Source organism: Chlorocebus sabaeus, chromosome 12 (genome assembly GCF_047675955.1).
Source record: "Chlorocebus sabaeus isolate Y175 chromosome 12, mChlSab1.0.hap1, whole genome shotgun sequence".
NCBI classification, from domain to species: Eukaryota; Metazoa; Chordata; class Mammalia; order Primates; family Cercopithecidae; genus Chlorocebus; species Chlorocebus sabaeus.
Window position 1 is genome coordinate 110,320,204 of NC_132915.1, and position 69,324 is coordinate 110,389,527.

The 69,324-nt window shown below is 54.0% G+C and overlaps 2 protein-coding genes and 1 pseudogene across 6 annotated transcripts; 2 read left to right on the forward strand and 1 right to left on the reverse strand.

Annotated features, from left to right (window-relative positions):
- The first annotated feature begins 2,783 nt into the window (after positions 1-2,783).
- Positions 2,784-10,800, forward strand: BRD3OS (BRD3 opposite strand). Of its 3 annotated transcripts, XR_012094899.1 has the most exons (4): positions 2,784-3,112; positions 3,421-3,666; positions 3,784-6,690; positions 7,286-10,800. XR_012094899.1 is itself a non-coding variant. In XM_037986992.2 (3 exons), exon 3 carries the CDS (start codon positions 4,342-4,344, stop codon positions 4,594-4,596), a length of 255 nt encoding a protein of 84 aa, XP_037842920.1. In that variant the 5' UTR covers positions 2,808-3,112; positions 3,421-3,666; positions 3,784-4,341; the 3' UTR covers positions 4,597-5,687. The 3 variants fall into 3 exon arrangements, 1 of the variants encoding a protein (XP_037842920.1); XM_037986992.2 differs by lacking the exon at positions 7,286-10,800 and having other exon boundaries at positions 2,808-3,112; positions 3,784-5,687; XR_005236615.2 differs by lacking the exons at positions 2,784-3,112; positions 7,286-10,800 and adding an exon at positions 3,170-3,247 and having other exon boundaries at positions 3,784-5,687.
- On the reverse strand, positions 9,120-45,457 carry BRD3 (bromodomain containing 3). Of its 3 annotated transcripts, none has more exons than XM_008005743.3 (12): positions 45,335-45,457; positions 30,671-30,996; positions 29,712-29,849; positions 28,947-29,094; positions 27,758-27,972; positions 25,505-25,876; positions 22,724-22,852; positions 19,342-19,533; positions 17,613-17,848; positions 13,589-13,881; positions 12,271-12,396; positions 9,120-11,290 (listed from the first exon to the last, which is right to left on the reverse strand). In XM_008005743.3, the coding sequence occupies exons 2-12, from the start codon at positions 30,881-30,883 to the stop codon at positions 11,175-11,177; spliced, it is 2,178 nt and encodes a 725-aa protein (XP_008003934.1). In that variant the 5' UTR covers positions 30,884-30,996; positions 45,335-45,457; the 3' UTR covers positions 9,120-11,174. The 3 variants fall into 3 exon arrangements, with proteins under 3 accessions (XP_008003934.1, XP_008003932.1, XP_008003933.1); XM_008005741.3 differs by having other exon boundaries at positions 12,271-12,399; XM_008005742.3 differs by lacking the exon at positions 45,335-45,457 and adding an exon at positions 33,279-36,247 and having other exon boundaries at positions 12,271-12,399.
- Positions 45,458-55,606: 10,149 nt separating this feature from the next.
- LOC140713098 (ADP-ribosylation factor 4-like) lies at positions 55,607-56,679 on the forward strand (annotated as a pseudogene).
- Positions 56,680-69,324: the final 12,645 nt, after the last annotated feature.

A 69,324-nucleotide genomic window follows, 5' to 3' on the forward strand; every position in this document is an offset into this window, starting at 1 on the left:
TCTCTAAGTTGTATGTATTGAGCTGAGCCAAAAACCAAAATCCAGAAAGTAAGGTTACAGAATTGACTTATCCTAAGTTTTATGTATTGCACGATCAGCTATTTAGGTATTTGTGAACCATCTTTGATTCAGAGGATCTGAACACATTTTATCCCTCGAAACCAGCCCTTACAATCTCATGCGTTTACCTCTTCTGCAATCGTCCCTGGGCCTAGAGGGAGGGTGCTTGATATCAAATCAGATTGGGGTCAATGGGATTTTAAGTCATTTTCAGACTCTGGAGATATCAGGTAGAAAGAGAGAGGTAATCTTCGTTTTTTACTTAATTGTTGTAGCTATAAAATAGCTCAAAAGGAAAAACGGTTTTTTGACTCGGGAAAACAAAACATAAGTAATGTTTCGAACGGAAATGTGAGTCCTATATAGTTTTGACAACAACAGGAAAAGGAAGCTTACAGGTAACTATTCAAATTATTTAGTTCAAGGCATAGAACAAATTATATTAACTCAGAGGCAAATTTTTTGTTTGTTTGTTTTTTGAGATGGGGTCTCACTCTGTCACCCAAGCTGGAGTGCAATGGCACAATCTCAGCTCACTGCAGCCTCCGTCTCCTGGGTTCAAGAGATTCTCCTGCCTCAGCCTCCTGAGTAGCTGGGATTATGGGCACCTGCCACGAAACTGGGCTAATTTTTTATATTTTTGGTAGAGACGGGGTTTCATCACGTTGGCCAGGCTGGTCTTGAACTCCTGACCTCAAGTGATCTGCCCACCTAGGCCTCCCAAAGTGCTGGGATTACAGGTGTGAAAAACCGCACCCGGCCAGATAGAGGCAAAAGTGTTCAATGGGTGTTTGTATACAGGCCTGTTCGTGTGTCTCTTGAAAGCAGTTTATCTTCAGTTGCTTTCTTTTCCCAGGTCGAGAGATCACGTAAGATTTAAACGCTTTCAAATTTGTTGAAACTTATTTATGGTCCAGCACGCGATCAGTTTTGCTAAACGACCTGTGTAGGTACTTGTAAAGAAAGTGTGAGGCAGACAGATCACAAGGTAGGGAGTTCGAGACCAGCCTGGCCAATATGGTGAAACCCTGTCTCTAAAAACAATACAAAAGTCAGCTGGGCGTGGTGGCGGGCACCTGTAGTCTGAGGCAGGAGAATCACTTGAACCTGGGGGGCGGAGGTTGCAGTGAGCTGAGATCACGCTACTGCACTCCAGCCTGGGTGACAGAGCAAGATTCCCTCTTAAAAAAAAAAAAAAGAATGTGCGTTCCACAACTGTGGGCTTAGTGCTCACACTAAGCATCCTCCTTGGATGTCTGTTATGCTCATTTTCTTTTCTGTTTTTTTAGTGATGGGGTCTTGGTCTTTCGTCTCAGTTGGAGTGCAGTGGCATGATTATGGCTCACAGCAGACTCGAACTCCTGGCTCAAGGGATCCTCCTGCCTCAGCCTCCCAAGTAGGTGGGACTCAGAGGTAAGCCACCACACCAGGCTCCATTATGCTAGTTTTCTTAATTGGCATTGGAGAAAACCATAAAATTAGGGGAAAGGGGTAGATACTAAGAGTGTTATTGGAGTATGATTGGAGGTGGAGTGAAAAAGGAAGTAGATCTCGCGTTCATGGGGCTGTTGAGGAGCCCAAATGAGTACTATAGAGGCCTGGCTTGGTTGGGTGAGATGGAGAAATTCAAGACCTATTTTTGAGATAGTATGCCCAGACATTTAATTAATTAAAAATAATCATATCCATTATTGGGAGTAAGAATGCTAACAGAAACAGTAACAGCAGTGGCAAAAGTAACTACACAAGCAGAATTGGAAAACCACCAAGATGGTAAAGGCCATACAGTACAGCAGCGTCTTACTAACAGGGTTGTGGGCGTCCCCACTCCTTCTCTTCCTCCTCCTCCAGCTCCTTTTCCACGTTTTCCTGCAGCTCCTGCTCCTCTTTCTCTTCCAGTACCTCCTCAGCCCCTTCTCCTCTTCCAAACCCTCCTCCCTCCTCCGCTCCCAGCCCCTCCTCCTCCTCCTCCAGCCCCTCCTCCTCCTCGCGCAGACCCTCACCATCCAGCCCCTCCTCCTCCAACCCCTCCTCCAGCTCCTCCTCCTCCTCCAGCACCTCCTCCTCCTCGTGCAGACCCTCCTCCTCCAGCCCCTCCTCCTCCTCCAGCACCTCCTCCTCCTCCAGCCCCTCCTCCTCCAACCCTTCCTCCTCCTCGCGCAGACCCTCAACATCCAGCCCCTCCTCCTCCAACCCCTCCTCCAGCTCCTCCACCTCCAGCCACTCCTCCTCCAGCCCCTCCTCCTCCAGCCCCTCCTCCTTCAGCCCCTTCTCCTCCAGACCCTCCTCCAGCCTCTCCTCCTCCAGCCCCTCCTCCTCCAGCCCTTCCTCCAGCCCCTCCTCCTCCAGCCCCTCCTCCTCCAGCCTTTCCTCCTCCAGCCCCTCCTCCTCCAGCCCCTCCTCCTCCAGCCCTTCCTCCAGCCCCTCCTCCTCCAGCCCCTCCTCCTCCAGCCCCTCCTCCTCCAGCTCTTCCTCCAGCCCCTCCTCCTCCAGCCCCTCCTCCAGTCCCTCCTCCTCCAGCTCTTCCTCCAGCCCTCCTCCTCCAGCCCCTCCTCCTCCAGCCCTTCCTCCTCCAGCCCTTCCTCCTCCAGCCCCTCCTCCTCCAGCCCCTTCTCCTCCACCTCTCCCTCCAGCCCCTCCTCCTCCAGCCCCTCCTCCTCCAGCTCTCCCTCCAGCCCCTCCTCCTCCAGCCCCTCCTCCTCCAGCCCCTCCTCCTCCAGCTCTTCCTCCAGCCCCTCCTCCTCCAGCCCCTCCTCCTCCAGCCCTTCCTCCTCCAGCCCCTCTTCCTCCTCGTCCAGACCCTCACCATCCAGCCCCTCCTCCTCCAGCCCCACCTCCTCCTCTTCCAGTTCCTACTCGGGACGGGCCCGGCCTGGCCTCCCGGAGCGATCGATGGCTCGGGCTCGTCGCACCCGCCTGCCCAGCCTCTGCGCTCGGCTCGCCAGGCCTGCGGCGCTACCATGGAGACACGGCCCCGCGGCCCCAGGCCCCGCCCTGGGAGCGCTGCAGCGCCTCGCCCCGCTGCCCGCGTCTCCGAGGCTCACGACGCGCGGTGACTGGGGCGGGCGACGTGGGGGACCTGGGGATGCGGGCGGACGATAGGGGACTGGAGGATGGGGCGACCCAGAGCGCGTGGGGTCCGGGGCACCGGGATGGCGGCCGCGGGCCATGCGACTGGGGCCCCAGGGTGCGCGCAGGCGGCGGGGACGCGCGATGGGGGCTCGGGACGCTGAGGCTGGCCCGGCGCGGGTATCCCAGGAGAGGAGGTCCCTGACGCTGCGCAGCTGGGAGGGCGTTCGGGAGTGGGCTGCGATGCTTCCCTGTTCGTTTTCTCCTGACATCGTTTTTGTTTGGGTCCAGGGGCTTCCCGGGAGCTGGATGCTCGGAGCAGAAAGGCGGCCCTGGGGGCTCCTTCCGGTCCCGGGGCTGACGCCTGGCGGCGTCGCCGAGAACCCGCGCCCTTTCGAGCGCCGCTGGCTCCTGTTTCACAGATGGAGACCCTGAAGCCCCAACAAGCAGCCTCCCCAGCACCGCCCAGTGACTGAAAAAGCTGGCACTGGGCGCCCGTCTCACTCCCCACCCAGCTCCCAGGCTGCCCCACGGGACGTAAGTAGCTCGATCTAGGCCGCTGAGCCCCAGACAGTTGATGCTGCGCTGTAGGCTGCCGCCGCTGCGGGGGCGCTTGACTTCCCCTCGCCTCACTGCACGTTCGTTCCTTTGCAGCAGCATCTTTGGGGAGAGACGAGACCTGAACAGATGCTGGGGCCGGATCCCCAGGGTTGGTCAGAACAGCCGCTGCCCTGAAAGCCGGCTCGGACAGATGCGTGCAGGGCGTGCCACCGGAGCTCCTTGCAGCTTGCGTCTGGGGCCACCATGTCCCTTCCTCAGGGCGCTGGATCCATCTCTTCAAGCTCAGTGGTCCAGGCCATGGTGGCAGAATCACCCCCCAGGGTGTGACGCCACGTCCTTATCAATTCCACACAGGTGCATCCGGAAGAGCTGTGGCTGGGCGCTGCTCTGACCTGTGTGCGGTCCCCTGAATGGGTCTCAGGTGTCTTCGGAATGGCGAGGCCGCCTCATTTCCTGGCCACACAACCCTCCTGAGGACGCTGCCTGCAAATGGCCTGAATTCCTAACTTCTACCATTCAATTAAACGAGGGATCCTTAAACCCCAAAGCTGGGAAAGCTGTCCGTTAATTTAGTGCGAAGCCTGCGGCAGCTGTGCACTCGTGGGCCATCTCAGAACAGCAGGATTCCCAGGAGTCCAGACAGGGGAGGGGATGAGTGGCCGCGTCCCCCTGGCAGAGAAGGCCTTGTCTGAAGGCTACGCCCGCCTCCGGTACAGGGACACCTCCTTGCTCATCTGGCAGCAGCAACAGCAGAAGTTGGAGTCGGTGCCCCCGGGGACATACCTGAGCAGGAGCCGAAGCATGTGGTACTCACAGTATGGAAATGAGGCCATCTTGGTCCGAGACAAAAACAAGCTCGAGGTCTCCAGGGACACAGGGCAGTCCAAGTTTTGCGCAATCATGTAATTCCCATGTGAGCACCTGAGCCCAGGACCACTCTTCCAGGAAAACAGACCTGGGTTTCATTCAGTTGTCTTGATTTCTAATCCTTGCTGGAAGATTTTGAATAATGAATGTGAAGATCAAACTGTGGCGTAAGAACCCAAGCAGCACAGAATCTGCCCCTGAGTCCCTCAGCACAGCCGCGGTGTGACTGGTGCACAGGACACTTCCCCTCTAGAGTCCCCTCTGTAGTCAGCTGTTGTGACATTCAAATTCTCCAGGTGCTGCTAGGGACTGCATAGGCCTGGGCACTGCTAGATGCTTGGTTTAACCAAGCCAAGAGTAACCCTCCCATTCCCGTTATAAACCACCTTTTCAAGTTTGTATAGGTTTTAGTTTTTTGTTTTTAGCATAAATGGCGGAGTAGTAGCAGCATCTCACCGGGAGCTTTGTCGCCCTTACATTTTGTTTTTTGCTTTTTGAGACAGGGTCTCACTCTGTTGCCCAGGCTGGACTGCAGTGGTACGATCACAGCTCACTGTAGGTTCGATCTCATGGGCTCAGGTGAATTTGGGCTTCCCAAATTCAGCTTCCCAGGTAGCTGTGGTTCCAGGCGAACTACTGTGTATAGAGACAGGGTTTCCCTGTGTTGCCCAGGCTGTTCTTACACTCCTGGGCTCAAGCCTCCCATGATGCTGGGATTACAGGCGTGGGCCACCGCACCAAGCCCGCATTTATATTTTGAGTTACCAAAATGATCGTCCTGTGTGAAGCATCATGGTAGCTTCCAAGCATTTGCGGCCCACCGGCCAGTGCCTCCAAAACACATTCAGGAAACCTGACAGTTGTAAGTTGCACATGTGTGGCGTAGTGATTTCCACGTAGTAACAGGGCTGAGTGAGGCAGGCTCTCCATCAGACTTAAAGCAGTCAGCCTCTGCCCCCAGGCCGCCACTGACGTGTGTTCACTGTCGCTGCCACAGCTGGCCACCTGTGTGTTCAGTCTCCATGAAGGAGTCACCCTCTGCTCTGACATCTCCTTGGCTACACGGATGTGCAGGTGTCTCTTGTCAAAGCTAATTTTTATTTTCTAAATAAACATCCTTTAATACATTACTCCCCTTCCTCATGTTATTTTTATCCTTGTTCATAATATGCTACTTGGCTTCCCATTTTTTATAGCAGTAATATCTAATTGATTGCTAAAAACTGCAATACAGAAAGGCATAAAGCAAAGCAAAAGTGCTCTCCCTGGGGAGAAGCTGGCCGGCAGCTGGGGACGTGTCCCATAGCTCCTCGGTGTGCGCACACGGTCACGGGATTCTGACGGCGTCCTCCTGTACCATGCCTCTTGTGTCTGCCATTTTCTTTCTTGCCCAACTGTACAGACTGGGCATTCACTTCATGCTTTTTTGTTTGTTTGTTTTTTTGAGACAGAGTCACTGTGTTGCCCAGGCTGGAGTGCAATGGTGCCATCTCAGCTCACTGCAACCTCTGCCTCCTGGGTTCAGGCGATTCTCCTGCCTCAGCCTCCTGAGTAGCTGGAATTACAGGTGCCTGCCACCACGCCCAGCTAATTTTTGTATTTTTAGTGGAGACAGGGTTTCACCATGTTGGCCAGGCTGGTTTCGACCTCCCAATCTCAGGTGACATGCCTGCCTCCCAAAGTACTGGGATTACAGGTGTGAGCCACCGCACCCGGCCCACTTCATGCTTTTAACCTCTGACTCTCCCGTGAGTCCACAGATGGGCAGTGACGGCGTCGAAGTTGTCATCTGTGCAAACAGCATGTTCTGAATGTGCCTGTACTCTGTTGGTGCTTCTCTTTGCAGCTGTGCAAGTTCATTCACAAACATCCTAGAAGTGGAACTGCTGGGTCACAGTGCATTCCCCAAACATCCTGCCAGAGGCCTGGTCGGCAGCAGCCTCCTGCACTGCCCGAGTCCTTTCTGAGAGATTCCTGGCTTGTTTGCAGCCTGCGGCTGGGAGGTTTGAAGTCAAGACTTCCAGGATTGCTGCATGGAGCTGCAGAGTAAGCACGGGGCTGGAGGACCTGCCCCGCTAGCTGACACACCCACAGCAAGGCAGGCCTGCCAAGGAAGCACTCCACATCCACTAGGTAGGGTTTGTCTACATCTTTTTAGTTCTTCAGTTTAAGTCCTGCCTGGGAAGAAAGCAAACTCCAGAGGCAAATCTGGAATGCCTGTGGGCCACCTTCTCACCGCACCAGACTTCCCCGAGGATGGGTTGTGGCAGGGTTGACCCCAAGCATAGGAGGCAGCGCTGACACGCAGAATGGGATCTGAGGTCATGTGCAGTGCTGGGAGGATGTGTGCTCAAGGGCCAGTCTCTGCAGGGGTCAGGGCGTGTGGGCCATGCACAAGCCAGCTGGCACTAAGCTGCTTAGGCTGCAGGAAGACACCATCTGCCTGGGGCGGACAAGGCCCCATGTCCGTCCTCAAGGCTGGTCTGGATAAGGGTCACAATTTGGCCAAGAGTGACACCATGCCCCCTGACTCCATCTGGGGTCGAGTTGGACAGGTCCTCAGGCCCAGACATGGGCCCAGCCAGTATCTTCTCCCCTGGAATGTCTCCTCCAGGCCTAGTTCCAGAGCTGTCCTTCTTCAGTGAGCCGTGCTGCACGCCAGCCTCTGCAGTCTGGCAGTTAAACCTATGAAAATCTGCTTTTGGGATTTTATTTGCATGTCCCTTAGGACTGAGTGCATCACAGGAAGCCACTTCAGGATGGACTGAGGTGCAGAGAGAGGGGACAAGTGGCCAGGTCGACTAGAAGAGCGTCGACTAGAAGAGCACAGAACCTGGCCGTCTCGAAGAGGGCAGCTTGTTCCAGGGAACCAATGAACTGTCAGTAAAGGGGATCGTAGCTTCCTAGCGAGGCCAGAAATGATGCTCCCTTCATCCTGCCAGGGCACAGGACAAGGGCTACTTAATGGTTTGGTTATTATTTTTTTTGGGAGATGTGGTCCAGGCTGGAGTGCAGTGATGCAATCACGGCTTTACTGCAGCCTCAAACTCCTAGCCTCAGGCCATCCTCCTGCCTCGGCCTCCCAAAGTGCTGAGATCACAGGCACGAGCCACTGCATTCTGCCTTTAAATGGTTTTTTGGGACCCCTTTTGGATGCTTTGGGTGTTTTTGCCAAGGGTTACAGGATGTCAAGTGTGGGGAGCTCAGCACTCTCACTGTGGACCAGTGAAGGCTGTTCCAGACCAGGTGCTTCCAGACATTTCTAGGCTCCAGGAGAGAGGCTGGGAGCCCCCACAGAAAGCACAGGAAAATGCAAAATAACAGTCCTTTTTTTTTTTTTTTTTTTTTTGCTTTTTATTATGAAAACAAAACAAATGCCCCAGGAGAAGGGTCCATGATTACCAGAAACATCAAAGAGTACTTTCTACCATTTTTATTCTGTTGTGTTGAGGCCAGCATTGCAATAAACAAGCTAAACTACTTACATTGGACTCATTTTCAGTAACTGACATTTACAGGAATATACTAGAAACGGCACTAAAAAGTTTAAGAAAAGTTACGGTAAACTTGCATGCACATCATACAGAAAAGTAACACTTTAAATATAAAAAAGAAAACCTTCCTGGAAGCGTTATGCCAGTATTAAGAAACAGCGCTACTCTGGATGTGACAAATTCTGTATGTGGGTGTTACTGTTTCCCAAAAGACTGTCAGAGGCGTGAGTGCTGCAAAAGAACAACAAAAAAAACAAACACAAAAGAAAATGTGTCTTACAGTTTGTAAGCAAGATGACACCGCCCAACACAAAGAGGGGTCTGGAGTTCAGTTCACGCCCGAAGGCTGCCCCCTTGGCCTCCAGGGGTCACTCAGAGCGTTCTCAAATCCAATTCCGACACACGACTTGTCACTGCTCCTCTCCCCTTGAAAAAAGCATGTTAGAAGCTGCCCTACAGGTCTCAGCAGTGGGACAATCTAATTGAATCACCGCAGCCTTCTAATAGTATAGAAGACGTGGACGTGACTGTCACCCTCAGCCTGCCGGTGAGGGCGCTGAGGAAGTCATCAATCCTTCGAAACTCTGAAAAGAAACCAGTGTTGAAGTCTGGACAGAAAGCCTTAAAAAAGTGACAGCACCAATGCGGCTGCTCAGTGTACCCTCGGTGGGCCGTCAGGGTCAGTGGCTTCTTTCTAGATGAAAGGAGCAGAGGCGAGCCAACGCCACCATCACAGAGAACCAGCCGAGAAGGAATGGCCCCACGACGCTCCTGCTGCGCTGCCCCACAGCCGGCTGCTCCTGACAGCTCACACAGGCGGCACGTGCCTCACTGCCCTGTGGCTGGAGGGACATTTCAAGGAGCGCCCCCCATCCCCAGGCACCCCCAGCTTAAGGTGTGCGCATCACCCAGCCCTGTGCTGGCAGCACGTTACCAACCAGCCTGCGTGAAGACCTGTCCACTGTCGTGTGTGAATTCCTTAAATTCGGTTTAAATAGTCCATTAACGATCTGTTTAGAAAATACCTTTGAAAAACAAGGGTAACTTTAAAAAATGGAAACTTTCAAATCCATTTATATTTTTATTATAAACAAAACTTAATTAAAAGTTTAACAAACTGGCTGAAAACTCACCAAGTGTCAGACTTACCAGCAATTTAAAAAGTAGTAACTGACCAGCATTTCCTCATCAGAGCCCCCTCTCCAGTAAGGGTGTACCTACATCTGTAAGGGCCAGTGGACTCTGAATCAATTTTATGTTGTTGTTTTTTTTAAATCACCATGTATTAGGGTACTAATGATAGTCCTTCTATCCATCCAGAAGTGCTGGCAGAAAGCACTGGCCACCATACAGGACAGACGACACCACGGCTCCATAGCCAGCGTCTGCCTGGAGGCTCCCCCACGCCCAGGTCCGGGAGAATGCCTGGTTTCAGTCATTTCCGGGCTAACTGTGACAACGCGTGAGCGGGGAGCACCGTGCCAGTCTCCGGGAGGGAATCCTCCTGGGGTCCAGAGACTCCTCTACCCCTGAGGACAGACAGGCTGGGGAGGGCCTGGCCAGGCCCCTGGAGGCTGGCATGGGGCAGGCATGCCCACCCACGAGCCCGGGAAGCTAACCCTGGCATTCCTGGCCGAAGCCGCCATGCTCATTGGTGGGCCAGTGTGGGGCATCCCCGCACTCAAAGGCCATATGGCAGCCTCTGGGAAAACAAAACCAAAACATAACCTTCTATTAAACTCTGTATATTATTATTTTTTACAATAGAAAGTTAAAAATCAAGACTTAGATTTACTATACATTTTTTCTCTCAGATTACAAAGTTTATATTATATAACTGGGGTTCCCTAAATCGATTTCTTTTAAAACAGTCTTAAAGAGACCAGAAGTGAATACAAAAGAACTAAACAAAATAAAAAATTAGAATGTGCTGTAGCTGAAAGCTGTCTATACCTGTAAGCCTCCAAGTTTCATACATGGAAAAGAAAAAAAAACCACAAAGAAAAAAAACCAAAAAACCCAGCGAACCCAGGGGCGAGCGCGCGAACACAGATGTGGGTGAGCACCGCGCGGTGGCAGGAGTTAGCACCTGGAGACGACAGGCCGCCGCCAGACAGGACCCGGGCCCGGCACACCACTGACAAGGCCTGCATCTCTGCGATTGTGTGAATGCATTTCTTCTGCGGTTTTTTCTTATTTTTTTTTTTTAAAAAATGACCAATGATGTTAATAAATAACTATTTATATACACAAAAGCTCGGGAAGTGGTTCCCAAGGGCGCAGCAGCAGCAGCAGCAGGGGCGGCGCTAGCCAGGCGGGGACTCACAGCGGGCTGGACTTCCGTAGAAAATTGCCGAACCTTACAAAAAAAGTCTCCTTTTTTTTTTTTAAAAAATCTTTTCTTCTTTTTTTTTTTTTTAAAGTTGAGGTAAAAGCTTCAGTGTATGGAAACCTGCAGGCTGCACACACAGCCGCTCTGTTCCCTCCGAGGAGCTCCTGACATCACCACGATCGGAGAACTCACATCCCACCCGACCCCCACAAGGGCTCCACACTCTGGGCTGGGGCTGTGACAACCCTTCGCTTAGGCCCAGCCTGGTCCCCACAAGCAGGCACATCTGTCCTCCGCCCCTCCAGAAAGAGGTGGCCACGTCAGACACGAGGGTCAGAGCTCAGGGCCCACATGACAAGGACGATGCATGTTGACAAAGCTAACAGCTTTCAAATACAGTACCCAGGGCCGAGACATTTCCTTGGAAAAAATGCTTTCTCGAGCTGTCGACCAGGTTGGGTCTAAGCAAAGCGATTCCACAAGGTTCTTCAGTACGAATCTCACACAGTTTTCTGGGGTCATCGGTTAGCATGTGAAGTTGTCATCTCCAAGTGACTGAATTCAGTGACGACGAAGAGACTTTCTGCAGAGTTCACACCTTCTCATCAAGTCTAACGCACACACAAGATAGATCTCTGACCTATGAAAGCAAAAACTGGAAGATATCATAACACTGAATTAAGAAGCAGACCTGCACACCATGGAACAAAAGTAGTATATGAACCACAGAGGGGTACGGCAGAGTCTCGGCGTGTGCGACATCCATCTGTCCCGTTCTGTCCGAAGCCAGTTCACTCTGAGTCGCTGCTGTCGGAGCTGGACCCGCTGGAGCTGCTGCTCCCAGACTCGGAGGAGCTGCTGCTGCTGAGCCTGGACGGGCCCCCTGAGGGTGCTGAGCCGGGTTTCTCTGTGGAGACATGGACAGGGAGATGCACTCTGCACACCCGCTCCTTGACCTGCTTGGCGGCACGTCGTCCATGCCAGTGTGACACCACCACACCGCATGCCACGATCCACCCATTTCCTGGCCCAGTCGTTTAATCAGTATTTATTGAAATTCATCAGGTCAACAAGACTACCTGAATATACTTGAGACAGAAAAAATGAATGCAGACTACTAACAGGAAACCATGGATGCGAGAAAGCTGCCCATCAAAAATATCCGCCAGTCACACGGCCACCAGCAGCAACAACAAGAACACCAGCTGCTGGTGTTTCTGGAGCGCTTACTCTGCCTGGGGCATCCCGAGAGTGACTACAGGAGACAGACCCCTTCAGTGGGCAGGGTCATGGGCCATGTCTCGATACTGGGCAAACCATGTCGCAAGGCCATGGCCCCCAGCTAGAACATGCTCCAGTCCAGACAGGACCATACTGTCCCCCGTACGTGTGTCCTGGAAGGCAGGGAAAGAGATGCGTGCTCTAACAGGGTCCAAAGACGGAGGCAAGGGCTCAAATTCTGGCTCCCCTGAACACAAGACCTGGCAATGCGCAGGCATGGGGCTGGGCCTCCCACCTCTGCTACCTCAGCCTGCTGTGAACTGCTGCCACTGCCAGGGAACAGTCAGAAAGCTCACTGCCTAGGGGCTGGGCTGCCCGGTCGAGCCCCACAAGAGCCCTCTCCTGGGGGGTCCTCTGTCTACGGTGCCCCGGAACGGGGTGTATTCACACCCCCCCCACATTGCACACCTCCCTGCAGGGTTGGGGTGTGACCCCCGAGTGACAGACAAGGAAATCGCGGTTTCAGGAGCTCAAGAGCTCATCTAAGAACACGGAGCTCATCAGGTGAGCCACACTCAGACGTGGGCCTGCTTGATGCTCAAACCCCTACTGCTGACACCCCCAACCCCCACCAAAGAGAGGGGGCATGGCGGCCGCAGGCGGTACCTTTCCGGGCCGGTTTCTTGCTGCTGCTCAGCTGCCCGCTGACGTCCTGCAGACGCTTTTCCAGCTCCTTCTTCTTTTCCTGAGCTAGCTCCTCTTTCGACTTGGCTGCCTGTTTCTTCCCGCTTGCTGCTGTCAGGGAACAAATGGGCACTCAGACTGCAGAGGGGACCAATGGGGCAGGAGCCAGGGCTGCATCCACGTGGCCAAGGCCCCAGCCCTGCACACTGGCATCCACACCAGCTGCCCAGCTTTCATGGGTCTGGGAGCTGACAGAGACCCAGAGCTGTCACCAGGGCTTTGAGTGGCAGAAATGACTGGGTTGAGACAGACTCACCACCACCCGCATGTGCTGAGCCCTCAGGGTGTGCAAAGCCTGGATCCCAAGGTGACAGAGGCCATTCCTACGGTGCCAGCAGGTGCATGGGCAGGATGTGGTTTGGCCAGTGTCCCTCATGTGCAGGGCCAGAGCCTCTGACTCATGGACCTGCCTCACCACGGCCGCTGCTCTCCACTGCCCGACACTCCCGAGTCCCTCCTCGCAAGTCGACCCGGTGACCTGCCGTGGGTCAGACGCACCGTGACCGCACGGACACTCCATCCAGGCAAAGGAGACTCGCTCTGAGAGCGAGCCAGGCCCATGCACACCCGAGAGGCCACATGCAAGTTCAAGTGAGCCCTGTACCCACTTGACAGCCTGTGGGGGCTGCCACAAGGGCCACCTCAGGTCTGCCCTCCCTCCTACTCTGCCAGACCTGCAGACCCCAGCAGTGATTTGTTCCTGCCATTGACTTCAGGGAAGCCTGGGTCAGTGCCCCAGGGTCCGTCCTGTGAGGCCTCTGGACTTGTGACTCCAGTCAAAGGCAGGGTGTCCCTGTTATAAGAGAAGCCGGTCTGTCCTGCAAGGGACCATGAGAGGTCACCTGCAGCCAAGGCCCCAAATGGAGTGAACCTCAGGAAGGCATGCAGTGAGGACCCTAACTGGGCCCTGAATGAATGGGGTTTGGGGCCGAAGTCCAGCCCCAGGGTTGCGCGTTCCCTGGACAAGGTTAAGGCCAAGGCACACAGTGCTGCCCATGTCCCTGACAACAGGGCAAGAGGGCTCTGGCTGGGTGGGGCTCAGGCCCGGGTTCAGCCCCAAGCCCACTGGCCCTGGCTGAGCACAGATATCCTCAGGGCATCTGTGGTGGGACCAAGGAGCCAAGACAGTGTGACAGCCCTGTGCCCACGCTCGCTGCACAGGGTCTGTGAGGAGTGACAGAGGGGCAGGCCAAGGAGGGAAGAGGAGCTTCGAGCACCATGCTCCACCCAGGCAACTTACAGAACGGTTTCCTTTGCTTTTTCTGTAAACAAGACTTGACGTATCTCTCCAGTTCCCGCAAAGTGGTGGGTTTCAGAGTCTCAAAGTCAATTTCTATCTCGTCGGGGTTGGAGTCCCTGAGCGAGGGCTCCCGAGACTGGATGATATGTACCACCCGGCCCAGCTTCTCCCCGGGCAGCCGGTTGATGTCCAGGCTAAGCTGGCGCTTTTCATCGTAGCTCATGGGCAGGCCTTCCTCCTCTTCCTCCGAGTCGTAGGAGGCAGATGCCTGCTTGCTGCCTTTCTTCAGCTGTCTGGGGCAGAAGACAGAGCAACGTGGCGCTGAGTCTCTCTCTGTCTACCCGCCCTGGGAGCCCACTGCACACACCCCTTCCTCCCAACAGCAGGCTGTTCTCTGGGACCAAGCTTTCTTCCCAAAGTGGTGCCCCAAGGCAGAAAATCCAAGGTTAGAAAAGTTGCTCCCAGCTGCCGGGTTTCCAGACCTTGGCCAGAAAACAATTACAGAGGTTAGTTCCTCTCCACACCCCATAGGCGTCTCAAACTCCACAGGTCAAGAAATGATCTCTGTATTCAGGTAATCCAAAAGAAGGCAAAAAAGGGGGAACAAAGGAACAAAAAACACAGAGGAAAAATAAAATGATAGACCAAAATCCAATTATATCAATAATTATGTGAAATATAAACTGTCTAAGGCCCGGCATGGTGGCTCACGCCTGTAATCCCAGCCCTTTGGGAGGCTGAGGCGGGCGGATCATGAGGTCAGTAGATTGAGACCATCTTGGCTAACAGGGTGAAACCTGGTCTCTACTAAAAATACAAAAAATTAGCCAGGCGAGGTGGCACACGCCTGTAATCCCAGCTACATGGGAGGCTGAGGCAGGAGAATTGCTTGAACCAGGGAGGCGGAGGCTGCAGTGAGCCAAGATCTTGCCACTGCACTCCAGCCTGGGCAACAGAGCAAACCTCTGTCTCAAAAAAAAAAAAAAAAAGAAAAGAAAAAGAAAAAAAAGAAAGAAATATAAATGGTCTAAACACACCAACTAAAAGGAAGAGATACTCAGGTTGGATTAAAAAACGAGACCCAACTTACCTAGTGTCTACACAAATGCCACTTTAAATATAATGTTCTAGGTAGGTTAAAAGGAAAAAAGTGAGAAAAAATATATACCATGCAAACATTAGTCAAAAGAAAGCTGGGGTGGCTATATTAATTTCAGACAAAGTAGACTTCAGAAAAAGGAATATTTTCAGGAAAAAAGGACAATGCAGGGACAGGAATGGTGGCTCACGCCTATAATCCCAGCACTTTGGGAGGCCGAGGCGGGTGAATCACCTGAGGTCAGGAGTTTGAGACCAGCCTGGCCAACATGGCAAAACCCTGTCCTTACTAAGAAAGCAAAAATGAGCCAGCCATGGTGGCGGGCACCTATAATCCCAGCTACTTGCGATGCTGAGGCAGGAGAATCACTTGAACCCGGGAGGCGGAGGTTGCATGAGCCGAGATTGGGCCACTGCACTCCAGCCTGGGCAACAGAGTGAGACCCCTTCTCAAAAAAATTTTTAAAATAAAAAATAAAAAAAAGGTTTCAAGTCAGGAATCTAATCTTCTACCTTGTAAAAAGAAGCCAAGTCTAAGCAAAAGGAAACAGTGAAGATGAGAAATAAATAAAAGTAAAAACATTTTTTAAAAAATTCAATGAAATCTGTTTCTTTGAAAGATCAATAAAATTGGTAAGTCTCTATCCAGATTCACCAAGAAAAAAGACACAAATTACCAATATCAGGAATGAAAAAGACACACCACTACAGGTCCTACAGACAATAAAAGGATAATAGAGAAATACTAACCAATAAACTTATATCTGTAAGTTTGACAATCTGAGTGGAATGGATTAATGCCTTCAAAGGCATAAACCTCTAAAACTCACTCAAGAAGAAATTAATAATCTAATAAGTCTATACCTATTAAAATAATTGAATTCATGATTAAAAACTTTCCAACAATCAAAACTCCAGGCTCAGATGGTTTTGCTAGTGAATCCTACCAAACATTTAAGTATTAATATCAATTCTATAAATTTACTCCAGAAAACAGAAAAGGGGCAACACTTTTCAAATTTTTTTTTTTTTTTTTTTCTGAGGCCAAGTCTCACTCTGTCGCCCAGGTTAGAGTGCAGTGGCATGATCTTAGTTCACTGCAACCTCTGCCTCCTGGGTTCAAGCGATTCTCCTATCTCAGCCTCCCGAGTAGCTGGGATTACAGGCGCCCACCACTGTGCCCGGCTAATTTTTTCTATTTTTAGTAGAGACGGGGTTTTACCATGTTGGCCATGCTAGTCTCGAACTCCTGACCTCAGCTGATCCGCCTGCCTCAGCCTCCCAAATTTCTGGGATTACAGGTGTGAGCCACCGCACCCGGCCTTAAATCACTTTTTAATTGCCTCTAATCACTCAAATATTATATCCCAAGACTTTTTTTTCTTTTTTTTTTTTTTTTTTAAGAGATAAGAGTCCCACTGTGTTGCCCAGGCTGGTCTCAAACTCCTGAGCTCAAGTGATCCTCCTGCCTTGGCCTCCCAAAGTGCTGGGATTACAGGTGGGAGCCACCACACCTGGCCCCAACTCATTTTTCAGGCCAGCATTATGATGATACTAAAACCAGACAAAGATAGTACAGGCTGGGTATCCCAAAACCAAAAATCCAAAATGCTCCAAAATCTGAAACTGTCTGAGTCTTAACGTGACGCTCAAAGGAAATGCTCACTGGAGCATTTCAGATTTTCAGATTTGAGATGCTCAAGGGGGAGTATAATGCAAAAATTCCACAATCTGAAAAAATCCAAAATCTGAAGCACTTTTTATTCTAGAAACACCCTTATTTTAGATAAAGGATACTCAACCTGTATAAGAAAAATGGATTTTTGCATCCCCCTCCAAAAAGGAAAGAGGGAGGGAGGGAGAAAAGAAGGGAAGGAAAGACCAACCCCAACCATTCCACTCACTGTCTCCATCAATGGCTGACCCAGCCGTCCAAGCGCAAACCCAGGACCCCCAGGTTCCTCTCCTCCGCCCTCCAAGCACCAGGGCCTGGCCATGGCGCCTCCCAAATTATTCTATCTCCAGAGCCACACCAATTTATCTTGCCTGCACAACCACGATAACCTCCAAAGGGGTATCCTGTCTTCCATTCCAGATTCCCACTAAGCTCTTCTCCATAGCGGCAAGGATCCGACTATGCTGAGCTTAAATCCTAACTCCCCTTCATCTGCTTGGAAAGGAAGCGTGAACACCTCAAACGAAGCCGGCCGATCTCAGCAGCCTCAACTCACCTCTTTTCCCAACTTGTTCTTTTTCAGTGGTGCCAAATTTGCCCTCATTCCCAAAAGGAACACGTCCTGCTGGCCTCTGCAGCTTTGTACCCACTGTTCGCTGCTGTTGGAACTCCCTCCCCAGCCCTCGGCTGCCAAGCTTGCTCCCACACAGCTGCTGCCTCCCCGCTGGGAAGCCTCCCTTCTGCCTGGCTGGGAGAGGAATCCTAGGCCTGAGCTCCTTCCCTACTAGCTCATATTGCTTTGTGGCTCCTGAGTGTCCCCAGCAGACACTCTTCAGGGTGGTGTCCAGCCACAGCACGGGCTCAAGGAGGCTGAAAGCAGCTGTGCACGATTCCACCATCCCTGCTCCCTGCCTACGGGCAAGCCCAAAATGGGGCGTTCAACTCCCCCAAGTCAAGATCCTTGGCCCAGACCAGGAAAACATCCCAAAAGCTTCAAGATGTGGAGACCGGGCCGTGGCAGCACTTCCATGCCCCGAATCCAGGCCTGCCCTGCAGACAGCTGAGCAGCACCACCTGAGCCCCTGGACTTCCCAGCATAGGTCTCATCAGGTCCTCAGTCTCCCCGCCCCCATCACCCTGGCTTCCAGGTGGCCAAGGCACAAAGCCCCCAGTCCCAGCACTGCTGCTACGTGAGCCCCCGTAGCACACTGAGCGCCGGGCTCTTGGAGCCTGAGCAGGTCTGGAGCCCACCTGCCGGCCATGGTCGTGCTGTTGGCCTTCTTGGCAGGAGCCTTCTTCTGCTGGGCCTGCTTGGCAGGCGGAGCCACCTTGGCCTTCTTCTCTTCCTCGGCCTTCACCTTGTGCTTCTCCTTCTCCTTCTCCTTATCCTTCTTCTTCTTCTCCTTCTCCTTCTTCTCCTTCTTCTTCTTTGGTTTGTTTACGGGGGCCTGAGACAGGGCGGCCAGCTGCTCGTGCACGGCCTTCAGCTGGAAAAGAGCAGGCAGCTGAGCAGGCGTTGGGCACAGCCCACACCACTGGGGCTGCCTGGGGCCCTGGATGGGAGGGGGCTTGGGGCGATGTCGGAGCTGCCTCCGCTGGGCACGGAGGTGAACCAGGAGCACCCGGGCCCTGCTCTGCCCCTCACTCCCCTGTGACCCCTAGTGAGTCATGAGCCCTCTCTGCCTCGGCTTCCTCACATGCAGTGGGGAGGAGCTGCCTGGCCACAGGTTCAGCACTGCACAGGCGGCACAACAGGGCAGCTAAGGGCAGCTAACTTTTTAAAAAGAACTTATTATACTTTAAGTTCTGGGATACATGTGCAGAGCGTGCAGGTCTGTTACACAGGTATACACGTGCCACGGTGCTTTGCTGCAGCCATGAACCCGTCATCTACATTAGGTGGGCAGCTAACATTTTTATCACCACTGTTTAGATGAGGAAGGACTCTCTAGAAGTTTAAATGCCCGCACAAAGGAGATTTTCATCAGTGACTTCTGGGAAGCCATTTGATAACACGCAGGTCTCTGGGGTTAAAACAAACCACTGCCAGCAGCCAGCATTTATTTGGGGCCACCCTGCAGCTGGCAGTGTGCCAAGCGCCTCGCCCTCCCCACTGCAGCCACCCCATGGGAGAGGAGAGGCACTGCCCAGGTGAGGACACGGCCTGTCCCTGCCTCTGGGTGGTCTGTGCAAGGAAGACAGCGGGTGGGTGGAGGAGCTGCCCACAGACGTCTGCCCCGCCGTGTGTCCTTGCCACTTCAAAATCAAACGTCCGGCCCAACTCTGGGGACTGCAGGGCCATCGCTGTCCTTGCAGCCCTGATTCATGCTGTTCCCCTCCTGACTCGATAGCCCTGCTCTATTTTCTCTCGATCTGGGGCCCCAGAAATCATGCACCTGGCTGGCTGCCGGAGGTTTGGGGAAACAATTCACATCTTTCTCAATTCGACCTCGAGACAGCTCAGAGGGGGCGACATCTGTCCCATACTGCAAACGAGGAAAGCGAGGCAGAGAAGGGGGAGGACGCCCAGCCTGGCAGCTGGGCTGGGGTTGGGCTGGGGCTGGGCAGCTGCACGGCAGGGCCCTCAGGACCCTGGAGCCCGCACCCCACACCACTGCAAGTGACTGCTTAGAGCCCAGGCACTACTGCGGCCTCTGCAAGTGCCTCACAGGCCTTTCTCAAGCAGAGCAAGGCACACATAACCACACATGACCACTGAGCTCCCACCTGAGGCCCGCCAGGTCTCCAGAAACATCCCAGCCACGAGTCAGCGCAGCCACCCATGTGTGCTATGGGTTAGGCTCGCGCCACCCAGAACAGACCTGGGGAGGGCACTCCGAGTGCCTTTACAAGGCGGCACTGCAGCGGGTGCTGTGGGACACAGGGCAGAGGAGGGAACCATGCAAAGGGACAGACCTTGGGCTGCCGTGCCAGCAATCCCGCCTCAGCCCCGAACCCTACTCAGGTATGCCAGTCCCACCTGCTCCTGCAGCTCTGCCAGCCTGGTGGCCCGCTCCTCCTCTGAGTCCGAGCTGCCTGAATCCGAAGAGCTCTCCTCGCTGCTACGGCTGCTCTCAGCACCCTTGCTCACCACGGGGGCCGTGGGGGCAGGTAGTGCCGGCGCCTCCACGGGCTCATCCGGCATCTTGGCAAACCTCATCTCAAACACGTCCTGCGGGAGAACAGAGGGTGCCCTGAAGACATGGACCCCCATGGGGCTGCCCCTTGGTGTGGGCCCTCAGGGTTCCTGAAGTGCCCCTGGGGCAGCACACACAGCTGTTAGGAAGGTCGGGCCAGGAGGAGACAGGGTCCCACCTGCCTGGGGGGCTGTGGTCGCTTCCAACTCGCCCTCCCTCCCTCCCCAGGCAATTCTTGGGGACAGGCCTGGGAGCAGGGGACACAGGAGCTGGCCCACAGCTCCCTTCACCAACTCCATGAGCCCTCTCTAGAAGATGCACGCATCCTTCTAGCCTGCTGGCCCGAAGTTCCCCGGGGCTGCCCCTGCTGTGAAATGGGAAAGAGTGTCTTCCTTTGAGCTTGGACAGGGTCCTCCACAGCCACAGGAGCCCAAGAGTGTTGACCTCTTCCCATCTCTTCACCCCGGAAATGACTGGAGCATCACATCTCATGAAGGGTTAACTCCAAAAGTTGGTCCAAAAGGCCAAAGTCTAGTCCTATCAATATTTTATTTACAAAAAAATATAAAAATTAGCCAGTCATGGTGGCACACGCCTGTGATCCTAGCTGTTCGGGAGGCTGTGATGGGTGGATGGCCTGAACCCAGGAGGTCGAGGCTGCAGCGAGCTGAAATCATGCCATTGCACTCCAGCCTGGGTGACAAAGTGAGACCCTGTCTCAAATATAAATATATATGTAAATATTTTATTTTATATATATATATTTTACTATTTTTTTTTTCTCTCAAGACAGAGTCTTGCTCTTTTGCCCAGGCTGGAGTGCAATGGCATGATCTCAGCTCACTGCATCCTCCACACCCTGGTTTCAAGTGATTCTCCTGCCTCAGCTTCCCAAGTAGCTCGGATCACAGGTGCGTACCACCACTCCCAGCTAATTTTTTGTATTTTTAGTAGAGCCGGAGTTTCACCATGTTGGCCAGGCTATTCTCGAACTCCTGACCTTGTGATCTGTCTGGGCCTCCTAAAGTGCTGGGATTACAGGTGTGAGCCACCACGCCCAGCCTACTTTATTTTCTGTAGGGACAGGGTCCTGCTCTGTTCCCCAGGCTGGTCTTGAACCCCTGAGCTCAAGTGATCCTCCCACCCTGGCCTCCCAAGGTGCTGAGATTACAGGCGTGAGCCATCACACCCGAACTTCCTATCAAAATTGACTTTGGAAAGCCTTTGGACCAGGACCCAGGCCCTCAGTAGCCCCTCTCAGCAAACGTCCCCCTCCCTGGGGCAGCCCAGGCCCAGTGAAGACAGGGATGCACGGTGATGCGGAAATGAGGGGAGATTTCTTGGCCAAGCTCAGAAACCTGAATCCACACCATCTGCACACGTGATGTGCCTCCACTGTTCAGGCTGGACCCAGCTCTGGAAAAGCCCACCCCAGGCTCCCATATCCTGGGCTCTCCTCTCAGATGTCCCCAGAGGCAACTCAACCCACAGAGCAGCGATCCACGCCCCCATTCGGTTGACAACCTTGAAGGTCATTCAGGTCAGGTCATTTTGCTGTTGGGCTCTAACCCCACAGCTCAATTGATAAAATGGTACAATTGCTAAATAGTGCTCAGTCATGGAAATCCATCAGCCTCAGGGTCTCACTCTGTTGCCCAGGCTGGAGTGCAGTGCAATCACAGCTTGCTGCAGTCTCAAACGCCTGGGCTCAGGTGATCCTCCCATCTCACTCTCCTGAGTAGCTGGTACTAGGGACACACCACCACACGTGGCTCGTTTTGAAAATCTGTTGTAGAGACAGCTTGTCTCAAACTCCTGGCCTCAAGTGATCCTCCCACCTCCGCCTCCCAAAGTGCTGGGATTACAGGCGTGAGCACCATGTCTATCCAACGGCACCCGTTGCAGGAGTGGGGCGGGGGAGGGCAGAGCTGCCGGCGTCCCTGCTTGGTCTGCAAGCCTGGGTTTCCGTCCTCTATGCCCAGCTCCCTCATTAAATTCAACCCAGCATTTACCAGGCTCCAGAAGACTGGGCTTTGCAAGGTCTTTTGGGTTCAAGACACAGTGAGCAAGGTCTCGGTATAAAACCGGGGTTCTGATGGCTTCCTCTGGATGTAATGGGACCTCCAGGACCACTCTGCCATCATCCCCTGCAGGACCCAGTGCAGAGAGAGGGTGGCAATGGCAGCAGTGCCTGGGAGAGGACCTTGGGCAGGCCTTGTGCGCGGGAGGGTGGGAAAGGCAGCAGGACCCGCAGCGGGGGAACGAGTTTCTCTCTCTGCCCCTTTTATGGGTCCTGTGTCATCCGCAATAATACCACGGGCTGCTCGGGGATTTCAAAACAGTCTGTGCAAGGATTGCGAACATCTTACACGACATTCTGGGTCCCGTGAAAAGGAAAAGCACGCTGGAAGAGAACACGTACCCATAATTCTCCCCTTTCCTCCCAAAATCAAGTCCTTTGATTAAATAACATTTATAACAGGGGTGCTGTTATTGGTAAAAGCAAACCACCTGCGATCACAATTAGAAAAGGTAAGAATAGATTCTGGCGCATCCACCCACAGCAAAATATGTGTGCGGGACCTGGACTTCGGCAGAAAAATGTACATGTAGGCAGGAGCATGCACACAGGTCCACACACGCACACACGTGCACGCACACAAATATCTCTGTGAGGTCTGTGCATGTTCACAAAGTCCCTGTGCTGAGAGCCAGACCAAGACACTCCTGTTTTCCCTTAAGACATCCCACTGCTTCCTGCGTCTTCTCCAATCCGCCTTTTACTTCTGTTGTCAGAAAAGCAACATGCTACACAAGCCACTGTCATCTAATTCATCCACCGGCTGCACTGTCAGGCTAGTGTCCAAGCCTCTCCTTGCCACAGACTTGCTGGAAACTACAGTCGGTGAAGCCACAGGACAAAGGGCATCTGCCCTCCCACCTGGTACACGCACCAGCCCCTGGAGGGAAAGGCTCACTGCTGCGACACCCCCACGGAGTCCCAGCGGTCCCGCCTGCTCACCGGCTGCCCTGCCCCAGCGGCAGCTCCTGGAACCCAGCTCAGAGCCTGGCAGGACCTGGTTGGCACTCGGGAAAAACGTGTTGAGGGAATGAGGTTGAGGCCTTCCTCAGCTGGACAATTACCTGGGCACCCACCCCACGCCGAGGCCAGGATGCCCACAGCGCCGAGCTGAGCCGCCCCACCTGTGCCCAACCTCGGGTTACCTGGAGCTTCCGGGCCATGGCCACCACCTCGTGGTCTGGGGGATTGTATTTGTAGCAATTCGAGAACATCAGCCGGACATCAGCAGCAAAGCCCTGTGCGTCTGGGTACTCTCGGCCATCCATCTTCCTCTGCAACACACAGTGACAGGGGTCAGTGAGCGTGGCCTGTGGCCTCAGGACTCTCTGCCACACCCCACGAGATGAACTCCGGAGCAGGAGCCACTGCCAGCTCCAGGACAGTGGCTACTGGCCTGGCCGGCAGGACACCCCAGCTCTCCGGCACCTCACACAAGGAAGCTCAAAGTGAGGACATGAGAGGGTGATCGATGGCTTGGCAGGGAGGGTCTGGGACTCGAGACAGATCTCCCGGTTGGAAGAAAAAGGCGCTCAACGAGAAATCCCGGGTTTCCGCGGGTGTCCCTTAGCCCCTTCCTTGTCCAGAGCGTCCCTTCACACAAAGTGGGTAAATCTTCACATGCCGACATGCCATCGGCAGCCCCGGGGCGGCGTGAGGCTGCAGGAAAGTCAGATTCCACCAATAACGGGCCTGCTCAGTCTACACAAGGAAACGTTATTTCTCCCTTGAGGAAGCCAGTAGCTGTTAGCCAGCTTGTGTCTTACAGAAGCACCCTGGTATCCCAGGGGCCTAGCTGGACCTAAGGGACTCCATGTTGTATCCAGAGGCAGTTCCTGAACCCCACAGCGGTGGAGGCAATGGGGGCGTGTGGGCCGACACCCACCCACGTTTACTTGGCCACACAGAAACCCTAGAGCAAAACCCACCGCAGGTCCCACCTGGCTTTGGCAAGGGGAGAACTGAGACCAAGGCCTGGGCAGACAGTCCCAGGTGGCAAGGGTGAGGAGGGGCACACAGTCAGTCCCCAGAGCTGGGAGGTGCAGGTGGCTCGGCCGGGGAGTAGCCAGAGGCAGGATCGTCGACGGATGTTTCAAGGTGGCCACTGGGAACACACCAGTTGGGGCAAAAAGAGGTCACACTGTGCCGGAGCGAGTGAGTTTCCCATCCCGGGATGGCTTCAAGGAGAGGGACCTTGTCGGGGACCTCAAGGGAGGACACACGCAAGGGCAGGGCGAATCTACCCCAACCGCTCCATGGGGTCCAGGCTGCATTCATCCAGGTGCCAGTGAGATGGAGGGGCTGGGTCCTAACCCGCCGAGGGCGCCCCCCAACTCAGGGTCCGTACCCTGTGCACTCGGACATGAGACCCACCCAGAAGGAAGGGCTGGCAGAAAGAACCCGGGAGCACAGAGGGACCTGAAAGCCTCTGATGTTGGGAGAAAAGCTTGTTTTCTGCCTTAGCATGTGCCGGGGCAAACCATCCCCAAAAGTTCCATCTGTAAAATCTACAGGTCCTGAGGCCTCTCTCGCTGATTCACTGCCCTTTCCCCGCAGCGTCTGGGCCACACTCGCAGGCAGCAGGTGCTGCCACGGCACCTGGCTTCTCCCCACGCCCGGACAGACAGAGGTGGGAAGCTCCGAACAAAGCAGATCACAACTTTAAAGTGAACTGGTTTTCTAGAGCTTCTTTATTATGGTTTCAAGGGCAAATCAGACCCTTCGACCAAAACGGAATTAAGCTGAGCTTCAGTCTGGCACAAACGCTGGAACCCCCAATGATGTTCCAGAAATTCCTGTTACTGTGCTGTGGTAGAGGCACACAAACCCTGGCCCTGGAGGCTGGAGCCGACGCTCCTGGCAGCTTCTGAGCTGCGTGGCTCCGGCCCTCAGCTTCCCCACCCACGGCAGTGAAGCCAGGCGGCCGCGCTCATCGCTTTCGCCTGACTGTGCACCCGGCACTGGGGCCTGAGCCAGCCAGGTCTGTCCCGGCCGAGATCCAGTCAACCAGGGAAGAAAAGGCTTTCATTAGGGGATCCTGGTTCAGGGGGTGCAGAATAACTGCAACTGGCTTTCCAGGATGAAAACAAAAAACTGCCCAACAGGGCTCCCAGCAGCTCTTCCCAGGGTCACCAGCAGTTGGCGGAGGAGGCGGGCCACACCTCCACCGCCTGCATGTCCCTGGGAGCTGGCTCAGAGCTCTCCCAGAGGGAGACCAGGTGCCAGCCAGAAGTTTGGAAAGGCACTCAGGGAAGACCTGGTGGAGTTCACCCTGCCTTGGGGCGGCGCAGCTCAAATGCCACTCCCCACCCGCCCCGCCACCCCACACCGGGACCAGACTCACTCTGACCTGCTGCGAGGCACACAAGAGCCCAGGCAGAGGCTGCCGCCTCGAGAAGACGGGCATGGGGGAGGCCAGGCTCTCAGTCTCAGCTCTGCCACCCGCCCAGGGCCCGCTTCCATCTGGTGAGGGGGTGGGGCTTGGAGGCACTTAAGGGACAGAAGCCAGGCCATCCCCACCGGCCGCCTCACTCCCGTCTGCTGTGAGGCGCCTGTATCCAGGACTTGAGGGAGGCAAAGTGTAGCTTTAAAACTTGAGCCAACTGTGAGAGTGGCCCAGATCTAGGGGCCCCCTGACCTGATGATACAGAATGGGAGTTGGGAAGGAAATCAATTAAATCACCAAATGGGTTTGATGGGAATAAACAACAGAGCCACAGACTCCGGGACCCATGGGCAGGGCACACCTTTCTCGCTGAGCCCTGCCAGCCACAGCCAGGGCCGCAGGGGCCAGTCCGGAGGGTGCGCTTCTCTGGCAGGCGAGACCCCGCTCCCCGAGAGCCCCCACTCAGCCGGCACAAGACCTTAGCACCCACGGCAGATCCGCAGGACGTGGGCAGAGCAGGGCCTGCCGCGCGGCCACGTACTTTCACAGTGCTGAGGTCCATCGGGTGCTTGATGATGTCGTGGTAGTCGTGCAGCTCCAGGGCCTCGGCGTCCACCGGCTTGTAGAAGGGCCAGGCGTAGGCCGCGTGCTTCTTGGACAGCATCTCCCTGAGGATGCTGTCGCAGTAGCGCAGGTGCTCTGACAGCTTGCCCTTCTTGCCTGCGTGCTGGGGCACCTCGCCGTCCTCCAGGTCCTTCTTGGGAGGCTTGATGGGGCGGCCGCCACTCTCCCGCCGGGCCACCACTTTGGCCTGCTTGGGGTCTGACAACGGCGGCGGTGACTCACTCCGGCTGGCGGTGATGGCCGACGTCGTGGGAGTGGTTGTGTCTGCTTTCCGCTTCACGCCCTTTTTCTGCGACAGTGAAATAACCAGTGAGCCCCGGAAACCAGGCCGCCGCCCCGAAGACGCATGTCGCTGCAGCCACGTTTCGGGGGCACTGTCTGTCTGCCTGCCTGGCGCTGGGCTAAGCGGCCACATGCACGGCCCCACAGGAGAGGACACCAAGGCTCAGGGGCCATGTCACTGGCCCAAGGTCACACAGCTGGCAGTGGTGAGGCTGGGACTCTCCCTCAGGCTCAACTCTGAAACCCGCCCTCACCTGGGCGTGGGGAGACCCCTCTCTCCCTTAGCCCCGAGGGCTCGGGGGTCCCGGGTGGGCTCGCACCTCACACCCCAAGCCGTGTGAGGTGCTGCATGCAATTCACCAGACACCTAACAAGCACCCAGGCCAGGACCCGGGGACCTCGGCGCTGCAGAGACCTGGGAACTCCCTGCTTTTAGAGACCAGCAGGAAAGTTCCAGACAAGGGCCTGACAGCAGCGGCTCCGCAGACAAACACAAGTTTTGCGGGACAAGGAGGAGGCAGGAGAGCATTCCGGACACAGGGCAGGGGCAGCCCAACCAGGAGGCATGAAGCAGCCACAGCAGCTCTGGGAACAAAGGACTTCAGGGAGCGAGTGGGCGAGTCTGGACTCCATCCCGGTGGCAACGGGAGCCACTGAAGGCTATTTCAAGCAAGGAGAGGAGGGAGACGACCCACAGAGCTTCCACGGGTGTGTCCTGGGGGCGGAGCCAGGCACCAGGCAGACACTCATGTCTAATGTCCAGGCCCCCTGGGGCTGTGCAGGTCTCTCTGGGCAGCCTGCAAGGGCCTCAGCACCCAGCACCCATGGGCATCACCTCAGCGTTCCGGGGCCAGGGCTCAGTGTGCACCCTGAGACCAGCTCAGCTGGCTTCTAACCTTAGCCCAGCGGGAGACGAGCCACCCACAGTCACTGCCCAGCCAAGCCGCCGCCCTCGGACTGGCAGGGGCCGGAGCCGGCTAGCCACAACCCTTGACAGGCACCCACGGGCTGCCAAGCGCCAGGCACGTGCCGAAGAGGGCGGGTGGGAGCAGGGACGGACTCATCTGGCCGTGGCAAATGGGACATGCTCCAGAAACAGCCCCCGCTGGGGGAGGCGGCTTGGCCAGGGGCCACCCATAAGTGCAGGCAGTGAAGGCCACGGGGAGGGGAAGCAACGGAGGTGGCGTTTTACCTTGGGCGAGCCATTTAACCCCTTTGAGCGCCCGCTTCCTCATCTGTAAGATGGGGGAAATACTGTCTGCCCAGAGGGTTGCTGTGAGGATCAAATCGAAGAAGATAATACACATAAGTGCCTGGCACGGGCCCTGCCCAAAGCAGGAGACTCACCAGGCCTCGCTAGCCCCAAATCTTGCAGGGAGCACCCACTCCCTGCCGAGACCAACAACGGCCCACTGTGAAAAGCTCCCAGCCAAGTGGGGAGCAGGATAGGCGGGTCCCCATGCTCCCACGTGGAGCCCACAGGCGGGGCCGGCTTGGGTGCCGGCACCTCACAATGCACCCAGGTGGGTACAGCTGGCACCACACTCCTGGCTGTGAGCAGGGGAGGACTGGGACCCCCCCACCCTTGCTTCTCTCCCACACCTTCCCCACCTTGACCGAGCCCTTGGCCAGGGCTTCTGGCCAGAGAAGCTGGGGTTCAAGTTCAGCCAGACCCTCCCTTACCAGCTGTGTGACCTTCAGCTCCCCAGGCCTAGGTCTCCTCATCTGCGTCAGGAACAACGGCCTGACCTCCCAGGGCGCAGAGAGAACCACTCCCAGGAGCCGGCACTCAGGGAAAGATGGGAGCCCCCGCCCGCTGCTCCTGCCCTCACCTCAGGAACCCTGGCTGGGCTCGGACGCCCCAGCCGTCCGGACTCAGTGTGCTCACCTTGACGACAGGCGGCGTAGGAGGGACCACAGGGACGATGGGTGTGGCAGGAGGAGGTGGGGCGGCAGCTGGGGGGACTGGGACCGACGTGACGTTTGCAGTGATGGTTGGTACAGGGGTGGCAGCGATGACGGGCGTCTGGGAGACAGTGGGGGGCACGCTCTGAAAGGGGGTCGCTGGGGAGACAGAGGACACGGCCGCCACTTGCTGCGTACCTTCAAGACAAGGAAGGGACATTTGGCATGCCAGGCTCTACTAGTATTTCCAGAAGCTTCCAGTGCCACCCCTCCAGCCAGAACATGGGGGCCAGCTCTGTGCTGCCAAAACCCCCAGCCAGAAGAGCCCTCCATGCTGAGATGCCCCCGACCCTGCAACCTGGAGGCAGGACTGCTCTGGCTCATCTTGGCTAAGGGCTCCCCGAATGAAGGGGAGACCCCCACCACAGACCATAGGAGGCAGAACAAGGAAGCCAGGGCAGTCCCATGGCCTGGCAGTCAAGGGCTGGTACCTGGAGTCACAGAAAGCTGGTACCGAACTCGGTTCCCTCAGTAACTAGCTGAGTGACCAAGGCTCTGGCCGGACTTAAGTCCCCAGCTTCTCCCATCTGCAACACAGGACAGCACACGGCACTGACCATCCCGCTCGGTCAGCCCTTCCATCTGGACACGCCTGCGTGCCGGGTTTCCAGGCCAGGTGGGATCCCAGGGCTCACAGCACTAATCACCACCGTGCTCCCCAACAAGAAGAGGTCGTCTTACTTGACCAGGGAGCCAGGCAGCTGACAGTGACTCTCAGGTCACAGAGAATAAAATGAGTGCTGAAGAGACAAAGCCCTAGGAGGGGCACAGGCCCCAGGCGTCATGGAAGAAGTGACTTCAGGGCTGGAGCTGGAAGGGGGAGCAGGATTTGGGAGGTGAAGAGCAGGGACAGGCGATCCTCCCAGACCATGAGCTCCTCCCCAGAGTGGGCTCAAAGGCAGCCGGCTCTGGCGTTAATGTCTTCTGTATCCCTGGGCTAGCTGCCCCTCCAACATCACCCACAGGCCACACTCAGCCAAGACCCAGCACCCATGAGCTCTTCACAACAGACGGGAAACAGCTCAGACGGCTAAGGGACTCGTGTCCCAGCCCATCCATCGGTGTGCCACTGCACAGAGGCCCCGCCCCTTGCCCGCCCTGGCTCCCTGTACCTGCGCTCTGGACTCCCGCAGACGGCTTCCGGCCTTTGCCCTTTGGAGCAGGGGGTAATAATTCAACTTCCTCTTGGGGCATCTGGGCCACTTTTTGTAGAAAAATTTTCTCTAAGGCTTGGGCCATTAGCACAATGTCATCTGTGGGCTGAAGACACAGAGAGTCCAGGTCACCGGTCAGGAAAGAAGCTGTGCGCTTGCAAAGGACATTATTAGTTGTAGCTCAAAAAAATACTTATAATTTAACATTTGGCAGCACAGGAGAGAACTAAATGAATATATATAACATATACACACATACATATACATACATACATATACTTTTTTTTTTTTTTTTTTTTTAAGATGAAATCTTGCTCTGTCACCCAGGCTGGAGTGTAGTGGCACGATTTCGGCTCACTGCAACCTCCACCTCCCAGGTTTAACTGATTCTCCTGCCTTAGCCTTCCAAGTAGCTGGGATTACAGGTGCCTGCCACCACACCTGGCTAATTTTTTTGTATTTTTAGTAGAGATGGGGTTTCACCATGTTGCACAGGTTGATCTCAAACTCCTGAGCTCAAGAGATCCACCCACCTCGGCCTCCCAAAGTGCTGGGATTACAGGTGTGAGCCATGGCACCCGGCCAGGTGATGTGCTTTGAGCCTGCCCAAGAGCTGCTGCAAAGCGCCCAGGTCCACCTGGCACTGGCAAGAATGACCGGAGGATCCGCGCCACACAGCACCCGAATCCTTACTGCAAGCGGCATTCTGGGCCGGCATCTTACCTTGTTATAAATGTAACAATTTGTAAACATGGTGTTGAAGTCCTGCATACATTCGCTTGCACTCCAATAATAATTATTTTCTAGTCTCTTCTTAATAGTCCCCATATCCATTGGGTTTTTTATTATTTTATGATAATCCTAGGAAAGAGATTTTCAGAGGCATTACCGAAAGATTCTACATAATTATTTTCGCAATTCCCAAGAGGACACAGCCTGGCCTTCCCAAGTGGACTGAGGACTGGGGCTGGCCCAGAGGCACTTTCTGATCTCTGACAGCATTGGGTTATGGTGAGGTGGGCACTTGGCCAGCTCCAAACTCCTGCCTAACCTCTCTCCGGACCCCAAGCATGTGCAGAGGGGAGCCCACAGGGCTAGGGCAGACCCCAGGACAGGTCTACATACTGGAGATGGAGCCAAACCTTCCGGGGTCTAAACCTGCAGGTGACCAGGGCCTCACAGAGCCTAGAGCCCAGGCCACCAAGCACCAGCCCAGGGCTTCCTCTGCAATGCTCAGGGTTTGTCTATTTGGGCCCAGGTCAAAAATGAGCATGCAGCTGAGGGCACCATCGCCCGGAAGGCAGGCCTCAACATCTCTGCCTCTAACTCCAAGTGGGCTTGCCAAGCTGGCAGATGGGCCATCCTGCAGGAGCCAGTGAGGCAGAAGAAGGCCCCAGCGAACCTCGACTCCTAAGCCCCATCACCGTCCACCTGCTTTCCTCCCAGACGCGCGTGGCTTCTCCCTATTTCCTGCACCTGGGGCAGCCGCCCTCCACTCTCCCACGCCCACGTGGCCGCTGTGTGCCTTCGAGCTGTGGGCTTGCTGAGGCACAGGTTGTCCCCAGCTTAGCAGCACCTTCCCAAGGCCAGAGTGGCAGTCTTTCCAGGAGTGGGGGCAGCATGAGGGGGACAGAGGACGGCAGCAGCAGAATGTGGCTCTTGGGGAGGCAGCAGCTACGCACCGGCAGGTTCAGTTTGATTGCGTCCACGGGCTGGTAGAAGGGCCAGGCGAACTGGTGTTTCCAGAGCGTCTTCACCACCACATTCTGCATGTACTGCAGCTGGTTGGTCTTGCGGCCGGGCTTGCTGGGGTTAGAGACCTCCGGGGGCGGTGGGTTCACAGGCCCCGGGGCTGCCGGGATCCCCGCGGGGGCGACTGTCGTGGTGGTGGACATCCTCTGGCAGCTCGCTCACTTTCTGTCACAGCAGCGGCTTGGAGAGGCCCTGGCTGCTTCTACACTCCCCGAGGAGGCGCGACGTCCCATTTCCGGGCCCAACCAGGCGACAACTGCAGCGAGGAAGCACAACAGGGCCAGTCACCTTGGGGACCCCCACCTCTCCCAGCCGCGGCAGGCTCTGGAGGGCACCTGTCAAGCCCCAGCAGGGCCTGCTCCACTCACTCACCCCCATTGCCCAGCCACCCAGGTGAGTGGCTGTTGGGAAAGCTGCTCAAGCCAAGCGCCACCAGCTCAAGACGACTCTCCAACCACTGCTCTCAGGCCCGGGAGGGAAGGCCTGGGCGGCGGAGGGAGCTCAGGCACACGCCATTTGCTCCCAGGGGGGTGCTTGGGGCACACGCTGGGAGGCAGGTGTGCCAAGGGACTCAGCCACTGGCAGCCTTCTACCCACCAACTAACCACTCGTGGGGGCTGACTAGTTGCTACTGGGCTCTGACAGCTTGGCCACGACAATGTTCTGAAGAGTGACCCATGCGTGGACAGCCACGATGTGGGCCCAACACAGCCACAGGAAGTGGGGCCAGCACAACACAGACGTTTGTAGACCCAAACACGGTGCGGGGAGGTGGCACCCCCGAGCAAGGCCAAGCAGTGAGGTTCTACCGTAACCAGGAGAACAAGCCCAGGTTTGTGATGGTGGCGTGGTTGTGACCCGGCCAAACTCTCGGCCAATGAGAGAGGTGGGAGCGGCGGCTCAGACCCTGCCGACCTCCACACCCCAGCTGACCACGGGGAGCTCTGTACATGCAAGATGCTGGGGCTTCCCTGGCCCCGACTGGCTGGCCACAGGCAGGGCTGGCAGGAAGAGGCCACAGCCACCCTGCATGTCCCAGGAGGGCACAGACAGTCGAGAGCACCCACAGGAACGCTGCAGAGTGGAGAATGTATGCAGGCCTCCAACCATGGCCAGGGCCCTGCGGTGTGGCCCCGGGTCTACCTATAAAGGTGTGGGGCAGATGTGAAGAGCTCTAACCCAGCGCCTGGGACTTCAACTTCAGCCTTGTACCTTGCTGCCATGTGAGCCTTTCCCGCACTCGTATAACTGACAGACAGGTCAGGGCTGCAGGCTCCCCTCGGAGCACAGGCAGCAGCTCTGCCATGGGAGGAGCCGGCTCCGGCCCCAGAACCAGCCACTTGTAGATGCTCGGGGCAGACAGTCAAGACTAGGGGAAGTTTGTGAGCTGGCTGACATCTGGTTGATCTCCTGAAATCTGCCCCGGTTGGCAGTTACACCCCAGCAATGGGCAAATGCTGCAAACCAGGAGCCCCTCCCCAAGTTGGATGTTCAATGTTGTCAGCACCCTGCATGGCAACCTCACTTCCTCCCACCCCACCCCAGCGTGGAAAGGGCTTCAAAGCTACACGCAACACAGCTCACCCACCAAGCATGCCTGCACGAGAGAACATGTCTCAACTCCAGGGGCGCCCACCTGTGCCAAGGTCTCCTCCAGGGAAGCCCCTCATACCCAACCTCTTCCACGCCCTCCTGGGGTGAGCAGGTGCCTCCATGCCCCTCCATCTCACCAAGCCGCTGCTCACAGCCCCAGGCTGCAACCCTGGTGGGGAGGGCAGCTGTGCCGGTTTCTGTGTCTTCACCCCAGACACAGAGCTGCTGTGCTGGGCACAAACCAGGGGTTCCCCAAACGCCTCTCTTCCTGCTGCCTCAGGCCAGAGGGCGGCGGCACTGCCCCTCGCTACCACCACTTGCTAGGATTTCCATGAAGCCCTCCCAGCAGGGCTCCCTGCTCTGCCCCGCAAGGACCACCTAGCCCGTACCGCAGGGTGATCCTGTTAAAACCAAGTCAGATCAAGTCACTGGTCTGCTCAAAACCTCCCAGGAGCTCCATGTGACTCAGACTGAAAGCAAGTCCAGCCCCACCCTGGCTGGTGGGGCCTGGGGCGACCCAGAGTGACCGAGTCCTGAGACCTGTGTCCTGTCTCCTGTGACTTGCGACCCTCCCTCAATGCCTGGACAGCAGCAGGCTCCTGCCCTCCCAAGGTCTCCAGGTACCTCCCAGAACACCCGTTCTGCTGGGCCCCAGGCAGCACAGACGCTGGGGCCAGCCACACGACCTGGTCCTTCCACTTCCCCGCGAGGCTCCTGAGGGTGGAGGAGTCAGGCACAGAGAGAGCTCACGCCAGTGACGGGCACCAAGCACCACACGCAGCTCCGCTGAGACTGCCGGGCAGCACCGACAGAAGGCCCAGGCTGTGCTGCTGCCGTGTCCCAGGGCCCAGATGTCGGCTCCCAGGTGTCAGTCATGGGGGGAAATTCCCAGTACCCACTGCTGCTGCCCAGGCCCAGGACCCAGGAAATGGGGCTGAAACTGACCTTTGGGGGTGTGGGAGTGGTCATGGGACAAACGAAGGCTCCCAGGCTGCAGGCCAGCTTCCTTCAAGCATGAGGATAGACGGTCACAGCTCAACGTGGGGGCCTGCTTCTGCTGCCATCAGGACACAACGCCTGGCCAGATGAGGCCCTTCAAGCCACCTACTTCCAGCCACCCGCCCACTGTTCCAAACCAGAGGCTGAGTAGGAGCCCAGCTCGGCCCATGGACACCGGAGTGCAGGCCTCGTCCTGGGTGGGGAAGGCAGCCCCGCCCAGCCATGGACTGTGAGCTTGAGCAAGGCAGAGGGAGGGGCGCCCTGGGCTCTGGTTGGCACAAGCCCACCAGCCACTGCAGAGCCGCCCGAGGCCCAGCCCAGGAGCCCTCCTGGTGCTGCCAGGGAAATCCCGGCCAATGTGGTTAAAGCTCTAGGGCTGCGCCTGGTGCCAGCATGCGCTCACTGAATGCCAGTGGTCACTACAGGCCCTGAGGGTGCAGCTTGCCTCCAGCTCCGCTACCTGGCAGAAACACACCAACCCCAACAAGACCTGGAAGGCTGAGGGGTGCAGTGTAAAAAGCCCCTGGCACACACTGGCAGGCGACTGCCCCACCCCCAGTGGCGAGGTATGGTGACCTCACCTCTCCTCTCCTGGAACACCAACCTGCCCTCTGAGATGCCTACCCCACACACATTCAGGTTTTTGCAAAAACTTGAGGACAACACGATGCCATGATAAGTGGCCCTGCCTCCCCAAGAAGCCCTCAGCACAGAAGCGGAGCCCTCAGGCAGCCTGGCACCAGCCAGTGGGAGGGGCGGGGAGGGAGGGCAGCCAGAGGGCAAAGGGGTGGCATCCGCTTCAAGCCCTCTCCGCTCCCAGGTACCGACACCCACCACCTGGTAAGGACCACGCCGGGCAAGACGAGACCAGAAGACGAGTCCGGTGAGAGCCCAGGGTGACCCTCCCTGTGGGAGAGTGTGCGACTCCCAGAGTCCTGGGGGGAGGGACGGCTGAGACGGGCTCAGTGCCTCAGGTCCCCGTCCACAGCACGTTCACACCACATCATCCCCTCTGGGGCTGAAGGCCAGTCCCGTCCGCAGACGCCTTCCCTCCAAGTGCAGTGGGTGGACAGACAAAAACCTCAGCCAGCGCCTGGCTCTGCCACCCTCGGTGTCTCTACCGTCCAGACAGAGAAGATGAAGAAACCCGAAGGCATCTGTGTGAGGGAGCCCCACACGGACGCTGGAAAGAACCAGGGCGACCTGCAGACCGCCTTGAAAGACCTCCCCTAGGGCGGCGGAAAGGAGACGAGGCAAACAGCTTCCCGACCAGAGCCACGCACCTTCCACGTCTGTGCGGGGAGCTCGGGGCCACATCCCGAGATGTGAAAGGCAACTGAGGCTTCCACAGAGAAATTACAATGAAACAGACTACTGGCCAGGCCAGCTGAAAATCAGTGATGGACTAAGGTACAAATCGACGTGGAGGTTCCAACAAGAGAAGGACGGTGGTGGGATCTCCCTACCCCAGCCTCTGAGCACCCCAGAGGACGCACAAGCAGGACAGCCAGGTGCTTTCACACCACGCTCACCCCACCTCCGCCCTCTGGCCCAGACATCGGCAGCTCCTCTGCGGGGTGAGGTGGGGTGGGGTGGGAGCAGACAGTGGAGAAAACACCACAAACAGCACAGGTGGTCGGCCAGGGCCACAAACCCTTCAGCTCACTGATGCTGAGACCCCCGCGATCCCCACAACGAACCTGCAAGGTCAGAATGATTGCGCACATGTACAGACGACTAAGCTGAGGCCCCTTCCTCCTTCACCTCCGGAGTGCCACCACCTGAGTGCAAAGGCTTTGGGACATGAAGCACTCAGCAGTGGGCAGTGGAGGCACAGCCTAGGATCAAGACCCTGGGCTTCCTACCCCAGGCTCCTCAGCCTGCAGGCAGCCACACAGCAAGAGGACCCTGGGCAGTTAAGGACCCCACCCCCAATGGCCAGCAAGGACACAAAGGCAGCCCAGGGCAGGACCAGCCGCCAGCCACAAGGCCCCTCCAGAACCCAAGGTTCAGTGGAGACTCCAAAAGGGCTGACTGCAGGGCCCCCATGGGGTCCGCACACCAGACACAGAGACCATGCAGAAAGGCGGTAGGGGGCCACTATGGGGTCCACACACCAGACACAGAGGCCCCGCGAGGGAGGCGTGGAGCACCCAGGTGTCGGCACACCAGGATCACAGTCCAGCTCTCCAGCCCCAGCTGACCTCGCTGTGAAGAGATGGTTTGTGCTGAGAGCTCAGTAAGGCTGTCATCTGTCGAGAGCTTCCCCCCATAGCCCATGGGCAAGCATGAGAGTCATACCCCCCATAGCCCATGGGCAAGCATGAGAGTCATACCCCCCACAGGCCACAGCTTCACTCATGCAAGGACATTCTGGGAGCTGGGATGTCCTAGCCAGCGGCTAGAACTGGGTGTGACCATGGGCCCCCTTGGCTGGGGAGAAAAGGAGGTGCCCCTAGATCCCAAGTCACCCAGGGCCGCAGCAAAGGGAGGAGGACCTTGCATCACCCCAGGGTGCCACGTGGACGAACAGAGGTTAACATTGGGAGCGTGGCCGGCAGTGTTGGACATTCAGAACACATCTGCCCAAAACAAACACGGCCTTTACTTCTCCCAGCTCCCAGAAACAAAGTAAACAGAAGGATCATGTCTGGACGCCGGGGACCAGCCCCTCACTGTTACATCCCTATCCCCCCAGGCCGGAGTCTGACCACTCTGTGTCACCTGCCTCTACTCCTGTCGTGACTGTCAACTGTCTGGATTTCAGGAAGTCAAACCCGCAAGGGGAGCGTTTCCCCAGGGGCTGGAGGTGTCTCTCCTACATGCACCCCTACCCCAGGGTCTAAGATGACATCACGAATGAAACCCGGTATTCTGCAGACACAAAGGTTCAAACTATGGGCAGCCTTGCACCAGCTGTAAAGGGTTCAGTCCCTCGCGCAGCCCCCTGTGTCACCAAGAGGGAGGGTGGGCGGGTGGCTCCGTTGTACAGTCCAGGAAGGGGTGGCCTGGGCCCCACGGCTGGTGTAGGCAGTGGCACTGGGTGTGAAGCAAAGCTGGGCACTGGAGGCTGTGTGCCTTGGGCTGGTGTGCTGGCAGAGCCTGCTGGAGGAGTCAAGGGGCACTGATTCAACACTGGCTGTATTTCTGGAACCAGAGTTAGTATCTAGGGTGCGGTGGCATTGTAGTTATAACCTTTCAAAAGTCCTCATCTTTCAGAGATTTGGACTGAAAGTTCTATGAATTAGACGTGTCTGGAATTTGCTTCATGATAACATGAGGGGTGAAAATGAGTGGAGTCTGGAAGAAACGGGCCAGCCCAGAGCTGCCCCTGCCCGCGGAAGCTTCTCAGAGGGAAGAGGGCGCACCTCCCTTCTCCCCAGGCCCCCAGCACCCTGTTCCTCAACACACACACTGCATGCTGTGTCCTCACAGCAACTGGGGGTCCAGGGTTCTGCCTTGCACCCACTCTCCACCTTCATGGGATGGGGAGGAAGCTGAGGCGACTCCTGTGAGGAAGTGGGGCAGGGGTGGGGCAGATGGACTCAGGTGGAGTGAGTTGGGCTGGAGGAAGGCAGCAGTGCCAGAGACCCCAGTGCCTTAAAGTCTAAACACATGAAACCTTTGTGTTGCTATCCCTCCTTCACCCCTTGTACCTGCTCTGCGTGGTCTCCGGGGGGTAAACTCTTGCTCCTCTTCTCGGGGAGCGGGGGCCCACGCCAGGGCTCACAGGGACCCTGGACACTGGCGGGGCTGGAAGCCAGTGTGCTAGAACGTGAACCTGAAGGGTCTGTGAGCACATATAGGGGCTCAACCAGGCCTGCCAGCTGAAGGGTGGGAGACAGGGCAGGAGAACTAATTTCACCACTCAGTCCTCCTGTGGTGAGGGGCTCCCACACAGCCTGCTGGCAGCTGCTTCGCTCTGAGGGGCTCTTTGCTGTGTGGGCAAGGCCCCCTCAGAAAGGCAGCCCGGCCATTAGCTGCCTGTCGCAGCAGCAGTCTCATCCTCAGCAAACGCACTCCGTCCCTGGGACCGTGGCAGGGAAGCTGTGGGTCCTTTGGGGACAGGCCTGGGGAGCCAGATGTGCTACTGCTGCTCTCCCCCGGGCACCAAAGGACAGGGATGGAGCTCCATCTCCCAAAGGAGGCGGCGGAGGCTCAGAGATCCTCCCTCGGGCCCACCTCCCTCCCCGGGTCTCCCACTCAGCTGCCCATGAAGCCCATGCTCTAGAGCCCACAGGTGCTGCCTGCCGGGCCCAGCAGAGAGAGAGGCAGAGGTCACCCTTGCCAGTCGGGTGAAAGTCGGAGTGAGCAGACAGCCTGCCTCAGACACAAGAGGATCTGAAACTGCCCAGAGAGGAAACTCAGACAAACCACAAAAGTCCTCGAACGCCAAGCAAAGAACTCAGCAGTGAGCGGGTCTGGTGAGATCCTCAAGGACCCAGGCCATGCACAGCGGCTCAGGCCTGTGATCCGAGCACCTTGGGAGAAACAGGAGGATCCCCTGAAGCCAGGAGTTCAAGACCAGCCTGGGCAACATAGTAAGTCTCTGATTCTATGAAAATTTTAAAAAATTAGCCAGGCCTGGTGGTGCACCTAGAATCCCAGCTACTCAGGAGGCTGAGGTTGGGAGGATCACTTGAGCCTGGGAGCTTGAGGACACAGCTGTGATCGCACTGCTGCACTCCAGCCTGGATGTCAGAGCAAGCCCCTGACACACACACACACACACGATCTGGAATGCCACGGAGATTTCCAAGGTAGCCAGCAGGGAGGGCAGTGGCCAGGCCCCCCGAATACTGACTAGCCCCTCCCTGGGTCCCACTCATGCCCTATCCAGGAAGGGCTCTGTGCTGGACACGGAAGGGATGTTGGTGAGGTGGCCCGAGTCCTACCTATCCTCACCGTTGCTGTGTGGCCCCAGGCAGGCACACTTCTGGCCCAGAAGCTGTGGGTGCTCCCCCGAACCCCTCCCAAGGTCCCTGGACTCCGCCTTCCTCTCCATAGGGCGCAGGAGGACCTGAATGAAAAGCAGAAATTCAGCCCCTTTTAGGCTGGCCCAGCCGAGAATTTATCAGAAAAGATGCTGAGTCCTGGACTGTTTCAGGGCTGTGGACAAACGGGGAAGGAATGGGACTCTGTAAAGTTGCCACCAAAGAAAACACCCAGAAAAGCCGGCAGCAGCCTCCCTGACCCCTCCTGCCATTCCACGGCCCTCCTGGGGGGCAGGGACCTAGAGGAGCAGGAGCGGGCACACCACCTGGCCCGCACAGCAGCACAGCCTTCAGGCACTCCACAGAGGGAGGACAGAGGGGTGCCGTCCCCAATGCCATACCCTGGGGCAGACCAGCCAAGGGGCAGCGGCTGGACCACGGGGGCATCTCCAGTCTGGTTTGGCCCCAGAACACAAAGCCCTTATTTGGGGTCCAGGAAGGAGGAGTCCCAGCTTTCAGCAAACAGGCAGGGCTGGGAGGACGGCTACCAAGGCCACTCCGGCTATAGCATGGGTCGGGAGGAGCGGTGGCAGGGAGGGCCAGGCTACACAGCTCTGCCAGGCCTGCCAGCTAAAGGATAGGAGACAGGAGCACTGGACCCAGGGGTGGGGGTGCTGGAGGAAGCGAGGAGAGGCCTTTCCCAGGGGCTCCCCATTCCCAGGGGTCTCCAGCCCTGGGATTTCCATAGCCCTGAGCCTCTGTACCCTGAGGGTCCCCATGTCCCTGACTGGGTGGCCCCCACTGCAGCACTCCAGCCCGTTTCCTGGACTCTGTCCTGTAACAGTGGGGGTCAGATGAGCCCCATCTTCCACAGGTGGAGGGGACGCTCAGAGGTTAAGGGGCACAAGGTCACCCAGGCAGAGAAGGCCAGAGCCAGCTTGAACAAAGCTGGACATCCATGCCAGACTCACCGCCAGCACCCCACGGCCCCAGAATTCTCAGGATAATGCTGGGAGCGGTGCTGTGATTGGCTGTGGCAGGAGGGAGCTGAGCCTGTGAGAAGGGACCCCAGCCTGCCGCCCCCACACCCGAAACTAACCCGGCCAACCGAGCACCTGTCCCCAGGCGGCCAGCGGGGCCTCCCTGGCCCACGTGGTGATTAGCGGCCACCCTGGGGCCACCCTCCAGGACTCGGGAAACTGGATCTGTCCGGGCAGGGCTGCCTTCAGTGACAGATGGAGCCAACTGCTTCCTTCTGTGGAGCTAGGGGAGAAGTCGGGGGTTGGGGGCCCCCTGTCGCCCTGGAGGAGCCCTGGGGATGGCAGCTGGGCATCATGGGCCCCACCCGAGCAGGCACGGCCAGCCCTGGTGCCTACTCCCCAGGGGACTCTGCCCAGTGCCGTGAGCCCCCCATGCACAGCGCACCTGCTCTCCCACAGCTGCCTGTCCGCCTGTCTACAGACCCAGCCCTGTCCCCGGGCGCTTCAGCGGACTGGTGGGGCTGTCCTGGGGCATGGCCCCAGACGCACTGGGCAGGCTGCCACTGCCAGCACCGCCTCTCCCGTGACTGTCCCCTGTACCCCACAGTTCTCCCCACTCTGTACCCCCCAGTGCCTTCCAGATCTAAGACCTCATACGCCTCCTGCTTTCTGAACCCAGGGCCTGTGCTTCTCCATAGCCTGACGGCCCTGGGAGAGTGGCCTCTCAGAAGGTTTCCCTTCCTGCCATGACGCCCCCACAGCCTTCTGGCCACACCCTATCACCTCTTCCAAGCTCTGTCCCCACCCACCTCTCTACCCCTGTGGGACCCTCATGAGGGGCGTAAGGAGGCCTGACCCTCCTCTGCACATGGTGGGAACGAGGAAGCCAGCCCCACAGACACGGGTCGGGCCCTCCCAACCCCAGGCCACTGCCACGTAGTCAGGGTCTCCCACAGGGCTGGGAAGGGCAGGAGAGCCACGACTCAGGCAGGGGACTCTCTTCAGAGGGGCAGTGAGTGAGGACAGCACCTGGCCCTTTACAGGGAAGGGGACACCGTGCTCTCAGAGGGACACAGCCTCAGGGTCAGGCCCCGGAACTCCGCCGACCGTGCACTTCTTAAAACAAAGCTGCGGCGGGCCCACCCAGCACCCATCTGTCTGCTCCATCTCCTCTTGGCCGGCCTGCTGAGAACCAAACGCACAGAACACCCCGGCCAAGGAGTCAGGCCTGGCCTTACCGCTCTCCCACCCGGCCATGCCAAGCCAGGACAAGGGGCCAGCAGGGCCGCAGCTCTCAGACCATCCCCTTGGTTATCTCCTCCATGCTCTCTGCCCGCCCCCAACCACAAACGCGGAGGACTGCAGGGCGCCCCCAGCTGCTGCCGGGACAGACCTGAGGCAGGGCTAAGAGCAGAGCGTGGGCGTGCAGCACATCTGTCCGTGAGTCCACAGCCCACAGAGCCACCGTGCTTGACCCTTGCCTCCTACCCAGCCCCTGGCACCAGCAAGGGCCTGGTCACCTCACCCAGGGCTCCGTCCTGTGGTGTGGGCAGATGGGGGCGGGTGGCACCATGGACCCGCAGGCTCACACAGGTGCCCCTTTGCACATTTTGCTCCCTGTAGGATTGCCAGGCCAAGGCTGCAGGGACGCATGGCACAGGGAGGGCATCCCCTCAGCCGCTTATGGTAGATTCTTCTTCCTTCTGCCACATGACAGGTTATAGCTACAACCCTCAACACTCCTCCAAGGGCCAGGCACCCTGCACAGACGTATCTGTGCCTCATCTCAGTCAGTGCTCACACAGAGGCTAAGGACGTCCCGCCCCCGAGCCCCACAGCTCCCAGGTACCGACTCGGAGCCCCAGGTCCTCACAGGTGCACCGAGGGCACTCCCTCTGCCCCAGACTCCAGGCCCAACCAGCAGCCGCCTCTGCATTTCACACCCGAGTCCACCAGCGCTCTGGGAAATGCTGCAGCTGGTTAACAAGCCACATTCAGAAAGACCCAGCCGGCAACTTCTGAACATCACCGCACCCTCAGCGGGACACTTTTCCAAGTGGCTGGAGTTGTCCCCAGAACACCTTGTTAACGTCTGACGAACTCAGTACCTTGGGGGCCTGCAGCAAGGAGGGGGGCGGGGGCATGTTCCAAGCCCCGTCTTCCCAACACAAGCCTCCGAAGGCCCCGCGAAGAGGCAGCCTGCAAACTGACTCTCAGGGAACAGCCACAGGCTGGTGCCAGACGCAGACAGCCAACAGCACAGACACAACAGGGTCCGAGCCTCCAGTCACACACACAGGTCCTGTCTCCACTGGGAGCTCAACCAGCCGTGACCAGAAGACTCACAATTTAAACCATCAACAGGTGAATGGCCCAAAATGTGACACTTTCTCTCTAAAAGAGCTCTCGGGCATGGTGGCTCACACCTATAATCTCAGCACTTGGGGAGGCTCAGATGGGTGGATCACCTGAGGTCAGGAGTTCAAGACCGGCATGGCCAACATGGCGAAAGTCCATCTTTACCAAAAAGTAAAAATAAAAATAGCCAGGCGTGGTGGCGGGCACCTGCAATCCCAGCTACTTGGGAGGCTGAGGCAGGGAGAATTGCTTGAACCCAGGAGGTAGAGGTTGCAGTGAGGGGAAATCATGTCATGACACACCAGCCTGGGCAACAGAATGAGACTCTGTCTCAAAATAAACAAATAAATGAGCTCTTAAGAATCTTGGCCAAGCATGGTAGCTCATGCTTGTAATCCCAGCACTTCAGGAGGCTGAGGCGGGTGGGTCACTTACGGCCAGGAGTTTGAGACCAGCCTGGCCAACATGGTGAAACTCCATTTCTACTAAAAATACAAACAAACAAATAAGCAAGACCTCAAGCATCTCAGATGGCAGGAGTCCAGGAATCGGAGCAGGAAGGCCCAGGCACAGGGGCCCATGATTTGACAGAAAGGAGAGGACGGAAAGCCCTATGCTCCACCACCAGCTGGGCACCTCTACAAGGTGGCAGTACCAACAAAAACACAGGAGCAAGGCCATTCTTGGCAAATGCTGACCCAAATGCACCTGGCGCCCCATCATGCTTTGCCACCTGTACATCTCTTCTGCTCCAACAAGGGGGTGGAACCACAGGGGTCAGGAAGGCCCCAGGCAGACCAACAAGTTCCAAAACCTTCTTATGGCAAGAAGCCTTGCATTCTGCCTTGATTCATCCAGTTACCTTTTAGTTTCAACCAGATACTGGCTTTCTGATATAAGGGACCTGCCGGCCAGGCGCGGTAGCGCATGCCTGTAATCCCAGCACTTTGGGAGGCCCAGGCAGGTGGATCACGAGGTAAGGAGCTTGGGACTAGCCTGGCCAACATAGTGAAACCCTGTCTCTACTAAAAATACAAAAAAAATAGCGGTGCATGGTGGCAGACGCCTGTAATTCCAGCTACTTGGGAGGCTGAAGCAGGAGAACCGCTAGAACCCGAGAGGTGGGGGTTGCAGTGAACTGAGATCGTGCCACCGCACTCCAGCCTGGGTGACAATGCGAGACTCCATCTCAAGGGGGAAAAAAAAAAAAAAAGGAACCTGCCTGGGACAGGAACCCCATCAGGTCAGTTATACCTTGATGACTGGGTCAAGGAAGCAAGAGGAGGATCCTCTGACCAACTGCTTTAACTGCTTTGAAAACCAAGAGACCTGCAGCATGACTTCAGGCAAGCTCCCACTTCCCAGGCAGCAATGCCCGGAAAGGTAGGCCCCAGCTCCCCACACCCCGCCCCAGTACCCTGTGTATCCACGTAAAACATGGCTCTTCCCATGGAGAACTGGGCCGACGGGCGGCTGGATAGACACAGCACACCTGTGGGTTTTGCGCCAATCACCCCACTTGGGAAACCCCGAGCCACCATGCCTCAGGGAAAGTGGTGGCACTTCCTGGTGGCACCAGGAATGGGATGAGGCCATCACCGGCCACCTGGTGCACAGGGTTCCTGCTGCTGGCACCTCCAGAGCCTGGAGGAAGAGGGCAGAGGAAGGGACCGCAGGCTGTAGCAGGCCTGGCTGCTCCGCTTTGCACACCCCCACTTTCACTTTCTGGGTATGACTACTTCAGACTGGAGGGCACGGAGTGTTTGCAAGTCCCGTCCTTCATTCAAAGCTCACTCACTTCCGACGCAGGCGCGAGTTGTCAAAGGAAAGTAATTACTCTGCTTTCTAAAAACAAAACAAAAATAAAAACGGGAGTGACTGCCCACCCGGAGAAAGCTTTTGAAATCCCTCCTCCCCGGATGTCCCAGCGGCAGGGCTCAGGCTGGAGTTGCTCCCACAGTCTTTCCAGGCACCCAGTGCCCTACTGAGGCACTGGGCCTCCGAGGCTACCGGGAAGGTCAGAAAGAAACGCCCCGGCTCGCCTGCAGCCTGTCCCGTCACAGCGAGTGCCTTATCTTTCCTGATCAGTAACCACCAGCACACATCAAGGCCTCAACAGAGAAAACGGCAAACACAGACCTTTATTTGCAAATGAGAGGCTGCATCAGGGCTGCCAGGGAAGGACCCCGGAGGAAGGTGTCCCTAACCCCTGAGGCCAGCCCCTTGCAAGGGTTTAGACCTTCCTTAGACCCCGTTGGAAGCCAGTAAGAAACTACTTTCCGCAGAAAAATGCCACACAACTTTGCATAGATTTCAGAATCTCCCCGGGTCCACGGCATGGACCCAGAAAAAAACCCTCCATTTTAAAGTAAAGAGTAAGGGGAAAAGCCTACAAAAGAGCAGGGAAAGAGAAAATTCTTTTCCTCTTCTGTTTCTTCTCACAGGGGAGGGCGAGGGAGGACGGGGCACACGAAGCTGTCTCTTGCAGTTCCAGTCCAATTACTCTGCCCACCAATGCACTACAGTCTCCCCTCCTGGTTAACTTTTGTAGACAATGGCCAAGTTTGATCTAAGGAGGAGAAACCCCAGCTATATATTTCTGAGCAGAAAGCTTTCAACCAAAATTAAGGATCGCAACCACTCAAGGACTAGGTCCAATGGAGGAACTCACACGATGGACGCCGGGTCCCTGCCCCCGGTGGGTCTCGGCGGGCCGAGTTCTGGGACGCCCGCCCTCGAGGGAGAGGAGGCCGCGCGAAGCCCCCATCCCGGCCCTGCCCCCATACGAGCAACCGGTGGAATGAGACTTCCCGCACGCCCCAGCTTTATTCACAGGGAGCCCACCAGGGCCATGTGGGTGTACAAGGTTCGGGGGGCGCATTTCTCCCCGGATGGGCTTGTATCACGTTGTCACTCCGGCGGCCCCCAAAAGTGAGAAGGAGAAACACCCTCGACCTTCCCGCTCCAACTCGCCCTCGCCCGGATTAAGCTATTTTCAGGCTGATTTCAAAACGGGAACTGGGTCTCCCCCTGGTTTGGGTGCAATAATCCGACAACTCAGGGGCGCTCAAAGTCAGCTCTGGGCCCGTAACTCTGGGAGGAGGCCGCGCAGAGCCCAGGCCCGAGCCCAGCCTTGCCCCCCGCCCCGGCAGCGGCGCGCGGCGACGGTCCCCAGGCGCGGGCCCCCGCAACGGCTCTGGAGAGAGCCCGGCGGGACAGGCGCGGGGAAAGTGGCGCCGCGGAGCGCACGGCCGCAGGCCGGGGCCGCCGTGCGCACCTTCCCCCTCCGCGTCCTCCCTGGGTTCCCCCCTTCGAAAGATGGCGGGCGGAGGAAAGGGGGAAAAAAATCCCTTCCGTGAGGGAGGGCGCGCGGAGGCCGGGCTGGCGCGGGGCGCGCGGGCCGCGCCAACTCCGGGCTGCGCGCCCCGGCCGCAGCGACGCCCCCGAGTCCCGGACGGAGGCGGCCAGGCGGGAGCGGGCGGAGGGGAGCGGAGTCCGCGCCGCCGCCGCCGCCGCTACCGCCGCCGCGACCCCGGGCGGCCGCCGCGCTTTGTTGCATCGTGGCCGCGCACAAAGGCGGCGGCAGCGGCGGCCCCGGGCTCCCGGTTCCCCCGGACGCGCTGGCGGCCTGCGCAGGGCACTCGGGCCGCGCTCCCCGGCCCGGCCCGACCCGCCGCCGCCCGCGCCGCCCGCCGCCCCGCGCGCGCAAGGAAGCAAGAGAAAGGCGTACTTGGCCTCGCGGCTCCGGCGGCCGTCCCCTCCCGGCCCGCGCGGCCGGCTCCTCTTTGGCTCGCCGGCCCCGGCAGCATAATAGACGCGCCGGAGCCGAGCAGGGCTCATGCGCTACGCCGCGGCGCCTGGCGGGAGTCGTAGTCCGCGGCCGGGCCCGCGCCGGGGCCGCCCAGGGGAGGCCGCAGAGCGCGGACTACATGTCCCGGCCCCGCCGGCGCCGCGCCCCGCCCCGCGCGCCCCCGCCCGCCCCGCCGACCCGGCCGAGAGCGGGCCTGGCCCGGGGGGCGCGCGGGGGCGGGGCCCGACCCCCGCCCGGCAGGGCAGCAACGCTGGGACCCCGTGGGCCGTTCCCCGCCCGGGCCCGCGCGGCTCTCCCCACCCCGTGTCGGGGACGGCGCCTGGCGGCGGATTTTCCGGTATCCCAGGACGGCGTGGAAGAAGCGGGAATGCAGCCAGCACCGCGGCCCCCGCCCGGGCACCCCGGGGCCCACGGGAGTCACCCTAGAACCCCGGCCGCGCACGGGCGGGGCGGCGCGCACCTGCCGGGAGCCCGTGTTTGTAAACAAACCGCGCGCCTAATTAGCCTGTCGGGAGCGCGCGCGCGGGGCGGGGGGCGGGGCGTCGGCGCGCCCGGGCAGGTCGGCCCCGCCCGGGGAGGAGCCGCGCTCAGCCGCGCCCTCCGTGTCCCCATCTCCCCCACCCCTGACTTGCTGGGGCGCGGGCGCCCAAGTTCGCTGTGGCTGGAGAGGGCGCCAAGTCTCCAGAGCTGGCGAAGAGTTAGGGGTGTTCCCAGCTCTGCCTGGGGACATTCTCGCCCCAAGCCCCAGTTTCCCCATCTGCCCAGTGAGGGGCAGCAACTGGATGCCAGGTTCCCAGGCTGAGATTCTGGGAGAGGGCCACCCCTGTCCCTTTTTCTGTATCTTGAAAGGTTCAGCCCATGGACACGTTTTGCATCTTGTTTTGGGTGATGACCACTTGGGTTGACACATTAATCAATTTCGTTTGTTTGTTTGAGAAGTAGTTTCGCTCTTATCACCCAGGCTGGAGTGCTGGAGTGCAGTGGCTGGATCTCGGCTCACTGCAACGTCCACCTGGTTCAAGCGATTTTCTTGGCTCAGCCTCCCGAGTAGTTGAGATTACAGGCACCCGCCACCACAACCGGCTAATTTTTATATTTTTTTAGTAGAAACGGGGTTTTACCATGTTGGCCAGGCTGGTCTCAAACTCCTGACCTCAGATGATCCACCCACCTCGCCCTCCCAAAGTGCTGGGATTACAAGCGTGAGCCACTGCACCAGGCCACATGAATCAATTTTAATCCAGCTGTAACTTAAGGTGGTTACACGTTGTGTATCTTGACCCCAATAAAAAAAGTCAAAAACAAAACAAGATTCCTCGGTGCCTGCTGAACCTGCCAACTGCAAGGTCGAGTTTCTTTGTGTGGGCTGCACCCACCCCAAGCTCCTGGGGTCCCCAGGTGTATTCCAGGTTGAGCAGCAGCTCCACTGCCTGGAATGCATACATCTATGCAATATTCACAAAGTGAGTGCCAGCATAGAGACAGTTCAACCCCATGCACACCTAGAAGGCAGGTTTTCTATCCCAGGCTTCTAGGTGTGAAACAGGCTCAGTGAGGCAAAGGGTCCTGCCCAAGGTCATGAAGCCAATTTGCAGGAGGGCTGAGACCCCAAAGCCCTGGGGTCTTAGGATGAGTTTGCAGGAGAAGCCAGCACCTTTCCCAGCCCTGCCCCTCTGTTTCTGCTGGGAGCCCAGGACCTTCTTACACCCCAGGGCAAGACTCTAGGACAAGGTTCCAGCCGTGCCTTTCTAGTTGGCAAAATGGACAAAGTGCAGTCCTCAGGCACAGGAAGGTCAGCGAGGGGGAATGTGGGAGGTGAGGATCTGCAGGCAGGTCCCTTAGAACTACCATCCTGGTTGTGTCCCCAAAGCCCCAGTGTAGTTCCTCAAACTACAGGCTTCTGTGTTGGCCACCTTGGAGGCTGCAACCCATTCCTGCTGTTTGCATCTCATCTCCTTGGGTATCTTCAGCACTCTGGCCACCAGGATGGCCACCTCACCACCTACACAGACCCCACTGCACTCCTTCCGAGGCCAGAACTAAAAGCCTTGCCACCTGGTCTTGACCTCAAGGAGCCCAGGTGCATGCACACAGCAGGCTGCCCTGACCAGCCAGCGTGTCTGAGGCTGCTGACCAAATGCCCCCAACCCTGATGGGCCTCCCACTGCCCTAAGATGACCCCCAGGAGTATGGCAGGAACCCAGGCCCTCCCTGGGCACTGGCTCAGATAGAAGAACCAAGGTCCCCCTTCTTCTTTCCCTTCCCACTGCCCACCCACTCATGAGTGGCCTGGATGGTTCCATGGAGCCAACGTTCCTGAGGCTGGAGAAGTCTCTAGGAGGCAGAATCTGTAAGGGAACAGGACAGAAACTCTCATGTGAGCATCTCAGCCCCTGTACTACTATCTCTGAGGACTAGTTTAGGGGCCACAGTGGCAAACAGCTGAAAGTCAGCAGGGCTGCCATTGAGAAGGGATTTGGGGTGGCTCTGTGGTCCCCTCCAGCCCCCAACCAGCCCATCATCCTCTCCCTTCCTAGCCTCAGGCTCTTGGAGTTTCAACCTCTGGTACTGCTGAGTTTCCCAAGTGAAGCCACTTAATCTCCCCGACCCAGGTTTCCTCCCCTGTCACAGGAGGATAAAAATAGAACCTGATCTCGCAGCTCTGGGAAGGGAGCGGGGCGTGTGCAAAGGCTGGGACTGTGATCGGGAGCAGGCCGCTGCCTTTGCCTCCTTGGCCATCACTCACCTCTCTACCTTGACGTTTTACTTCCTGAGCCTCCTTGGGGACTGTCTCACAGCTCTGTGACAGCAGAGCACCTTGTCCATGAGATATCCCTAAACATCCTTCAGCGGTATCTGGTACCTAGTGGGTGCTCAGTACATAGTTGTTGAATGAATAAATGTTCTCTTCTGCACCTCTGTCCTGCCCTCCAGCCTCTGTTTGCAAACCTCAGTGTAGCCCAGGCTCTACCAGTGAAGCAGCCACGTGCTCACATCTAAAGGAGGCCCCAGAGCCAGGCTCCAGCCAGTACAGGAGCCAGGGCCTCAGCTGCCTCCTCCTCCTTCACCCATAATGCCCCTTAAGGCAGCAGTCTCCAGCCTTTCTGGCACCAGGGACCATGGAAGACAATTTTTCCATGGATGAGTGGGGACAGATAATGGTTTTGGAGTCAAACTGTTCCATCTCAGATCATCAGGCATTAGATTCTCATAAACAGCACGCAGCCTCGATTCCTCGCATGTGCAGTTCACAGTACAGTTTGTGCTCCTATGAGACTCTAATGCCGTTGTTGATCTAACAGGAGCCAGAGCTCAGGTGGGAATGTTCGCTCGCAACTGCTCACCTCCTGCTGTGCGGCCCTGTTCCTAACAGGCCACAGACCAGTAACAGTCCAAGGCCCAGGGGTTGGGGATCCTGCCTTAAGGCACAGAGCAGTTACATTATGGCACTGAAATTTATACATCAGTTTCTTGAAAGTTTCATTATCATGTGTCTTTCCCCAGGATGGATCAGCTCTCAGCACAACTTTTTAAGAAAATGAATTTCTATCTCCACCAAGCAAAGGCTGGGCTACAGAGAACTCTGGAGGGTGGAGGAGCAGAATAATTAGTGCCTACTATGTGCCAGGCCCTGTGTCAACAGCCTTATGTACACCATTTTATTGAATCCCGGAACAGTTTGATGACGTAGGGATGATTATGTCTACTTTACAGGTGGAAATGGAGGCACAGTGAAGTTAAATTACTAGCCTGAGCCATGAACCCAAATGTGGCTTCGTATTTCATTTACAAAATATATTTCAGAAGACTGCACCTTGGTAGGGGAAGGTGAGGCATTAACTTGAGGAAGTAAATGCCCATATCTAAGTTCATTAAACTTCTCTTAGAAAAGGGTGGGGAGGCTGGGCACAGTGTCTCATACCTGTAATCCCAGCACTTTAGGAGGCCAAGGTGGGCAGATCACCTGAGGTCGGGAGTTCGAGACCAGCCTGAACAACATGGAGAAACCCCGTCTCTCCTAAAAATACAAAATTAGCCGGGCATGGTGGTGCATGCCTGTAATCCCAGCTATTCGGGAGGCTGAGGCAGGAGAATCACTTGAACCCGGGAGGCAGAGGTTATGGTGAGCCGAGATTGCGCCATTGCACTCCAGCCTGGGCAATAAGAGCGAAACTCTGTCTCAAAAAAATAAAAAGAAAGAAAAGGGTGGGGAGCCCTACGGAAGGGAGGGAACTTGGAGTTGAGCCCTTCTCACTTTCCTGTTCTTCTCGTCCACAACATGGAAAATTGTTTGCACAAAAATAATAGTAAAGTCCTTAAAGATATGGAGTAGAAAGGTCTCTGGTATAACCTGGGAGCCCAGGTGAACAGGGAGAGAGACTTGTGCTGCAGCTGCATAAATTGGTTGCAGAAAGACAGTCAAAAGGAGGCAGGCAGGACAAGAAGACAGGTGGGCCAGGCCCAGGGGCTTATACCTGCAATCCCACACTTTGGGAGGCTGAGGTAGGGGATTACTTGAGCCTAGTAGTTGGAGGCCAACCTGGGCAACAAAGTGAGTGCCAGTATTTATGAAAAATCAAAAATTTAGCCAGGTGTGGTGGTGCACACCTGTGGTCCCAGCTACACAGGAGGCTGAGGCAGGAGGGTCGCTGGAGCCCAAGGAGCTTGAGGCTGCAGTGAACTGTGTTTGCGCCACTGCACTCCAGTGCATGGGCGGCAGAGTGAGACCCCTGTCTGGAAAAAAAAAGAAAAAAAAAGACAGGACAGGTGACCCCCACTGAGTCTTAGTCTTCACATCTGTAAGATGGGTACAATAAATACCTACCTCTGCTAGGCGCAGTGGCTCACGCCTGTAATCCGAGGTGGGCAGATCACGAGGTCAGGAGTTCGAGATCAGCCTAGCCAACGCGGTGAAACCCCATCACTACTAAAAATACAAAAATTAGCCAGGCATGGTGGTGCACACCTGTAATCCCAGTTACTCGGGAGGTTGAGTCAGGAGAATTGCTTGAACCTGGGAGGCAGAGGTGGCAGTGAGCTATCGCACCACTGCACTCCAGCCTGGGCGACAGAGCCAGACTCTGTCTCGGAAAACAAAAAACAAAACAAAACAAAAAAACAGGCCGGGCGCGGTGGCTCACGCCTGTAATCCCAGCACTTTGGGAGGCCGAGGTGGGTGGATCACCTGAGGTCGGGAGTTTGAGACCAGCCTGACCAACATGGAGAAACCCTGTCTCTACTAAAAATACAAAATTAACCGGTCATGGTGGCTAATGGCTGTAATCCCAGCTACTTGGGAGGCTGAAGCAGGAGAATCGCTTGAACCTGGGAGGTGGTGGTTGTAGTGAGCTGAGATTGCGCCACTGCACTCCAGCCTGGGCAACAAGAGCAAAACTCCATCTCAAAAAAACAAACAAACAGGCCGGGCGTGGTGGCTCAAGCCTGTAATCCCAGCACTTTGGGAGGCCGAGGCGGGCGGATCATGAGGTCAGGAGATCGAGACCATCCTGGCTAACATGGTGAAACCCCGTCTCTACTAAAAAAATACAAAAAAACTAGCCGGGCGCAGTGGCGGGCGCCTGTAGTCCCAGCTACTCGGGAGGCTGAGGCAGGAGAATGGCGTAAACCCGGGAGGCGGAGCTTGCAGTGAGCTGAGATCCGGCCACTGCACTCCAGCCTGGGCGACAGAGCGAGACTCCGTCTCAAAAAAAAGAAAGAAAGAAACAAACAAACAACAAAAAAAAACCCCACCTACCTCATAGGATTGGTGTGAGGATAAACGAGGTACGAATACTCTCTCGTAAGCTAGAACATTCATTCGTTCATTCACTCCAGAGGTACTGATGGAGTTTCTATGCTCTCACCTCCTGACACTGCAGATTCAACAATGAACAAGACAAAGCCTTAGCTGACCCCCTCCTAGGGACAGACAGACGATCATAAATAACTATAAAACATACAGTGTGCCTGATGGTGTTCTGTGCTAGGGAGAAAAGGCAGGCAGGAAAGGGAGCCAGGGAGACAGGCTGATGTGGTCATGGCAGCTATATATGGGTAATAAATATCGTGGGTAATTTTATTTTTCTTTTTCATCATTGGTTTTTTCCACTTTTCTGTGGCAAATAGGTATTACTAGGTAGGGAAAATTGAGTTTGGTTTTAAAAATCAGTTATCAGGCCGGGCGCGGTGGCTCAAGCCTGTAATCCCAGCACTTTGGGAGGCCGAGACGGGCGGATCACGAGGTCAGGAGATCGAGACCATCCTGGCTAACCCGGTGAAACCCCATCTCTACTAAAAAATGCAGAAAAACTAGCCGGGCGAGGTGGCGGGCGCCTGTAGTCCCAGCTACTCGGGAGGCTGAGGCAGGAGAATGGCGTAAACCCGGGAGGCGGAGCTTGCAATGAGCTGAGATCCGGCCACTGCACTCCAGCCTGGGCGACAGAGCGAGACTCCGCCTCAAAAAAAAAAATAATAATAATAATTTAAAAAATAAATAAATAAATAAATAAAAATAAAAATCAGTCATCATGATGTAATGGAGAGAGCACTCGCCTGGAAGGTCCTATAAATCTCTTGGGATCCTTGCTGAATTTGTAGGTGCCCATGGCATTCCTGAAGCTGATGGTTTAGGAGATGGTGTGCCAGCCCATCTTGGCTTTGCCATCCACAGGAAAGCTTTCTGCATTGCTGTCCTGGGACACCATGGCCCTATCTGTGTTCCCTCATATCCCCAGCCACAGAGAAGGAGCCCCAAGACAATAAAATAAGTGTGTTTAAAAGGATTAAAAACATGAAATAAACTTTTTAAAAAAAGACTAACGAAATTTTCTGGAAGTTTTGAAAATAATCCCAGAACTTGGAAAAATAAAAAATACCAGCTACATGGAAATTTAAATCTTAGGGAAAGGGTTAGCCGGGCGTGGTGGTGCGCACCTGTAATCCCAGTTACTCGAGAGGCTGAGTCAGGAGAATTGCTTGAACCCGGGAGGCGGAGCTTGCAGTGAGCTGAGATCACACCACTGCACTCCAACCTGGGTGACAGAGCATGACTCCATCTCGGAAAACAAGCTTAGACGAAACTGAAGAAAGAGTTAGTTCCTTGAAAGATAGATCTGAGGAAATCAGCTAGAATGAAGCTTAGAGAAACAGAGACGAAAAGCACAAAAACTGGAAAATTCAGTTGAGAAACAGGAAAGGGATGGTTATACAAAGTTAGTTCAGAAAAGTCACCAAATGAATGACAGCAATTACACTTAGATGGCAGCAACAATCCCTGGTGAGCGGGGAGGATCTGATTTCCAGAGTTGCTGCATTATAATATTTGAAATGTCCAGTTTTCAACAAAAAAGCTACAAGGCTTGCAAAGAAGCAAAGAAAGTGTGGCCCATACACAGGGACAAAAACAAAGAATTAATAGGAACTCATCCTTAGGAAGCCCAAGCATTGGACTTACTACACAAAGACTTTGAATTGACTCTTAAATATGCTCAAGAGCTAAAGAAAACCATGTACAAAGAGCCAAAGGAAACTATGAGCATGATATCTCACCACATAGAAAAGAGAAATAAAGAGAAATTATAAAAAGGAACCAAATAGGCCTGGCGCAGTGGCTCACACCTGTAATCCCAGCACTTTGGGAGGCCAAGGCGGGCGGATCACGAGGTCAGGAGATCGAGGCCATCCTGGCTAACACAGTGAAACCCCGTCTCTACTAGAAATCCAAAAAAATTAGCTGGGTGTGGTGGCGGGCGCCTGTAGTCCCAGTTACTCAGGAGGCTAAGGCAGGAGAATGGCGTCAACCGAGGAAGTGGAGCTTGCAGTGAGCAGAGATCCTGCCACTGCACTCCAGCCTGGGTGACAGAAGGAGACACTGTCTCAAAAAAAAAAAAAAAAAAAAAGGAACCAAATAGAAAGATTAGAGTTGAAAAGAACAATAACTGAAATTAAAAATTCCATCTACAGCCGTAACACCCTGAATGAACCCAATCTCATCTGAAATTAAAAATTCACTAGAGAAATTTCATTGCATATTTGAGAAGACAGAAAAAATAATCAGCAAACATAAAGATAAGTAATTGAAATTATGCCATTGGAGGAAAAGAAAGGAAAAAAGAATAAATAAAAAAAATTAACAAAGCCTTAAAGCTGTGGGACACTATCAAGCATACCGATATATGTACAATGGGAGTCAGAGAGGAATACGAGAGAAAGAGTAAGGAGGAAAGATCATTTCAGTAAATAATGTCCAAAGATTTCCCAAATTTTTGGTGAAAGATATGAATCTACATATCCGAGAAACTCAAAAAGTTTTTTCAAGGTGAGATAAACTTAAATAGATCCATATCAAGCTATATTATCATCAAACAGTTAAAGACGAGAAGAAGGCTGGGCTTGGTGTCTCACACCTGTAATCCCAGGACTTTGGAAGGCTGAGGTGGGTGGATCACCTGAGGTCAGGATTTTGAAAGTAGCCTGACCAACATGGTGAAACCCTGTCTCTACTAGAAATACAAAAATTAGCCAGGTGTAGTCGTGGGTGCCTGTAGTCTCAGCTACTCAGGAGGCTGAGGCAGGAGAATTGCTTGAACCCAGGAGGCAGAGGTTGCAGTGAGCCAACATTGCACCACTGCACTCCAGCAGCCTGGGCAACAGAATAAGACTGTGTCTCAAAAAAAAAAAAAAAAAAAAAGACAAGAAAATCCTGAAAGTAGGGAGAGAAGCAACAAGGGATCTTCAATAAAGTTAACAGTGGACTTCTCATCAGAAACCACAAAGGCCAAAAGGTAGTGGGATGATATATGCAAAGTGCTAAAAGAAACAAAAAAACTTGTCAACCAAAAATTGTATATCTTGCAAAACAATTTCTCAAGAAAAAAGGAGAAATTAAGACTTCCCAGATAAACAAAAACCAAGATAGCTTACTTCTAGTAGACCTGCCATTTAAGAAATGCTAAAGGGAGTTAGGCTGGAATAAATGAACACTAGACAGTAACTTGAATCCATGTAAAGAGATAAAGAATAGGCCAGGTGCAGTGGCTTATGCCTGTAATCCCAGCATTTTGGGAGGCCAAGGCGGGCAGATCCCAAGATCAGGAGTTCGAGACTAGCCTGGCCAACATGGTGAAACTCTGTCTCTACTAAAAATACAAAAATTAGTCTGGCATAGTGGCGTACATCTGTAATCCCAGCTACTCAAGAGGCTGAGGCAGAATCGCTTGAACGCGGAGGTTGCAGTGAGCCAAGATTGCACCACTGTACTCCAGCCTGGGTGACAAAGTGAGACCCCAGTCTCAAAAAAAGAAAAGACATAAAGAATACCAATAAAGGTAATTACATATGCAAATGTAAAAGTCACCATTAATAATACATTTTTGGTTTAGTAACTCTTTTTTCCCTTTCAAATGATTTAAAAAATAACTGCATAATTATAAATATATGTCAGTGCACACAATGTATATATATGTAATTTTTAATTAGAACAAGATGGGGGATGAGCCAATATAAAAGCAAAGTTTTTGGATACCATTAAAATTAATCAGAATTCTGTTATGAATTAAGATGTTAATTGTAATCCCTAGGGTGAATAATTTTTAAAAAACAAAATATATATTTAAAGAGAAGGAAATCAGAATGGTACACCTCCAAGTACCTAACACAAAAGCAGCAGTGGAGGGGGTGGGCATGGTGGCTCGTGCCTGTAATCCAAGCACTTTGGGAGGCCAGGGCGGGAGGATCACCTGAGGTCAGAAGTTCGAGACCAGCCTGGCCAACATAGTGAAACTCTGTCTCTACTAAAAATACAAAAATTAGCCAGGCGTGGTGGTGGGCACCTGTAATCCCACCTAACTCGGGAGGCTAAGGCAGGAGAATCGCTCAAACTAGGGAGGCAGAGGTTGCAGTGAGCAGAGATCATGCCACTGCACTCCTGCCTGGGCGACAGAGTGAGACTCCCTGTCTAGAAAAAAAAAAAAAAAAAAGGCAGTGGAGGAACAGGGGTATAAAAAAAGTTAAGGTATTTGGGAGTCGCTGTGGTCACTGCGTGACGTGGTGCAGTCGAAGCCTAAAGGCTAGAGCTGGAGCTGCCTTGCCAGTCACCTAGAAGGTTCTCTCCCTGAGAATTCCTGTCCCAGAGCTTCACTGGCACAGCGGCCAGTGAGATGTTCCTGCCTCCCTCTTTCTTCCTCCACTCTTTCTCTTCTCTCTTGTCCAGTTTGCCTGCAAGCACGTAAGGAGAAAGGGACGGGGCTGCCCCAAACCCCTTCTGCTTCTGCTCATTGCAAGTGGCACTACCACCATGGGCCTCACCATCTCCTCCCTCTTCTCCTGCTTCTTTGGCAAGAAGTAAATGCACATTTTGCTGTTTGGATTGGATGTTGCTGGTAAGATGACCATTCTGTATAAACTGAAGTTAGGGGAGATAGTCATCACCTTTCCTATGACTGTTTTTTTTTTTGTTTTTTGTTTTTTGTTTTGAGACAGAATCTCGCTTCGTCAGTGGCCCAGGCTGGAGTGCAGTGGCGCAATCGTGGCTCACTGCAACCTCCGCTTCCTGGGTTCAAGTGATTGTCCTGCCTCAGCCTCCCCAGCAGCTGGGGATTACAGGCGTCTGCCACCACGCTGGGCTAATGTTTGTATTTTTAGTAGAGACGGAGTTTCACCGTGTTGGCCAGGCTGGTCTCAAACTTCTGACCTCAAGTGATTCCCCCGCCTCGGCCTCCCAAAGTGCCGGGATTACAGGCGTGAGCCACCACGCCCGGCCTCCTACCACTGGTTTTAATGTGGAAACAGTAGAGTATAAGAACATTTGTTCATAGTATGGGATGTTGGTGGTCAAGATAGAATTAGACCTCTCTGGAAGCATCACTTCCAGAATACCCAGGGTCTTACTTTTGTGGTAGACAGTAATGATCATGGAAGAATTCAGAAAGTAGCAGATGAGCTGCAGAAAATGCTTCTGGTAGATGACTTGAGAGATGCAGTGCTGCTGCTTTTTGTAAACGAACAGGATTTGCCAAATGCTATGGCCATCAGCGAAATGATAGATATACTAGGTCTTCAGTCTCTTCGTAACTGAACATGGTATGTTCAAGCCACTTGTGCAACACAAGGAACTGGTCTGTATGAGGGACTTGACTGACTGTGAAATGAACTTTCAAAACGTTAAATGAAACTGGATATCTAACCAAGGACGTGTTTGATAAAATTGGTCTAGGCTTCTTACAACAAAATTAGTTTGTATCTTGGTTATTAAACAGTATCTGGGACTGGTTTGGGGAGAATATTAAACTTATTTTGTTGCTAGTTATTGTTTACCAAGTATAATGTTGCTATTTAGCAATGTGTTTGGTTTTAAAGAAATTCTCCTTCGGAAAAAAAGTATCCTCTTTTAATTTTACTTCCCCTAAGCCTAAATGCCTGGACATAGCTATTGTGAAACCTTTAAATAAATCAATTTTGAGTGTTAAAAAAGGGATATTTAGAAAACAAATAGAAAAATAACAGAAGTAAATACTTCTCCATAAATAATTATATTAAATCTAAATGAATGTAATTCTCCAAGTAAAAGGCAGAGACTGACAGAATGGATTTTTTTTAAAAACCAGGATCTAACTATATGCTGTCTATATATAAGATATTCACTTTACAGTCAAACAATAAAATAGGTTAAAAGTACAAAAAAAGATGATATTTTATGTAAACAGTAACTAAACGAGAGCTGACCTGGCTATACTCATATCAGACAAAATAGACTTTAAGACAAAAATTGTTATAAGAAACAAAGACATTATATAATACTAAAATGCTCAATGCATTAAAAATATATAACAATTATAAACATCCCTGCACATAACAACAAAGCTCCAACACATATGAGCAAAAAGTAACAGAATTAAAGCGAGAAACAGTAGTCCAACAATAAGAGTTGAAGACTTTAACACTCCATTTTCTCTTTTTTTTTTTTTTTGAGACAGAGTCTCACTCTGTCACCCAGGCTGGAGTGTAGTGTCAGGATCTCGGCTCACTCCAAGCTCCACCTCCCGGGTTCACGTCATTCTCCTGCCTCAGCCTCCCAAGTAACTGGGACTACAGATGCCTGTCACCATGCCCGGATACATTTTTGTTTTGTATTTTTAGTAGAGATGGGTTTCACTGTCTTGACCAGGATGGTCTCGATCTCCTGACCTTGTGATCTGCCTGCCTTGGCCTCCCAAAGTGCTTGGATTACAGGTGTGAGCCACCGTGCCTGGCCACCATTTTCTCTTCTTTTCCTTTCTCTACTTTTCTTTTCTTGTCTTGTCTTGTCTTGTCTTGTCTTGTCTTGTCTTTCCTGACAGAGTCACTGTTGCCTGGGCTGGAGGATCTTGGCTCACTGAAACCTCTGCCTTCTAGGCTCAAGTGATCCTCCCATCTCAGTCTCCCAAGTAGCTGGGACTACAGGTGCATACTACCATGCCTGACTAATTTTTTTGTGTATGTTTTTTGTAGAGATGGGTTTTGCCATGTTGCCCAGAATGGTCTCCAACTCCTAGGCTCAAGCAGTCCACCTGCCTTGGCCTCTGAAAGTACTGGGATTATAAGCATGAGCCAATGTGCATAGACAACATCCCACTTTCTTTTGTTGTTGTTGTTGTTGTTGTTGTTGTTGTTGTTTTGAGATGCTTGCTTTGTCACCCAGGCTGGAGTGCAGTGGCACATCTCGTCTCACTGCAACCTCCACCTCTTGGGTCCCAACAATTCTTCTGCCTCAGCCCCCTGAGTATCTGGGACTATATGCATGTGTCAACATACCTGATTAATTTTTGTATTTTTAGTAGAGACAGGGTTTCACCATGTTGGCCAGGCTGGTCTTGAACTCCTGACCTCAAGTGATCCACCTGCCTCAGCCTTCCAAAGTGCTGGAATTACAGGCATAAGCCACTGTGCCTGGCCAGCCCCCAAAATCTATATGTTGAAGTCTTAACCCTCAGTACCTCAGAATGTGACTGCATTTGGAGACAGTGCCTCTAAAGAAGTCATTAAGTTAAAATAAGATCATTAAGGTGGGCCCTAATCTGACATGTGTCCTTATAAGAAGAAAAATATCTAGACACAGACATGCACAGAGGTGAAGATATAGGAAGAAGATGGCTGTCTACAAGCCAAGGTGATAGGTCTCATAAGAAACCAATCCTAGGCTGAGCACAGTGGCTCATACATGTAATCCCAGCACTTTAGGAAGTTGAGGCAGGAGAAGTGCTAAGGCTAGGAGTTCATGATCAGCCTGGGCTATAAATTAGACCCTGTCTCTACAAAAAAAGTTTAAAAATTAACCAGTCATAGTAGGACACGTCCATAGTCCCAACTACTTGGGATACTGAGGTGGGAGGATCACTTGAGCCCAGCAGTTCAAGGATGCAGTGAGCCTTGATCGCAGCATTGTGCTCCAGCCTGAGTGATAGAGAGAGATGGAAGGAAGGAAGGGAGGAAGGGAAGAAGGGAGTCCCTGCACACACTCTCTTGCCTGCTGCCATGTAAGATGTGCTGTTGTTCTTCCTTTGCCTTCTGCCATGATTGTGAGGCCTCCCCAGCCACGTGGAACTGTGAGTGTATTAAACCTCTTTCCTTTATAAATTACCCAGTCACAGGTATGTCTTTATTACCGGCGTGAGAATAGACTAATACAGTGTGGTACTGGCACAAGCATAGACATACAGATCAATGGAACAGAATTGACAGTCCAGAAATAAACCATATATCTGTGGTCAATTGATTTTTGACAAGGGCACCAAGACTATTCAATGGGGAAAAAATAGTCTTTTCAACAGACGGTGCTCTGGCAACTGTATATTCACATGCAAAAGAATGAAGTTGAAGCTGCGCGCAATGGTGCACACCTGTAATCCCAGCACTTTGGGAGGCCGAGGCGGGTGGATCATTTGAGGTCAGGAGTTCTAGACAGTTCGGCCAACATGGTGAAACCCCTGTTTCTACTAAAAATACAAAAATTAGCTGGGCATGGTGGTGCATGCCTGTAATCCCAGCTACTTGGGAGGCTGAGCCAGGAGAATTGCTTAGAGCCTGAGAGGCAGAGGTTGTGTTGAGCCAAGATCGTGCCACTGCACTCCAGTCTGGGTGACAGAGTGAGACCCTCTCTCAAAAACAAAACAAAACAAAAAAGAATGAAGTTGGGCCAGGTGAGGTGGCTCATGCCTGTAAGCTTAGCACTTTAGGAGGCTGAGATGGGAGGATTGCTTGAGTCCAGGAATTTGAGAACAACCTGGGCAACATGGTAAGACCCCCAACTCTATCAAAAAAAGTTTTTTCAAACAGAATGAATGTGGACCCTTATCTCACACCATATATAAAAATTAACTCAAAATGGATCAAAGACCTACATATAAGAGTGAAAGCCAGGCCGGGCGTGGTGGCTCACACCTGTAATCCTAGCACTTTGAGGGTCCAAGGTGGGTGGATCATAAGGTCAGGAGTTCAAGACCAGCTTGTCCAATATGGTGAAACCCCATCTCTACTAAAAATAAAAACATTAGCCGAGTGTGGTGGCGGCGCCTGTGATCTCAGCTACTTGGGAGGCTGAGGCAGGAGAATCGCTTGAACCTGGGAGGTAGAGGTTGCGGTGAGCCCAGATTGTGCCACTGCACTCCAGTCTGGGTGACAGAGCAAGACTCCATCTCAAAAAAAAAAGAGTGAAAGCCATAAAACTCTTGGAAGAAAACATAGAGGTAAATCTACAAGACCTTGGATTTGACAAAGGATTCCTTGGTAGTAAAATAAAAGTTCAAGCAACAAAAGAAAACATTGACACATTTGACTTCATCAAAGTTAAAAACTTTTGTGCATCATATCAAGAAAGTGAAAAGACAACCCAAAGAATAGGAGAACACATCAACAAATCATATGTTTGATAATGACATAGTATCCATAATATATAAAGAACTTATACAACTCAACAGCAAAAAAATACATGAAAAGATGCTCAACACCATGAGTCATCAATAATGTGCAAAATCAAAGCCACAGTGAGATTCCACTTAACACCCAGTAGGATGGCTGTAATGTTTGCAAAAAGGAAAATAAATGTTGGCAAGGATGTGAAATAACGAGAGCCCTCATGTATTGCTGGGGAAATGTAAAATGGTACAGTCACTGTGGAAAACAGCTTGGCAGTTTCTGAAAAAGTTAAACATGGAATTACCATATGACCCAGCAATTCCATTCCTAGGTATATACCCAAAACAACCGAAAACAGGTGCTCAAAAAAAAAAAAAAAAAAACTTGTACAGAAATTTTCATAGCAGCATTATTCATAATAGTCAAAAGGCAGGAAAAAAACAAATGTCTATCAGCCAATGAATGGATAAACAAAATGTGGCATATTCTTTTTTTTTTCTTTCATTTTTTTTTTTTTGAGACAGAGTCTCGCTCTGTCGCCCAGGCTGGAGTGCAGTGGCCGGATCTCAGCTCACTGCAAGCTCCGCCTCCCGGGTTTACGCCATTCTCCTGCCTCAGCCTCCCGGGTAGCTGGGACTACAGGCGCCGCCACCTCGCCCGGCTAGTTTTTTGTATTTTTAGTAGAGACGGGGTTTCACCGTGTTAGCCAGGATGGTCTTGATCTCCTGACCTCGTGATCCACCCGTCTCGGCCTCCCAAAGTGCTGGGATTACAGGCTTGAGCCACCGCGCCCGGCCGGCATACTCTTATACAACAGAATATTATCGAGACCATCCTGGCTAACCCGGTGAAACCCCGTCTCTACTAAAAAATACAAAAAACTAGCCGGGCGAGGTGGCGGCGCCTGTAGTCCCAGCTACTCGGGAGGCTGAGGCAGGAGAATGGGGGAACCCGGGAGGCGGAGCTTGCAGTGAGCTGAGATCCAGCCACTGCACTCCAGCCTGGGCGAGACTCCGTCTCAAAAAAACAAAACAAAACAAAACAGAATATTAGTCATAAAAAGGAATGAAGTACTGATACATGTTACAACATGGATGAATCTTAAAGATATTAGGGGCTACAGGAAAGAAGCCAGAAACAAAAGACCACATCTTGTATGATCCCATTTATATGAAATATCCACAAAAGGCAAATCCATAGAGAGAGAAGGTGGATTAATGGTGGCTCACCTCTGTAATCTCAGGATGTTGGGAGGCCAAGGCAGGAGGATCAGTTAAGCCCAGGAGTTAGAGACCAGCCTTGGCAACATAGTGAGATGCTATTTATCAAAAAAAAAAAAAAAAATTAGCCAGGCATGGTAGTCCGTGCCTGTGGTCCCAGCTACTCAGGAGTCTGAGGTGGGAGGATTGTTTGAGCCTGGGAGGTTGCCAGGGGCTGGGGAGGAGACAAATGGGAGTGAGTGTTAATGGGTACTGGGCTTCCGTTTAGGGTGAAGAAAATGTGCTGGAATTAGGCAGAGGTGATGATTGCACAACATTGCAAATATGCTGGAAGTCATTAAATTATACCCTTTAAAATGGTTAAAATGGCAAATTTTATGTTATTTGAATTCTACATCCATAGTAAGATTTTTTAAATTTATTTTATTTTTAGAGACAGGGTCTCACTCTGTCACCCAGGTTGAAGCACAGTGGTACAAGCATGGCTCACTACAGTCTCGACTTCCCAGACTCAAGCAATCTTCCAACCTCAGCCTCTTGAGTAGCTGGGACCACAGGAATCCACCACCATGCCTGATTAAGTTTTGTTTTTTTTGTTTTTTTTTTTTTTGAGAGACAGGGTCTCACTATGTTGCCCAGGCTGGTCTCTAACTCCTGGGCTCGAGTGATTCTCCTGCTTTGGCTTCCCGAAGTGCTGGGATCACAGATGTGAGCTGCTACACCCAGCCCAATAATAATAATTTTTAAAAGCTGTTGGCTCACCCTCATTCTCATGGCTGGTTGTCTGGAAGAATGCAGAAGGGAAGGAGATGGTTGCACCCTTGGGAGACGCCACCAATCCAAAGCTCTTCAGAAACAGTGGGACCCTGGAAAGGTTAGCAGTGGGGAGGTGGAAAGAGGCTAAAACACAGAGAACAACCAGTGTAAAAGAATGTATCACCTACAAAAAAATGGCAATAGAGCCGGGCAAGGTGGCTCACGCCTGTAATCCCAGCACTTTGGGAGGCCGAGGCAGGTGGATCATAAGGTCAGGAGATCAAGACCATCCTAGCTAACATGGTGAAACCCCATCTCTACTAAAAGTACAAAAAATTAGCCCGGCGTGGTGGCGGGCGCCTGCAGTCCCAGCTACTCAGGAGGCTGAGGCAGGAGAATGGTGTGAACCCGGGAGGCAGAGGTTGCAGTGAGCCGAGATCGTGCCACTGCACTCCAGCCTGGGCGACAGAGTGAGACTCCGTCTCAAAAAAAAAAAAAAAGGAGAGGGGATAGAATAGCAGCAAGGCTGTCCGTAGCAGAAAGGGAAGCCAGAGAGAAAATAACTATTCACCTAGAATCCTCTAAATAGTGACACTACTGTTCATGCGGAAGGGCGAAATTAAAGACTTTTTCTCAAACTGCCATGACAGCCCTTGACAGAAACTGACCTCACTCTGAGGTCCACTCAAATGGACACTTCAATAAACAGATGTTGAACCCTGAGAAGGAATCATGAGCGAGGAAATCAGAAGACCGTATGGGTAATTGCAGATGAGCTTGGACTGCAGATACCACATACGCTAGGTGGAGACTTCAGGTTGACCCCAAATGCCCATGCACCCCCTTTCTCAGTCATCGAGTCCCTGATTTCTACTGGATGGAGGCCTGCCCAGATAAAGACCACCTTTTTCAGCCTCCCTGGCAGCTGGGAGTGGCCAACAGGGTAGGAGTAGACTTGGTGCTTGTATCTCTGGGAATGATCCTTCATTCTCTCCTCCCATAATACTGCTGGACTTGGGCCGGAGGACCATGCTATAGTTTGAAGGTGTCCCCTAAAAGTTCACATGTTGGAAACTTGCAACAGTATTTAGTGGTGGGGCCTCTAAGAGGCAACTAGGTTCCGCCCTCTTGAATGGATTAATGCCAATGCCACTGGAATGGGTTTGTTTTCACAAGAATGGGCTCCTGATAAAAGGATAAATTTGGCCCCCAATTTCTCTCTGTTTTGTGTACTTGGCTTGCCCTGCATGGTATAAATGCAGCAAGAAGGCCCCCACCAGGTGCCTGTGCCATGCTCTTGGACTTCGCCACCTCTGGAACCATGAGCCTAAATACATTTCTGTTCATTAAAATTATTCAGTTTGTAGTATTCTATTATAGCAGCAGAAAACAGACTAATACGGCCGGGCGCGGTGGCTCAAGCCTGTAATCCCAGCACTTTGGGAGGCCGAGACGGGCGGATCACGAGGTCAGGAGATCGAGACCATCCTGGCTAACACGGTGAAACCCCGTCTCTACTAAAAATACAAAAAACTAGCCGGGCGAGGTGGCGGGCGCCTGTAGTCCCAGCTACTCCGGAGGCTGAGGCAGGAGAATGGCGTAAACCCGGGAGGCGGAGCTTGCAGTGAGCTGAGATCTGGCCACTGCAGTCCAGCCCGGGCTACAGAGCAAGACTCCGTCTCAAAAAAAAAAAAAAAAAAAAGAAAACAGACTAATACAGGCCATTATCTTGGACATAATGCTATTACTCCTCTGTCTTTAGAAGAGGAGAAACCCCTGCCCAACTTGCCCTGGCTCCTTCCCCACGGGCTTTCTTTTCTTTTTTTCTTTTTTTTTCAGGGTCCTGCTCTGTCACCCAGCTTGGAGTGCCGTGGTGTGATTATGGCTCACTGCAGCCTCACCCTCCCAGGCTCAAGCAATCTTCCTGCTTCAGCCCCCCAAGTAGCTGGGACTACAGGTACACGCCACCACACCATCTCTTTAAAGCAAATCCCCATCTCTTAAAAAAAAAAAAAAAAAAAAAAAAAAATCTGCAAAGTTCCAGAAAACAAACCTTGAATTTGTGCACTGAATCCACACAAGTAAAGTGATGTTATAGGCATTGTACTAGGTATTTTAAGTAATCTAGAAATGATTTAAACTACATTTAAACCAGGTGGTGAGGAAAAGTGGCTCATGTCTGTAACCCCAGCACTTCGGGAGGCCCAGGCAGGAGGATCGCTTGAGTCCAGGAGTTTGAGGCCGCATAGAAAGGGCAACATAGAAAGACCCTGTCTCTACAAAAAAATGAACAAAATTAGCTGGGCATGGTGGCACATGCCTGTGGTCCCAGCTACTCAGAAGGCTGAGAAGGGAGGATTGCTTGAGCCCAGGAGGTTGAGGCTGCAGTGAGCCAAGTTTTTGCCACTCCTCTCCAGCCTGGGCAATAGAGCAAGACCCCATCTCAAAATGTTTTTAAAAGTATCTGGCCGGGCACAGTGGCTCACACCTGTAATCCCAGCACTTTGGGAAGCCAAGGCAGGCAGATCAACTGAGGTCGGGAGTTTGAGACCAGCCTGACCAACATGGAGAAACTCTGTCTCTACTAAAAATACAAAATTAACCAGGCATAGTGGCACATGCCTGTAATCCCAGCTACTCAGGAGGCTGAGGCAGGAGAATCACTTGAACCCAGGAGGCGGAGGTTTTGGTGAGCTGAGATTGTGCCATTGCACTCCAGCCTGGGCAACAAGAGCGAAACTCCGACTCAAAAAAAATAAAAATAAATAAAAATAAAAAGTATATGGAAGGATGTGTACAGGTTCTGTGCAAGTAGCATGCTACTTTTTTTTTTTTTTTTTTTTGAGACGGAGTCTCGCTCTGTCTCCCGGGCTGGAGTGCAGTGGCACGATCTCAGCTCACTGCAAGCTCCGCCTCCCGGGTTCACGCCATTCTCCTGCCTCAGCCTCCCGAGTAGCTGGGACTACAGGCGCCCGCTGCCACGCCCGGCTAGTTTTTTGTATTTTTTAGTAGAGACGGGGTTTCACTGTGTTAGCCAGGATGGTCTTGATCTCCTGACCTTGTGATCCTCCGGTCTCGGCCTCCCAAAGTGGTGGGATTACAGGCGTGAGCCACTGTGCCCGGCCTAGTATGCTACTTTACATCAGGGACTGGAGCCTCTGCAGATTTTGGTATCCATGGGGTCCTTGAATCAGTCCTCTGCAGGTGCTAAGGGCCAGCTACTCATGCAGCTGTGAAGGGCATGAGTCTTGGTGTTCGACAGATCGGGGCTTGAGTTCTAGCTTTGCCCCTTGTTGTGTGACCTTCAGTAAGTTATTTCACTTCTGTGAGCCTCCATTTCCTCCTGTGTGAAGTGGAGATTATAATGGAACTCATGGTATAGGAGTTCCAGGGGATAAGGAGATGGCGTCTATGTGGCGAAGTGGAGCAGCACGGCCAGGGCCGCCCAGGTCACAGTGCTGAGAGGCACGGGAGGACTGTGGGCATCAGGCCTGATGGCCCAGGGAGTCCCGGCGGCGGCGATGTGTGAAGGACAGACCCTTGGGGCTCCCTGCCTTGGGCGTGAGCCCTCTGCCCTCAAAGGCCCCATTAGGAGCTAGTGTCACCCTTGACTTCCCCCAACCCCACTCCCCACATCCAGTTGGCCACCCTGTCCTGTGGTTTGTACCTCCTAAATATCCCTCCAGTGTTTTCCTGTGTATCTGCAGTGGCCTCTGAGCTTCCACAGAGTAGCAAGAGGGGACGTGTCATTGCTGCTGACAGTGTACCACAGCTGCACAATGTCCCCAGCCTGGACTGCAGTTCCCGCATGCTCCAGTCTGCCCACTGGCCTGCCCACCCTGTCTGGGCTGCTCTGACCCCTTCCAGATCCTCAGACGTGCCAAGCTTTGTCCTGCCACAGGGCCCTGGTGTAGCCTGTTCTCTCTGCTTGGAACACTCTCTTCTCTTCTGCCCTGCTCCTCCTGGCTTCTGCTGCTCACTCTCCCTGGCTCCCTTCAGGGAAGCCTGCCCTGGCCACACCCCACCCTTCTGAGCTCTCATGTGCACAGCCGCACCCCAACCATGGCAGGACTCACCCCGCTGTGTATCTGTGGTCACAGGCACAAGGTTTTGACCGCATCTCATTTGCCTTGGCTCCGGGGCTGCAGCTCTGCAGCTTTCTCAGCCCCGTGTGTCCCCAGTGCTTGGCACCGATGATGAGCTCAACGCAAGAGGCTTCAGGCACAGCCCTCGCCAGGCAGTGAAGGGGAGCATGAGGAGCAGGTGAGGTCACTGGAATGGCACACGGGCTCATTTCAGGAGACTCTTGAAGCTCTTCGAATCGGCACTTTAAATCTAGGTCAAATAGTACATCAATACCTTCTCTTAAGAAGGGAAAGACAGCTGGGCGCAATGGTCACGTCTGTAATCCCAGCACTTTGGGAGGCCGAGGCAGGCGGATCACAAGGTCAGGAATTTGAGACCAGCCTGGCCAACATGGTGAAACCCCGTCTCCACTAAAAATAAAAAAATTAGCTGGGCGTGGTGGTGGATGCCTGTAGTTCCAGCTACTTGGGAGGCTGAGGCAGGAGAATCGCTTGAACCGGGGAGGCGGAGGTTGCAGTGAGCCAAGATTGCGCCATTGCACTCTAGCCTGGGCAACAAGAGCGAGACTCCATCTCAAAATAAATAAATAAATAAATAAATAAATAAATAAATAAATAAATAAATAAATTTATTTTAAGAAATAAAAGAAGGGAAAGACATTGTTGCTCATGTCCTCATGCTCCCGTGGGGCGTGTCTGCACTTTTGGGGATGGGGAAAGTGATGCTGAACTGAAGTTTCTCTGAAATAAGTCAGGGAGTGGGAATGAGACTGTGTGTGTATGTGTGTGTGTGTGTGAGAGCGCGCGTCGGAGAGAGAGAGAGGATAGAGCGAGAGAGAGAGAGGATAGAGCGAGAGAGAGAGAGGCAGAAGATCCTGTCTTCCTAAGAGCCTTGGGACAGAACAGGAACTAGGTGTCAGGAGAGAGAAGGTGAAAGGGGAGGCGCAGTCCTGCCAGCTGCCTCTCATCCCTGGGGCCTCTGTTCCTATTCCTCCCTGTCTGCTCTCGCCTGCAAGTGAAGCACAGCACATCTAGGACCAGACAGCCCTTCCCTGCTCCAACCCTGGACTACCTTGGATTCAACATGGTGATTCCTGTCCCACCTTATGTGAGGAAACCACAGGTTAGAGGAGACCTGTGTGGATAGGTGTCAGCCAGGAAACAGAGACACACACTGATGCCAATGCCCGTGGGCATAACCACTCGGCTCCCTGGCCTTGTGCCCACAGGTACAAGGTTGTGCATACAACACCAGGGTGTCCACAGAGGCCAGGAAGTTGCAGGTTAAGACAGGGGTCAGAAAGTGGAGACCGTACACAATTATGGTGACCCCTAGAGCTTTGCCAGGCTGAGGTGACACTGCAGAATGAGTTGCAGCCCTCCTGGTCTTCCTAGGTGCCCGGCCTTTTTGGGCCTCACTTGTGCCCGAGGCCGTTCAGGATAGTGACACCAGCTGTAGCCGACAAAGAATGGAGGATGGATGCCTGCCCAAGAGTGTCACTATGCCGTGATGAGCCAAGGCCCCAAAAGACACCCTCCTGGCCGAAGATCATGTTTCTACTCACTCTTAAAAAACTTTTTATTTGGCTGGGCGCGGTGGCTCAAGCCTGTAATCCCAGCACTTTGGGAGGCCGAGACGGGCGGATCACGAGGTCAGGAGATCGAGACCATCCTGGCTAACACGGTGAAACCCCGTCTCTACTAAAAAAATACAAAAAACTAGCCGGGCGTAGTGGCGGGCGCCTGTAGTCCCAGCTACTCAGGAGGCTGAGGCAGGAGAATGGCGTAAACCCGGGAGGCGGAGCTTGCAGTGAGCTGAGAACTGGCCACTGCACTCCACCCTGGGCGACAGAGCAAGACTCCGTCTCAGGCCGGGCGCGGTGGCTCAAGCCTGTAATCCCAGCACTTTGGGAGGCCGAGACGGGCGGATCACGAGGTCAGGAGATCGAGACCATTCTGGCTAACACGGTGAAACCCCGTCTCTATTTAAAAAATACAAAAAACTAGCCGGGCGAGGTGGCGGGCGCCTGTAGTCCCAGCTACTAGGGAGGCTGAGGCGGGAGAATGGCGTAAACCCGGGAGGCGGAGCTTGTAGTGAGCTGAGATCCGGCCACTGCACTCCAGCCTGGGCGAGAGAGCGAGACTCCGTCTCAAAAAAAAAAAAACAAAAAAAAAAAAACTTTTTATTTTAGAATGATTTGATATTTGTAGAAAAGTCACAAAGACAGTACAGAAAGTTCCTATAGACGCCCCCTCCGACCCAGTTCCCCCACTGTTAACTTCTTACATCACCACGGCACACTTGTCATTACTGAGAAACCAATGCCGAAGCAGGCGGTGTGATGCTTCCAGCTTTATTTTTAATTTCTCCAGGTTGCTTTGGCTATTCAGAGATTTTTGTGGCTCCCTGTGAATCTGAGAATTTTTTTTCTATTTCTATGAAAACTGCCGTCGGAATTTTGATAGGGATTGTGTTGAATCTGTAGATCATTTTGGGTAGTATTGTGCATTTTAACAATATTAATTCATCCAATCCATGAACATAGGATATCTTTCCATTTATTCGTGTCTTCGATTTTTTCATCACTTTCTTTTTGTTTTGTTTTGTTTTGTTTGATTTTGAGATGCAGTTTCGCTCTTGTTGCCCAGGCTGGAGTGCAGTGGTGTCATCTCAGCTCACTGCAACCTCTGCATCCCGGGTTCAAATGATTCTCCTGACTCAGCCTCCCCGGTAGCTGGGATTACAGGTTTCCACCACCATACTCAGCTAATTTTTTGTATTTTTAGTAGAGATGGGGTTTCACCATGTTAGCCAGGCTGGTCTCAAACTCCTGACCTCAGGTGATCCACCCGCCTCAGCCTTCCAAAGTGCCAGGATTACAGGCGTGAGGCATCGGGCCCAACCTCATCAATGTTTTATAGTTTCCAGTATACAGGTCTTTCATCTCTTTGGTTAAAT

Coding starts and splice junctions, on each gene's coding strand:
- BRD3 (XM_008005741.3), bottom strand. CDS start 30,883: ATGTCCACCACCACGACAGTCGCCCCCGCGGGGATCCCGGCAGCCCCG. Junction 27,973..28,946: donor TGCGGGAGTCCAGAGCGCAG/GTACAGGGAGCC, acceptor CTTGTCTTGAAG/GTACGCAGCAAGTGGCGGCC. Junction 25,877..27,757: donor CTACGCCGCCTGTCGTCAAG/GTGAGCACACTG, acceptor TCACTGTCGCAG/AAAAAGGGCGTGAAGCGGAA.
- BRD3OS (XM_037986992.2), top strand. CDS start 4,342: ATGAGTGGCCGCGTCCCCCTGGCAGAGAAGGCCTTGTCTGAAGGCTAC.